This window comes from Coregonus clupeaformis, chromosome 33 (assembly GCF_020615455.1).
Source record: "Coregonus clupeaformis isolate EN_2021a chromosome 33, ASM2061545v1, whole genome shotgun sequence".
NCBI classification, from domain to species: Eukaryota; Metazoa; Chordata; class Actinopteri; order Salmoniformes; family Salmonidae; genus Coregonus; species Coregonus clupeaformis.
In genome coordinates this window covers 5,542,923-5,614,290 of record NC_059224.1, presented here as the reverse complement: position 1 = coordinate 5,614,290, position 71,368 = coordinate 5,542,923, and the positions used below count along the sequence as shown (strand labels likewise).

At 45.6% G+C, this 71,368-nt stretch overlaps 4 protein-coding genes and 1 long non-coding RNA gene across 7 annotated transcripts; 2 read left to right on the top strand and 3 right to left on the bottom strand.

Moving 5' to 3' along the window:
• Positions 1-10,031: 10,031 nt before the first annotated feature.
• Positions 10,032-11,152, bottom strand: LOC121549081. Its single transcript, XR_005996737.1, has 3 exons — positions 11,060-11,152; positions 10,544-10,667; positions 10,032-10,205 (listed from the first exon to the last, which is right to left on the bottom strand). It is a non-coding gene; the product is annotated as an uncharacterized LOC121549081 (long non-coding RNA).
• A 2,153-nt stretch (positions 11,153-13,305) lies between these two features.
• LOC121548548 (cytosolic 5'-nucleotidase 1A-like) lies at positions 13,306-41,110 on the bottom strand. Of its 2 annotated transcripts, none has more exons than XM_041860018.1 (7): positions 41,009-41,110; positions 19,162-19,253; positions 18,865-19,032; positions 17,144-17,273; positions 16,724-16,846; positions 15,537-15,724; positions 13,306-15,198 (listed from the first exon to the last, which is right to left on the bottom strand). In XM_041860018.1, the coding sequence occupies exons 2-7, from the start codon at positions 19,249-19,251 to the stop codon at positions 14,821-14,823; spliced, it is 1,077 nt and encodes a 358-aa protein (XP_041715952.1). In that variant the 5' UTR covers positions 19,252-19,253; positions 41,009-41,110; the 3' UTR covers positions 13,306-14,820. The 2 variants fall into 2 exon arrangements, with proteins under 2 accessions (XP_041715952.1, XP_041715950.1); XM_041860016.2 differs by lacking the exon at positions 41,009-41,110 and adding an exon at positions 27,831-30,221 and having other exon boundaries at positions 19,162-19,258.
• On the bottom strand, positions 36,240-41,101 carry LOC121548550 (cytosolic 5'-nucleotidase 1A-like). Its single transcript, XM_045210130.1, has 6 exons — positions 40,896-41,101; positions 40,602-40,769; positions 39,883-40,012; positions 39,455-39,577; positions 38,346-38,533; positions 36,240-38,022 (listed from the first exon to the last, which is right to left on the bottom strand). Exons 1-6 carry the CDS (start codon positions 41,004-41,006, stop codon positions 37,645-37,647), a joined length of 1,098 nt encoding a protein of 365 aa, XP_045066065.1. The 5' UTR covers positions 41,007-41,101; the 3' UTR covers positions 36,240-37,644.
• Positions 41,111-41,458: 348 nt separating the features above from the next.
• Positions 41,459-62,843, top strand: LOC121548547 (synaptotagmin-14). 2 transcript variants are annotated; one of them, XM_041860014.2, is made up of 11 exons: positions 41,459-41,827; positions 46,529-46,579; positions 55,558-55,704; positions 57,785-57,937; positions 58,121-58,374; positions 58,917-59,087; positions 59,763-60,029; positions 60,343-60,520; positions 61,090-61,146; positions 61,387-61,502; positions 61,640-62,843. In XM_041860014.2, exons 1-11 carry the CDS (start codon positions 41,815-41,817, stop codon positions 61,838-61,840), a joined length of 1,608 nt encoding a protein of 535 aa, XP_041715948.2. In that variant the 5' UTR covers positions 41,459-41,814; the 3' UTR covers positions 61,841-62,843. The 2 variants fall into 2 exon arrangements, with proteins under 2 accessions (XP_041715948.2, XP_041715949.2); XM_041860015.2 differs by lacking the exon at positions 61,090-61,146.
• A 3,672-nt stretch (positions 62,844-66,515) lies between these two features.
• Positions 66,516-68,434, top strand: LOC123482435 (extensin-like). Its single transcript, XM_045210033.1, has 2 exons — positions 66,516-66,547; positions 66,628-68,434. Exons 1-2 carry the CDS (start codon positions 66,516-66,518, stop codon positions 68,432-68,434), a joined length of 1,839 nt encoding a protein of 612 aa, XP_045065968.1.
• The last annotated feature ends 2,934 nt before the right edge of the window (positions 68,435-71,368 follow it).

The following is a 71,368-nucleotide window of genomic DNA, read 5'->3' as shown; positions in this document are numbered from 1 at the left end:
TACACGAGGAGACCGGCTCAATCGGTGCCTCCAGTGATGCTATCTCTTTCATCGTTACCCAACGCTTAGATTTACCTCCACTGTACTCATATCCTTCCATATCCTTGTCTGTACATAATGCCCTGAATCTATTCTACAACGCCTGGAAATCTGCCCATTTTATTCTCTGTACCCAACACACTAGAAGACCAGTTCTTAAAGCCTTTAGCCGTATCCTTATTCTACTCCTCCTCTGTTCCTCTGGTGATGTAGAGGTTAACCCAGGCACTGTAGCCCCCAGTATCAATTCTACTCCCCAGGCGCTATCATTTGTTGACTTCTGTAACCGTAAAAGCCTTGGTTTTTTGCATGTTAACATCAGAAGCCTCCTCCCTAAGTTTGAGTTACTTACTGCGTTAGCACACTCCGCCAACATTGATGTTTTAGCAGTGTCTGAATTCTGGCTTAGGAAGACCACCAAAAACTCTGAAATGTCCATCCCCAACTACAACATTTTCCGTCTAGATAGAACTGCCAAAGGGGACAGAGTTGCAATCTATATGTCTGGCAGATATATCAGTGTGGATGTCGGATCACCACCTCAAAATGAACCTTGGCAAGACGGAGCTGCTCTTCCTCCCGGGGAAGGACTGCCCGCTCCATGATCTCGCCATCACGGTTGACAACTCCATTGTGTCCTCCTCCCAGAGTGCAAAGAACCTTGGCGTGACCCTGGACAATACCATGTCGTTCTCCGCTAACATCAAAGCGGTGACCCGATCCTGCAGGTTCATTCTCTACAACATTCGCAGAATACGACCCTACCTTACACAGAAAGCGGCTGTCAAGGTAGATGTAGGTGGGTGTGGGTGGAATCAGGCGCAGGACGCAGTACGTTAGTCCAACAGACTTTAGTGAGGCACAGCAAAACAAACACGAAATAAATGCCCTGAGGCAAAAGCTCCGCACGTAGGCGTAAACACAAGCGCACAAACAGGTGCGACAAAATACTCCAAAACTAAGGAGCAAACTAGCTCAACCGAGCAAACAGTAAATATCCAGCCTACCGGCACGACAGTAAAACAATCACACACAACACCTGACAAACACAACGAGAACTAAATAGGACACTAATGACACTAAATGATAACAGGTGTGACAACAATCAGACAAAAGCAAACGAACATAGAAACATGCAACGGTGGCAGCTAGTATTCCGGAGACGACGAACGCCGAAGCCTGCCCGAGCAAGGAAGAGAGGCAGCCTCGGCCGAAACCGTGACAGTACCCCCCCCCCTTGACGCGCGGCTCCAGACGTGCGCCGACTCCGGCCTCGGGGACGACCAGGAGGACGCGGAGCAGGATGCGTCGGGTGCCCACGATGGAATTCCGTCAGGAGAGACGGGTCCAAAATGTCTCTCCTCGGCACCCAGCACCGTTCCTCCGGGCCGTACCCCCTCCCACTCCACTAGATATTGGAGACCCCCCATCCGACGTCTCGAATCCAAGATGGACTGCACAGAGTACGCCGGTGCCCCCTCGATGTCCAATGGGGGCGGAGGAGTCTCCCTGATCTCACTTTCTTGGAGTGGGCCAGCTACCACCGGCCTGAGAAGAGACACATGGAACGAGGGGTTAATACTTTTATACTCCACAGGCAGTTGTAATTTGTAACACACCTCGTTCAACCTTCTCAGGACTTTAAATGGCCCTACAAACCACCGACCCAGTTTCCGACAGGGCAGGCGGAGGGGCAGGTTTCTGGTAGAGAGCCAGACTCGATCACCAGGTGCGTACACCGGTCCCTCACTGCGGTGGAGATCGGCGCTCGCCTTATGACGACGGATGGCCCGCTGCAGGTGGACGTGTGCAGCGTTCCATGTCTCCTCCGAGCGCCGCACCCACTCATCCACCGCAGGAGCCTCGATCTGGCTCTGCTGCCAAGGTGCCAGAACTGGCTGGTAACCTAACACACATTGGAAAGGGGTTAGGTTAGTGGAGGAATGGCATAGGGAATTCTGGGCAATTTCTGCCCAGGGAACGTACCTTGCCCACTCCTCCGGCCGGTCCTGGCAGTATGTTCTAAGAAACCTACCCACATCCTGGTTCACACGTTCCACCTGCCCATTACTCTCTGGGTGGTAACCCGAGGTGAGGCTCACCGAGACCCCCAACCGCTCCATAAAAGCTCTCCAGACTCTGGAGGTAAATTGGGGACCTCGATCAGACACAATATCCTCGGGTACCCCGTAGTGCCGGAACACATGGGTGAATAGTGCTTCGGCAGTTTGCAGGGCCGTAGGAAGGCCCGGCATGGGGAGCAAACGACAGGCCTTAGAAAACCGGTCCACAACGACCAGTATAGTGGTATTCCCCTGTGAAGGAGGAAGGTCAGTGAGGAAATCCACCGAGAGGTGAGACCATGGTCGTTGTGGAACGGGCAGGGGTAGTAACTTACCCCTAGGCAGATGTCTAGGCGCCTTACCCTGGGCGCACACCGAGCAGGAGGAAACATAAACCCTCACATCCCTCGCCAACGTGGGCCACCAGTACTTGGCACTAAGACAGTGCACTGTCCGGCCGATACCAGGGTGTCCAGAGGAGGGTGACGTGTGAGCCCAATAGATCAATCGATCCCGAACCTCGAGCGGAACGTACTTCCGACCCTCCGGACATTGAGGTGGACTAGGGTCGGTGCGTGCACGCCGCTCGAAGTTCAGCATCGACCTCCCACACTACCGGTGCCACCAGACAAGACTCCGGCAGTATGGGGAGTGGGCTCCACGGACCTCTCCTCCGTGTCATACCGCCGAGACAGTGCGTCTGCCTTACCATTCTGTGACCCAGGGATGTATGTGATCTTAAATGTGAACCGAGTCAAAAACATATTCCACCTCGCCTGGCGAGGGTTCAGCCTCCTCGCTGCCCGGATGTACTCCAGGTTACGGTGGTCCGTCAAAATGAGGAAAGGGTGTTGAGCCCCCTCAAGCCAGTGCCTCCACACCTTTAGGGCCTGTACCACGGCTAACAGCTCCCTGTCCCCTATGTCATAGTTTCGCTCCGCCGGACTGAGCTTCTTGGAATAAAAAGCACAGGGGCGGAGTTTAGGTGGCGCGCCGGACCGTTGCGAAAGCACGGCTCCTATACCGGCCTCTGACGCGTCCACCTCTACCTGAAATGGCAAAGAGGGATCCGGATGCGCCAGCACCGGGGCCGAGGTAAACAGGTCCTTCAACCTCCCAAACGCCCTGTCCGCCTCGGCTGACCACTGCAGACGCACCGGACCCCCCTTCAAAAGAGACGTTATGGGAGCTGCCACCTGTCCAAAACCCCCGGATAAACCTCCGGTAGTAATTCGCAAACCCCAAGAACTGCTGCACCTCCTTCACAGTGGTTGGCGTTTGCCAATTACGCACGGCCGACACCCGGTCTACCTCCATCTTCACCCCTGACGCAGACAACTGATAACCCAAAAAGGAGACCGACTCCTGGAAAAACAGACACTTCTCTGCCTTGACATACAGGTCGTGCTCCAACAGCCTCCGCAACACTCTGCGCACCAGGGCCACATGCTCGACTCGGGTAGGCGAGTACACGAGAATGTCATCTATGTACACGACCACCCCCTGCCCCTGCATGTCCCTGAAGATCTCATCAACGAATGATTAGAAAACTGAAGGAGCGTTCATCAACCCGTATGGCATGACAAGATACTCGTAATGGCCCGAGGTGGTACTAAAGGCTGTCTTCCATTCATCGCCCTCCCTAATGCGCACCAAGTTGTACGCGCTCCTGAGATCTAATTTAGTGAAGAAACGCGCCCCGTGCAATGACTCCGTCATGGTCGCAATCAGCGGGAGTGGATAACTGTACTTCACCGTGAACTGATTGAGACCACGGTAATCAATGCACGGGCGTAATCCTCCATCCTTTTTCTTCACAAAAAAGAAACTCGAGGACGCAGGGGAAGTGGAAGGCCGTATGTATCCTTGTCTCAGAGATTCGTCTATGTACGTCTCCATAGCTCTCTTCTCCTCCTGAGACAGAGGATACACATGGCTCCGTGGGAGCGCAGCTCCTGCCTGGAGGTCTATCGCACAATCTCCCTGCCTATGGGGAGGCAACTGCGTCGCCCTCGACTTACTGAACACAATAGCCAAATCCCAATACTCAGGGGGAACGTGCAATGCGGGCACCTGGTTTGGACTCTCCACCGAGGTAGCCCCTATGGAAACGCCTAAACATCGACCCACACACTGGGCAGACCACTCCATCAGAGCCCTCTCCTGCCACGAAATAGATGGGTTATGGGTACTCAACCAGGGCATGCCCAGCACCACCGGATATGCAGGCGAGTCAATCAGAAATAGCTGGATCATCTCCTGATGACCCCCCTGCGCACACATCCTAAGTGGCGCAGTGACCTCCCTGATCAAGCCCGCACCCAACGGACGGCTATCTAGGGCATGAACGGGAAAGGGAACGTCAACAGGGAGAAGGGGAATCCCTAAGGCTAAACAAAACTTCTTATCAACAAAATTCCCAGCCGCGCCTGAATCTACCAGCGCCTTATGCTGGGAATGAGGTGCTACCTGTGGAAAACGCACAGATATACAGAAATGTGCAACAGAGAGCTCTGGGTGAGTGGGGCGCCTACTCACCTGGAAGGACTCCCCAGTGCGGGACCTGTCGTCCTCTCCCCAAGGAGGCCATCCCCAGCACCGAGCCACGGTGTGTCCTCCCCGACCACAGTTGGTGCAGGAGATGGACCCCCTCGTAAGCCGACCCCTCCTCTCTCTAGCGCCAGCGCCCCCGAGCTCCATGGGGCACGGCTCGGAGGCGCTGGAGGGTGAAATGGACGGACCCCCCTCGGAACGTCCGCGGGTAGCTAGCAGGGTATCCAGCCTGATGGACATGTCGACCAACTGGTCGAACGAGAGGCTGGTGTCCCTACAGGCCAGCTCCCTACGGACGTCCTCGCGTAGACTACATCTGTAGTGATCGATGAGAGCCCGCTCATTCCACCCTGCATCCGCCGCTAGGGTACGGAACTCCAAGGCGAACTCCTGGGCACTCCTCTTCCCCTGCCTGAGGCCGACCAGACGCTCCCCCGCCGCTTTCCCCTCCGGGGATGGTCAAACACCGCCCTGAAGCGGCGGGAGAACTCGTCGTAGGTGATGGTGTTAGCGTCGATCCTCCTCCACTCTGCGTTGGCCCATTCCAATGCCTTCCCGGAAAGGCAGGAGATCAGGGCGGACACACTCTCGTGTCCCGAGGGCGCCCGGGTGCACGGTGGCCAGGTAAAGCTCCACCTGGAGAAGGAATCCCTGACACCCGGCCGCGGTCCCATCATAGGCCCTCGGGAGCGAGAGTCGAACTCCTCTGGGTTCCGGAGCGGGAATGGGCTGAGTGGCCGATGGTGCGGGCAGGGAGGATGGCGGTGGAGGAGTCCCTCGGGTCTCCCAGCCTCGGATGGTGGTGATCACCTCCTGCAGTGCGGACCCCATCCGCAGGATCTGGTCATCCTGCTCACGGATCCTGTCCTCCAACGTCGCCTGTGCTGCTGCGGCTCCTGCTGATTCCATCGAGTATGGTGTGTGATTCTGTCAAGGTAGATGTAGGTAGGTGTGGGTGGAATCAGGCGCAGGACGCAGTACGTTAGTCCAACAGACTTTAGTGAGGCACAGCAAAACAAACACGAAATAAATGCCCTGAGGCAAAAGCTCCGCACGTAGGCGTAAACACAAGCGCACAAACAGGTGAAACAAAATACTCCAAAACTAAGGAGCAAACTAGCTCAACCGAGCAAACAGTAAATATCCAGCCTACCGGCACGACAGTAAAACAATCACACACAACACCTGACAAACACAACGAGAACTAAATAGGACACTAATGACACTAAATGATAACAGGTGTGACAACAATCAGACAAAAGCAAACGAACATAGAAACATGCAACGGTGGCAGCTAGTATTCCGGAGACGACGAACGCCGAAGCCTGCCCGAGCAAGGAAGAGAGGCAGCCTCGGCCGAAACCGTGACAGCGGCACAGGTCCTAATCCAGGCACTTGTCATCTCCCGTCTGGATTACTGCAACTCGCTGTTGGCTGGGCTCCCTGCCTGTGCCATTAAACCCCTTCAACTTATCCAGAATGCTGCAGCCCGTCTGGTGTTCAACCTTCCCATGTTCTCTCATGTCACCCCGCTCCTCCGCACACTCCACTGGTTTCCAGTTGAGGCTCACATCTACTACAAGACCATGGTGCTTGCCAACAGAGCTGTGAGGGGAACGGCACCTCCTTACCTTCAGGCTCTGATCAGAACCTACACCCAAACGAGGGCACTACGTTCATCCACCTCTGGCCTGCTAGCTCCCCTACCTCTACGGAAGCACAGTTCCCGCTCAGCCCAGTCAAAGCTATTCGCTGCTCTGGCACCCCAATGGTGGAACAAGCTCCCCCACGACGCCAGGACAGCGGAGTCACTGACCATCTTCCGGAGACACTTGAAACCGTACCTCTTTAAGGAATACCTGGAATAGTATAAAGTAATCATTCTTCCCCCACCCCCCATAAATATATCTATATATTTTTTTAAAGGTGGTTGTCCCACTGGCTATCATAAGTTGAATGCACCAATTTGTAAGTCGCTCTGGATAAGAGCGTCTGCTAAATGATGTAAATGTAAAATGTAAATGTAGATAGCCTGCAGAGCTCTATCATACTATCCAGGTCTGTGCCCAAACAGTTTGAGCTTCTACTTTCTAAAAATCCACCTCTCCAGAAATAAGTCTATCACTGTTGCCGCTTGCTACAGACCCCCCTCAGCCCCCAGCTGTGCCCTGGACACCATATGTGAATTGATTGCCCCCATCTATCCTCAGAGTTCGTACTGCTTGGTGACCTAAACTGGGATATGCCGTCCTACAATCTAAACTAGATGCCCTCAATCTCACACAAATTATCAAGGAACCTAAAAGGTACAACCCTAAATCCATAAACATGGGCACCCTCATAGATATCATCCTGACTAATTTACCCTCTAAATACACCTCCGCTGTCTTCAACCAGGATCTCAGCGATCACTGCCTCATTGCCTGCGTCCGTAATGGGTCCACCCCTCATCACTGTCAAACGCTCGCTAAAACACTTCAGCGCGCAGACCTTTCTAATTGACCTGGCCCGGGTATCCTGGATGGATATTGACCTCATTCCGTCAGTAGAGGATGCCTGGTTGTTCTTTAAAAGTGCTTTCCTCTCAATCTTAAATAAGCATGCCCCATTCAAAAAATTCAGAACTAAGAACAGATATAGCCCCTGGTTCACCCCAGACTTGACTGCCCTTGACCAGCACAAAAACATCCTGTGGCGTACTGCATTAGCATCGAACAGCCCCCGCGATATGCAACTTTTCAGGGAAGTCAGGAACCAATATACACAATCAGTTAGGAAAGCAAAGGCTAGCTTTTTATAACAGAAATTTGCATCGTGTAGCACTAACTCCAAAAAGTTTTGGGACACTGTAAAGTCCATGGAGAATAAGAGCACCTCCTCCCAGCTGCCCACTGCACTTAGGCTAGGAAACAATGTCACCACCGATAAATCTACGATAATCGAGAATTTCAATAAGCATTTTGCTACAGCTGGCCATGCTTTCCACCTGGCTACCCCTACCCCGACCACCAGCTCTGCCCCCCCTGCTGCAACTTGCCCATGCCCCCCCCCACCCCCCCCCACCCCGCTTCTCCTTCACCCAAATTCAGATAGCTGATGTTCTGAAAGAGCTGCAAAATCTGGACCCCTACAAATCAGCTGGGCTAGACAATCTGGACCCTTTCTTTCTAAAATTAGCCGCCGAAATTGTAGCAACCCCTATTACTAGCCTGTTCAACCTCTCTTTCGTATAATCTGAGATCCCCAGAGATTGGAAAGCTGCCGCAGTCATCCCCCTCTTCAAAGGGGGTGACACTCTAGATCCAAACTGTTACAGACCTATATCCATCCTGCCCTGCCTTTCGAAAATATTTGAAAGCCAAGTTAACAAACAGATCACCGTCCATTTCGAATCCCACCGTACCTTCTCCGCTATGCAATCTGGTTTCCGAGCTGGTCATGGGTGCACCTCAGCCACGCTAAAGGTCTTAAACGATATTATAACCACGATCAATAAAAGACAGTACTGTGCAGCCGTCTTCATCGACCTGGCCAAGGCTTTCGACTCTGTCAATCACCGCATTCTTATTGGCAGACTAAATAGCCTTGGTTTCTCAAATGACTGCCTCGCCTGGTTCACCAACTACTTCTCAGATAGAGTTCAATGTGTCAAATCGGAGGGCCTGTTGTCTGGACCTCTTGCAGTCTCTATGGGGGTGCCACAGGGTTCAATTCTCGGGCCGACTCTATTCTCTGTGTATATCAACGATGTCGCTCTTGCTGCTGGTGACTCTCAGATCCACCTCTACGCAGACGACACCATTTTGTATACATCTGGCCCTTCATTGGACACTGTGTTAACAAACCTCCAAACAAGCTTCAATAACATACAACACTCTTTCCGTAGCCTCCAACTGCTCTTAAACGCTAGTAAAACTAAATGCATGCTCTTCAATCGAATGCTGCTTGCACCCGCCCGCCCAACTAGAATCACTACTCTCGACGGGTCTGACTTAGAATATGTGGACAACTACAAATACCTAGGTGTCTGGTTAGACCGTAAACGGAAAAGGGAGAGACAAGCTGCCCACATAACAGTTAAATCTAGAATCGGCTTCCTATTTTGCAACAAAGCCTCCTTCACTCATGCTGCCAAACATGCCCTCGTAAAACTGACTATCCTACCGATCCATGACTTCGGCGATGTCATTTACAAAATAGCCTCCAACACTCTACTCAGCAAATTGGATGTAGTCTATCACAGTGCCATCCGTTTTGTCACCAAAGCCCCATATACTACCCACCATTGTGACCTGTACGCTCTCGTTGGCTGGCCCTCACTACATATTCATTGCCAAACCCACTGGCTCCAGGTCATCTATAAATCACTGCTAGGCAAATCCCTGCCTTATCTTAGCTCATTGGTCACCATAGCAACACCCACCCGTAGTATGCGCTCCAGCAGGTATATATCACTGGTCATCCCCAAAGCCAACACCTCCTTTGGCCGCCATTCCTTCCAGTTCTCTGCTGCAAATGACTGGAACGAACAATCTCTGAAGCTGGAGACTCTTATCTCCCTCACTAACTTATTACATTTACACACACTGTATATAGATTTTTTATTGTGTTATTGACTGTATGTTTTGTTTTATCCCAGAAGCAGCTTACCGATCACTGCACCTGTACACAGCCCATCTGTAATTAGCCCACCCAACTACCTCATCCCCATATTGTTCTTTATTTGCACATCTTCTTCTGCACATCTATCACTCCAGTGTTAATACTAAATTGTAATTATTTTGCACTATGGCCTATTTATTGCCTTACCTCCATAACTTACTACATTTGCACACACTGTATATAGATTTTCTATTGTGTTATTGACTGTATGTTTTGTATTATCCCATGTGTAACTCTGTGTTGTTGTTGTTTTTATCACACTGCTTTGCTTTATCTTGGCCAGGTCGCAGTTGTAAATGAGAACTTGTTCTCAACTGGCTTCCCTGCTTAATAATAATAATATATCTGTGACAAGTGAGAGAAGTCAGGACACCATGGTCCTCTGTAGCTCAGTTGGTAGAGCATGGTGCTTGCAATGCCAGGATAGTGGGTTCATTTCCAGGCACCACCCGTATGTATGCACCCATAACTGTAAGTCGCTTTGGATAAAAGCATCTGCTAAGTGGCATGTGTTACCATTCAGAACTAGCTAACAGGGAAGAGTGTCCTGCTGTGATCCTCTGTTACATCCCAAACTCAACCAGACTACTTCCTAGAACCTTGTGATAGCTAAACCAAGTCACTCACTCACATGAGTAGCAGACATTCAAGCTATTACAACTTAGTATCTTAAATCACCTTTTCTCATAGCATAGAAATCTCCACAACATGGTGTATTTGTTCATTGGTTCCTGTGGGGAGGATCCCCTCCTTTTGGAAGGTCTCTGTGGTGGGGATCCCCTTGCTCTGGAAGGTCCCTGTTGTGGGGATCCCCTGCTTCTGCACAGGGATGCTGTCTGTCTGGAAGATCCCCTCCCTTTCAGATGCTACAGGCATGTCATCAAGGAGCTATCCAGTGCAGGTGGAGTGTAGGAGACATGCAAAAACATTATAATCACCTGAGAGACTACCACTACCTGAGAGACTACCACTACCTGAGAGACTACCACTACCTGAGAGACTACCACTACCTGAGAGACTACCACTACCTGAGAGACTACTACTACCTGAGAGACTACCACTACCTGAGAGACTACCACTACCAGAGAGACTACCACTACCTGAGAGACTACTACTACCTGAGAGACTACCACTACCTGAGAGACTACCACTACCTGAGAGACTACCACTACCTGAGAGTCTACCACTACCTGAGAGACTACCACTACCTGAGAGACAACCACTACCTGAGAGACGGCACTCTGCAACTCAACAAACTGGACTTGCATGGTATTCAGCTGCCCCTGCACTCGGTTCATTGCCTGCTGCAAGTTGTTCACCTGTCTCTAGACCCTCTGCATAATCTCATCCCTAGAAGACATCAGGAGGGTTTATCAGACTGAGATTAAGAGACTTGGACCATCTTTAGGATTCTTTCTCACCCAATTCTCATTTCATTAGAAATGCACCTCGGTGCAGATGTTACATGTGTATGTAGAAAACCCTTGGGTCCATCATGGAATGATACTAATCATTGGGATGTCTCCCTGCCTCTGGCTTACTGATGGAGGAATGTGAGCAAGGTTTCAGGACAAAGCCTTGGTTCACCAATGACCAATTCATCACACCACGACTATTGAACTGTACAAATATAGTCAAATCTTGCTCCATTGGTGGTTGTTCATAGTGGACTTTAGGGAAAGTTACCATAATTATGTAACATTAAATCAGACCAATCAGAAGTGTAATTTATAAATACTTACCTCGAGGAGAGTTATCCATGGTTTGCTTTCTCAGATAAAGCCAATCACTCTAGCTGGGTCAACAATTCAATGATACACAAGCCTTCAGGCATCTTTCTGTCTAGTGCCTGGATAATGGAACCACAGAACTAGAATGAGATTATATTTCTATGGATGGAACAGCAGAGGTATCCCTCCGTATTATGGCATCATAATCATAACTGCATCACTAATAGTTAAATCTAGGTCATCAACGTCATAGTAACCAGAGACTCTTCTATTGATTGTGACATAATCAATGAATATTTCCATTTAATTCCATATCATGTTGAATTCAGATTTAATAAGTAACATATAGGCTACTGAAACTATTGCCTACAATCCTATGAGGATTAAAGGCCCAATGCCAGAATCATGACACAGGAAACCACAAGGTCTAATGGAACACTGAGTATCAGGCATTTGAACAGCGTAACTTTAAAGACATTCTCAAATCCACTGAAACTCAATACATATAGCCTTAAAATGTGTACATGTGTACAGAACCATCTTTGTTACACTAGTTTGTAAGTAAATAGCAGTCAATAGTATAGTCCTTGCTGCACATCTGCCTCCATCTCTAAGTTTTAGGCCTATCAATGTCTTATAGAAATGTCATCACTAAACAACTGAATAAGTTCCTCTATAAATAGACCTGCAGTACATTACAGTGAGTGGATAGTCATTGGGTTGAATTGCAGTATTTTAGGCCCTCACAGATTCCGGTTGGCGACCTGGATAATGTGGCTGCTGTTGGAATCCTCCTGCTCCTCCTCGTATGGAAAACACCCAGCTGACCTCAATACATGTCATTATCATGTCACAGTTTCCTGTTGGCATGAAGCAGACATACCGCTGTGTGTGTGTCACTACTATGTAACACAGTCTAAAGATGTGCCACATGCTAGCCCCCTGGGAGCAGGATGCAGTCAAGTGTTGTTCCTGTTGTTGACATCCCTGTAGACACCAAAACATCCCCAATGGATCCCCCATGGATCCCCAATGGATCCCCCATCATGACACACACTTCTCACCAACAGATACAGTTCGCATGCTCACACATATACAAACACACACGTGCACACACACATTATAGCGCCTGTGTGATGAGGACGCGGTGTCTCTCATAGAAAGCAGCAGGGTACTATGTGCCTCTAATCCTTTGTTATTAATTGTGTCTTAAACAAGCCGCGCCTACTTAGTCCTCCTGGTGTCAGCAGCACCCAGAGTATCCATGGAAACTGCAGGCTGGGCCCAGCTCATGGAGAGATGTAGTCTGTTGCCCGACAGGCAGAAAGATGCCTCATGTAAATAGTGTGAATGAATGCGCCCTCGTGTGGTGTGTTCTTGCAAGTGCATGGAATAGAACATGAAACAAGGGTCTCGATCAACTCAAATAGGGGAAAGATGACGTGTGGAGGATTGTGCTCTAGAATCAGAATGAATTTGTTAGATATTTGATTTGCTTAGTTTAGTTTTAAAACACAAGTGAATGTGCATGTGAGAGCAAAAACGATGCTAGAGCAAAGGCCTATGTAAACAATACAAAGCAGTCAACAAAACATTTCAGCCATTTTGTAGCCAGCAGCACCATCTAACGGTGAGATTTGATAATACATAAAAACATGAATCAATTATTCACATCAATTACAGTTCATATAAGGAAATCAGTCAATTGAAATAGATTCATTAGGCCCTAATCTATGGATTTCACATGACTGGGCAGGGGTGTAGCCATGGGTGGGACTGGGAGGGCATAGGCCCACCCACTTGGGAGCAAGGCCCAGCCAATCAGATTGAGTTTTTCCCTACGGGCTTCATTAGAGACAGAAATACTCCTGTTTCATCAGCTGTTCAGGTGGCTGTTCTCAGACGATCCCACTGGTGAAGAAACCAGATGTCAAGGTCCTGGGCTGGCGTGGTTACACGTGGTCTGTGGTTGTAAGGCCGGTTGGACATACTGCCAAATTCTCTAAAACAACGTTGGAGGCGGTTTATGGTAGAGAAATTAACATTCAATTCTCCGGCAACAGCTCTGGTGGACATTTTTGCAGTCAGCATGCCAATTACACGCTCCGTCAAAACTTCAGACATCTGTGGCATTGTGTTGTGTGACAAAAATGCACATTTTAGAGTAGCCTTTTATTGTCCCCAGCACAAGGTGCACCTGTGTAATGATCATGCTGTTTAGTCAGCTTCTTGATATGCCACACCTGTCAGATTGATGGATTATCTTGGCAAAGGAGAACTGCTCGCTAACAGGGATGTAAACAAATTTGGGCACAACATTGGAGAGAAAAAACTTTTTTCTGCGTATGGAACATTTCTGGGATCTATTATTTCAGCTCATGAAACATGGGAACAACACTTTAGATGTTGCATTTATATTTTTGTTCAGAATATTTCAAACGTTTATTTTATTTAACATCACTGCAACCTTACTGCAATATGCACAGGATAAACCCTTTTTGTTCAGTAAAAAGTGAAAAAATACAGACTGGATAGAAATTAGAGTTTCTGGACAATTCCTAAAATATGAAACATAGTTAATGTGCTACATACAATATAGACTGTCCTTATACATAATGTATATTCAACTGTAAACTATTTGGAACACAATGCCTGATATGTAACATTTTACTAGTGGAACAGATATGTTGAACTAGCTTGCTTGAGATTTTGATATAGCAATAATAAATATAGCCTAATATAGCTTTACTAAGAGCAAGGTGAGGTTTCTTGCATCTAAAAAGTCATATTCTTAAATGGAATAAGAAAATGGAATGGATTAGAACAATGCATGGATAGTAAAAATAATGAATGAATATTAAAGTGATACTTTTGCAAACCAAAACGGTTCCCAGAAAAATGTGCACAACTGTGTACTATGTCATCCATTTTGTATGATATGTTACGTCCTGCAAAAAATAAAAAATGTAACGTTCACAATTCGTATGAAATGTTACGAAATCCATTTCGTACAATATGTTAAGAATTTGTAAGTGCTTAAGATCTCGGGCTGCATCTTTAAGTGTAAATAATAGTGTGTTAAAGTTTGTTTTGTATGGTGTGCATTAAAACCAAAATGCAGATTTATTTGCAGCACTTCATATCAATAAGCATTCTACCTTGTAAGTGTTCCTTTTCATACATTTACTAAAGTGCACATATCTTTACCAATCCTCTATGCAAAGTACCTCAAAGCTATGTTAAACCACAATACACAAAACCATGACATGCGTGGGCAGAAGCGAGAAGTCTAGATACGGGAGTGTTGAGAATATAACATACATGTTTATCTGGCTATGAGACAAAATGTGCTTCTCTAAAGATATAAAATACTCTTTCTTAAATATACTTTCCTGTGTAAAATGGTAACACACTTTATGACATACATTTTCATAAAAAACTACATATTTGACCAAATACTATTAAAGACTATAATGTGATGATAATGAGGATTGTAGGAAAGTGATCCTTTCTCTCCTTATGACAGAGAACATTAGGTGACATTGGTCCCTGATGTGAGCATTACTTCTACAGTCCTAAACAATGTGTTTTTTTCTCCTGTTACAATATATTCTGATAAAGGCATTTGTAATAAAGTGTAAATAGAGAGAAATAATACAAAATCCTGCTCTAAAAAAGGTGATAAACAATAAAGTTACTACAGCTGATGACAGGGTTGTGTGCAACTAAGCATTTGCATAACTTATGCTACCTTCCCACCGCTAGGAGGCTCACTACTTCTTGTCTTTGGCATCTCTAGCGGGCTGCTCAACAAGTTTCCCCTTGTGATACTTCTGTCCGATCCCATAAGGCACGTGTGCAGCGATGGTCCCCACCTCTATGGCCGCCTTGATGTGTAACATCTGGTCGTCGAAGAATATGTGGGGCTGGATCTCCTGCAGGACGGGACCTTTGGGGGCCCCTTTTAGGAACCGGATGTCATCGATCTCCAGGTCCCAGAGCCTGAGGGTCTTGAGGACACGGGCCCCCGCGTAGGCTTCTCCGCGGGATGTTACCAGGTAGGTACGAATGGGGCAGTTCACACGTTCATTCTTGGCGTAGAACTTTCTCTGGAGCTTCACCAGCGCCTCCAGGAAACACTTCAAGGGACCCTGAGTGAATGAATGAGTCATAGGGTTGGCATAGTATTATTTTTACTTTTGTCCAAAATCAAAGCAAATAATACACCAATAGTGTTCCACTTTATTAGTCTTTAGATGCTCAAACGATCACCAAGATATTAACTGCCAATGTTGATATGCAACACTTTGGTAGGTATAAGGAAAGGGTTAGGTCTAGGTTTAGGGATAGTGGGATAGTTAGTTAAAATGTTTGTTGCTAGTTAGTTGAACATCTATAACCCCTCTATAGGGAGTAAAGGAAATCAAGGAAATCTGACACAAACGACCATGTTAAAATCTAACATAAAATAGAGTCATCTCATGATCACCTTTGGAAGAGGTGTGTCCTCAAATTTCATCTCGTGCTCAATGAACCTGTCCAGGCCGTGTTGTTTGAATATGATCTCAGACTCGTCAGAGAAGAGGACAGCGTCCCCGTCAAAAGCTACTTTCAGCTGCCTGTCAGACAGCTGGTTCTCCTCATCTCCAGAAGTAAACATGGTCGCTGCAGCAATGCCTGTTTATAAGACATTGTAAGGGGGTTATACATGCTCATAACAGGTCTTACAAACCATTACAACGGTTATGTACAGCTACGGATGAAAGTGACGCAAAAATCGTCATTCTCTCGCAGTGCGATTTGGCGGGTTTTGTTGCTATGCCAACAGCTAGCTATTGGTTCTGTATGGGGTGAGCTATGAGTCGCTAGGCGAGAACAGTAAATATACTTTTAGCTAACTGGTTTCTCCATTCATCTGTGATGACAGCTAGTGTTCATATGGATGTCACCTTGACATGCCAATTAGCTAACGTTATTGCCCTCTGTAATCATGACGACAAGGCAAGCCGGTGCGAATGACCAGCGCACCGGTGTTGTGCTTGCCGACGTGAGGTGCTTCCTACTCGGCAGCTGTATTTTCACGGTGTCGCCGGTGGTAACTAGTATAACGTGACCAATTTGTAATAATTTTTTATAGGATTTTAGTCTCCTACTAAAATAATTCATATTGGTAAGCGTCTAGACGTTACAGTGATTCAGTCTACCCAATGGGGTGAACATGAACGGCAACAACACCGGGACACATTGTCCTTCATCCTGCAACTACTGCGGGAACTACTGTAGCTAGCTACCTAGTGTGATGGGGATGACATCAGGAGGTGACAGTTACAGGAAGCACACGCATACAAGCAACAGTACACTCATCATCAGTACTTTCATCAAAAATAAACAATCGTCTGTTTTATTAACTGAAACTGTACAATTATGTTGTGTGTAAAACCAACAATGAAATCCTCATCCTCTCCAAAATTAAGACCAAACTCTCATGGTAGTTCAATTGTAAACTCGTCCTTGGCTGTACACCATCTAGTCACAACCCATTATGACAGCATCATCCATGCATTATATCTGTAAGCTATACTATAAAGTGTTACCACAATGTAATCTACGGTTTTGGACTCAGCATCCATGCTAACCTAAACCAGTCCGTCTTAAACCAGTAGCATCACCACCTACCCTCCTCAATGGCCTCTGTGACTTTTTCTCCATCCTTGGAGAGGTACAGGTTGGTCATGCAGGCCTTTAGATAGCCAATGGGGCTTTGCCCTCCCGTCATACAGAATCGCTCAATGGGTAAATCTGTTAGGTAGAGGGAACCATTGTTTTTTATCAGAAACTAATAGAAATGTGATGGTATAGTCATCAGGCTGGTAGCCACAGATTTCCACTACATATCATGAACAACAGGCATATAAACATTAAAAACAACATATTTGGTCAAAAGAACAGCTTAAAATTGGATGTCCAATCATTCAATGAAACATCCATTCCAAAACAGGTGTGTTTTATAACATTGTAGGCGTGGCTGTAACATTGCAGTACGCTTTACAGAGCATTAGGCGTGTTGTGGGCGTGTTGTAGGCGTGTTTTACGGACCGTAGTGGTTGATGCTGTTGATGAGGCGCACCCCGACCTGGGCGTGGTTATTAGTCATCAGGACGATATCAAACAGCTCCTCACTGTCGGGGTAGAGCTGCCTCAGTCTGGAGTTCACTGTCATCAGAGCCTGCAGTGTGTGTGTGTGTGTGTGTGTGTGTGTGAGAGAGTGTGTGTTTTTAGGACATAATTGACATAGGGATTAAGAAAAAATGACTCAACATGGCTGGTGAAAAAAAAATTGGTCCGGGACTGAATCTAGTTGATAGCGCGTGTGCAGGGTAGGCCGTAGCGCGTGTGCAGGGTAGCCTTTTGGTTTTCTACTGAAACCAATACCAAACCGGTTGTTTGACAAAACGAAGCTTCAGACTTAATTGATCACGTTCTTCTGATAAAGTGATACAGGTGTCGGCACACTGCTTAGAAGTAAACTGCTTAGCGATTTCAACGCATGCCTCAAATGTAACATCACTAATAGTTTCCACTTTATTACTGTTTATAATCCGCAATGTTAATTTTACTAACATTATATCTAAATATATAATATGCACAAATATTCAAGGAACATTTTAATTTGCAGTGTACAAACTTAACATGACGAACAGGAATTACATTTATGCTAACGGATGACAAAACATCTGAAAGCCATGCCTCCAATAAGCCACGCCTCCAATCTGATAGGCTGCCAACTCTACAACATATTATCAAATGAATAATATTACCATATTATCCATTTTCAAACCTTTACACAGGGGTTCCTCTAAGAACTGTGGGGATTTGTTTTCTCATAGCTGGATGTGATGAATAGCTATAAATTGTTTCACATAACAAGCTGTGATTCATGTGAGGAACGTTAGGGGGTAGGATGAGATAAGAACTTGTGTCTCAAAATACTAGACTACACTGCTTCTTTGTGATCTGTGAACCGTCCTTGAACGTAGGTACATAGAGTACAGTGGAACGGTGTCTATGGGTGCTGACTCTACAGGTTGTTATGATAACAACTTATGGCAACAGTGTGCAACAGTGGAGCGCCAAGGGACTGGGACCAGCCTGAGCGCCAGCGATAGGTTGGGCAAGTCTAAACCACGCCCAACCTCTACCCTGATAGGCCCAGCAAGGAGCGGGAACTATCAATGTCAGGGTATTTAAAAGAACAGCCTGTAACAATGGATCAGTTCTCTGTCTGCCCTGCGTGGTATTTCAGTGAGCCCGTATACGAACCATCATACTTATCATACATACATTTTGCATATAATAAATTTAGCTTGGATTGAATATCTCTTGATTATGTTTTCTCTTATTCCAATACCAGATTTGAATTACGCAATTTCTAACATAACCTTTTCAGAGGGGTTCCTCAAGGAAACCCTCTGCAGGTGTGTCAACCCAAAAGGTTCTTCCAGGCACCTTTACTTCTAAGAGTGTAGAGCAGCTTGAATAGGGGAAGAACAAGAATAACCTGCCAAAGTGTAATTCATGCATTCATGTATGGATGGTGAATAACAGTAGGAAACCACATTGGCTGTTGTAATTCTGAGCAAAACACTATTCTGGATGCATTAAACAAATGTCATTGGCAATACAGAGTGAGTGAGGTTTCCCCTTCACTTACAATACGTAATCTGTATGAAGTCGTAGCGCAACCACACCTACTGACTCTACACACACAGACATTCAGGTTCGCCATATCTTTAGTTAATTTAATCCCTCTAATTTACCTTCACAAGGGGAAACGCCACACCTGGCATGAGCGGCTCATTCTTGTGCTCCTGTTGATAGGTAACATACTTCTCGACTCCCTCTTCCTCATAGATATTCTGCTCCGCAACCATGTTGAACAAGGTGCGAGAGGAGACGGCGATTGTAACTGCATTTTGTGGTTTGGGCTATTTGGAAAACAAGATTATGAAGCAAAGGTTTTATTGAAACAAATTACCAATATTGTACGTGTAAAGACAATGATTTTATTGGCAAAAGGCAAACAACAGCTGCAAATGTAAAAATGTATTACTTACGGGTCTAGGTTTCTTTGCTTTTTCTGCTGCCCAGTCCTTTTCCTCTCCAGCGTTAGTTGTTGCTGGATCGGTAGGTTTGATTTCACTCATATTTGGCCTGGAATCGAAAAGTTCTAGATCTGACAGTTCCGTAAAAGTGATTCAAATGGACAGACCAAGCGATGACAGGCAAGTTTATGGAAATGTTTGGATGGGCGAGTCTATCCCTGTTGTTAAGCATTGTCTTACATCAGATCTGATACGTCATATAACTCACAAACACTCATGGGATAGCCCAAAGGTTGCTTTGACTACTGTAATTGGACATTTGCATTGTGTGTGTCCACAATGAGTGCAGACCGACAAGGGGAAAAAAACTACCTAATCCATTCTAGAACAAGGAACAAAACACAGCAAAATGCGGAAAAAGTAAAGGGGCGTGAACACCCACGAACGCACCGCACAGTTAAGATAGAAAAGGAAACAAACTTTTCATTTTTCACCCGCAAACCCCCCCCCATAACAACCATTACAACAAAAGGAAAAACTAAATAAACAAAACAAAACACCCTACCCCTACCAGTCATCTATGTATGTCTGTAGTCTATCAGGCCTTAAAGAACCTACCAGTCATCTATGTATGTCTGTAGTCTATCAGGCCTTAAAGACCCTACCCCTACCAGTCATCTATGTATGTATGTAGTCTATCAGGCCTTAAAGACCCTACTCCTACCAGTCATCTATGTATGTCTGTAGTCTATCAGGCCTTAAAGAACCTACCCCTACCAGTCATCTATGTATGTCTGTAGTCTGTCAGGCCTTAAAGACCCTACCCCTACCAGTCATCTATGTATGTCTGTAGTCTGTCAGGCCTTAAAGACCCTACCCCTACCAGTCATCTATGTATGTCTGTAGTCTATCAGGCCTTAAAGAACCTACCAGTCATCTATGTATGTCTGTAGTCTATCAGGCCTTAAAGACCCTACCCCTACCAGTCATCTATGTATGTCTGTAGTCTATCAAGCCTTAAAGACCCTACTCCTACCAGTCATCTATGTATGTCTGTAGTCTATCAGGCCTTAAAGAACCTACCAGTCATCTATGTATGTCTGTAGTCTATCAGGCCTTAAAGACCCTATCCCTACCAGTCATCTATGTATGTCTGTAGTCTATCAGGCCTTAAAGACCCTACCCCTACCAGTCATCTATGTATGTCTGTAGTCTATCAGGCCTTAAAGACCCTACCCCTACCAGTCATCTATGTATGTCTGTAGTCTAATCAGGCCTTAAAGATCCTACCCCTACCAGTCATCTATGTATGTCTGTAGTCTATCAGGCCTTAAAGAACCTACCAGTCATCTATGTATGTCTGTAGTCTATCAGGCCTTAAAGACCCTATCCCTACCAGTCATCTATGTATGTCTGTAGTCTAGCAGGCCTTAAAGACCCTACCCCTACCAGTCATCTATGTATGTCTGTAGTCTATCAGGCCTTAAAGACCCTACCCCTACCAGTCATCTATGTATGTCTGTAGTCCGTCAGGCCTTAAAGACCCTACTCCTACCAGACATCTATGTATGTTTGTAGTCTATCAGGCCTTAAAGAACCTACCAGTCATCTATGTATGTCTGTAGTCTATCAGGCCTTAAAGACCCTACCCCTACCAGTCATCTATGTATGTCTGTAGTCTGTCAGGCCTTAAAGACCCTACCCCTACCAGTCTTCTATATATGACTGTAGTCTGTCAGGCCTTAAAGACCCTACCAGTCATCTATGTATGTCTGTAGTCTGTCAGGCCTTAAAGACCCTACCCCTACCAGTCATCTATGTATGTCTGTAGTCTATCAGATCATTATATTGTTTTCTCTTTCTATCTCTGAGAGAAATGTCCCCAGATGTCAAAAAAGTTATCGAGTTTACCATTCATTTAATAAATCCATCTTTCATATGAAGCTGTTTCTGCCAAGGCTATATCCCATTCGTTGTATGAGGGAGGGTCCTTCTCTCTCCAGTGTTTCAATATGACTATTTTGGCTGTGGTTAGAGCAATTGGATTCTGCAGTCCCACCTTTTGTTGACTCAAATAATCTGATGCTCCGAATGGGGCCTTAAGTTCCTCTTCCATGTCCAACCAAATTGGCCTAGTTGAGTTCTCAATAAAGAGAGAGCCTATTTGGGCAGCTACAAAGGCTGTTAGGGAGCTTAAATCCTACCTTCTCAGTCTGCCCCTTATACCGGCCCAAATAAACTCAGAAATCATTTTGCCTATGGATTTAAAAGTATACACAGGTATGGATAGGGGTAAAATGCTGATGACGTAATTCAGTTTAGGAGCTATGACCATCTTTATAACCTGTATCCTACCCCATAATGAGATTTGTAGCATATCCCAGCTCTTAAACTGGAGTTGAATTTTGTTCAATAGTGGGTCAAAGTTTTCAGAAATCATGTTCTCTAGACCAGGATTTAAAGCGATCCCCAGGTACCTCAAGTTTTTAGGGACCCATTGAAACCTCCAGCTGAGGAAGTCAATTCTCAGACAATGTTTTGATAGGGACATTACTTCAGATATGGTCCAGTTTACTTTATAGCCCGATATCTCTGAAAATGCATTTACTAGGTCCAGTAAAAGTGATATGGAGAGTTGGAGGTCTGACATTCATAGTAATATGTCGTCTGCATAAAGCAGTAGTTTATTTTCCCTACCTCCCATATTAACCCCTTTGATTGACTGATGCAGCCTTATGGCTTTGGCTAATGGTTCTAATGATATCATGCTCTACAACATTCGGAGAGTACGACCCTGCCTTACACAGGAAGCGGCACAGGTCCTAATCCAGGCACTTGTCATCTCCCGTCTGGATTACTGCAACTCGCTGTTGGCTGGCCTCCCTGCATGTGCCATTAAACCCCTACAACTCATCCAGAATGCCGCAGCCCGTCTGGTGTTCAACCTTCCCAAGTTCTCTCACGTCACCCCCTCCTCCGCACACTCCACTGGCTTCCAGTTGAAGCTCGCATCCGTTACAAGACCATGGTGCTTGCCTTTGGAGCAGCGAGGGGAACGGCACCTCTGTACCTTCGGGCTCTGATCAGTCCCTACACCCAAACGAGGGCATTGCGTTCATCCACCTCTGGCCTGCTGGCTCCCTTCCTCTGCGGAAGCATAGTTCCCGCTCAGCCCAGTCAAAACTGTTCGCTGCTCTGGCACCCCAATGGTGGAACAAGCTCCCTCACGACGCCAGGACAGCGGAGTCACTCACCACCTTCCGGAGACATTTGAAACCCCACCTCTTTAAGGAATACCTGGGATAGGATAAAGTAATCCTTCTACACCCCCCACACAAAAAAATTGTAAAGTGGTTATCCCACTGGCTATAGGGTGAATGCATCAATTTGTGAGTCGCTCTGGACTAGAGCGTCTGCTAAATGACGTAAATGTGCCCTTGAGCAAGGCACTTAACCCTAATTGCTCCTGTAAGTCGCTCTGGATAAGAGCGTCTGCTAAATGACTAAAATGTAAAATGTAAAATGTAAATATAATAAATAGGAGAGGAGAGAGACAGTCACCTTGTCTCGTGCCTCGTCCTGCTGAAAATGGAGATGATCGTAGTCCGTTAGTGACTACTATGGATTTGGGGTCGTTGTACATAAGTTTAATAATATTCTGAAAGCCCTGTCCAAATCCAAATGTATTTATAGTATAATGCAGTTAGTCCCAGCCCACCCTATCAAAGGCTTTCTCTGCATCTAGGGATAAGGCTACCACTGAAGTATCCAAATATTGTGCCTTCCAGATGACACGCAAAAGGCTTCTAAGATGATCAGATGGTTCTGCCTTTCACAAATCCCACCTGGTCTGGATTTATGATTTTCTTAATGATATGATTCACACTCATAGCCAGACGTTTTGTAAACAATTTTCCATCACAATTTATCAAAGAAATTGGACAGTAGCTCCCACACTCATAGTATCCTTTCCCTTTTTGAGGATTAGGGTGATTACTTCATCACTCATAGAAGGTGGGAGCTCACCTGTGTCAATCGATGTGTTCAATGTTTTCAATATTTCTGGACTAAGCTGCTCTGCAAACCTTTTATAGAAATCACTGGGTATCTCATCCAACCCTGGAGCTTTGCCACTGGGTGCTTGTCTTATAGTTTCGGTCAATTCCTCCAAAGTAATAGGGCGGTCGAATAATAATAATAAAGTACTCAGCACGCATTTGGTTTTCGTCAGATTTACCAGAGAAATGTTGTTAGGATTGGACCAATATTCCCTCTTCAGCCTTTTGAGCTCTGTTTCAAGTTCATCCATTTTCTTAATAGTAGCTGAACGTTGTATCATTACTCCGCGAATATAAGCTTTAAAAGCTTCCCAGACGTATACCTGTTTCACACTATTGTTGTTTGTTTCAAAGAATATCGTAATGTGTGTTTTAAGGAATTCACAAAACACCTTGTCCTGTAAGAGGCTGGTGTTCATTCTCCAACATTTACATGCGTCTCTTTCTGCTCCTATTCCAACAGCCAGATCAATGGGTGCATGATCTGACACAGCTATCACACTGCAAGCACCCACTTTATCTATGAGAGAGTGTGAGATCTGGAAGTAGTCGATGCGTGAATAAACATGTGCCTTTTCAAAAATAATGTGTAATCACGAGTGGTTGGATTGATCAATCTCCATATAAACTCAGCAAAAAAAGAAACGTCCCTTTTTCAGGACCCTGTCTTTCAAAGATAATTCGTAAAAATCCAAATAACTTCACAGATATTAATTGTAAAGGGTTTAAACACTGTTTATCATGCTTGTTCAATGAACCATAAACAATTAATTAACATGCACCTGTGGAACGGTCGTTAAGACATTAACAGTTTACAGACGGTAGGCAATTAAAGTTATGAAAACTTAGGACACTAAAGAGGCCTTTCTACTGACTCTGTAAAACACCAAAATAAATATGCCCAGGGTCCCCGCTCATCTGTATGAATGTGCCTTAGGCATGCTGCAAGGTGGCATGAGAACTGCAGATGTGGCCAGGGCAATAAATTGCAATGTCCGTACTGTGAGACGCCTAAGACAGCGCTACAGGGAGACAGGACGGACAGCTGTTCGCCCTCGCAGTGGCAGACCACGTGTAGCAACACCTGCACAGGATCGGTACATCCGAACATCACACCTGCGGGACAGGTACAAGATGGCAACAACAACTGTTACACCAGGAATGGACAATCCCTCCATTAGTGCTCAGACTGTTCGCAATAGGCTGAGAGAGGCTCACCTGAGGGCTTGTAGGCCTGTTGTAAGGCAGGTCCTCACCAGACATCACCGGCAACAACGTCGCCTATGGGCAAAAACCCACCATCACTGGAGCAGACAGGACTGGCAAAAAGTGCTCTTCACTAACAAGTCATGGTTTTGTCTCACCAGGGGTGATGGTTGGATTCGCGTTTATCGTCGAAGGAATGAGCGTTACACCGAGGCCTGTACTCTGGAGTGGGATCGATTTGGAGGTGGAGGGTCTGTCATGTTCTGGGGCGGTGTGTCACAGCATCATTGGACTGAGCTTGTTGTCATTGCAGGCAATCTCAACGCTGTGCGTTACAGGGAAGACATCATCCTCCCTCATGTGGTACCCTTCCTGCAGGCTCATCCTGACATGACCCTCCAGCATGACAATGCCACCAGCCATACTGCTCGTTCTGTGCGTGATTTCCTTCAAGACAGGAATGTCAGTGTTCTGCTATGGCCCGGATCTCAATCCCATTGAGCAAGTCTGGGACCTGTTGGATTGGAGGGTGAGGGCTAGGGCCATTCCCCCCAGAAATGTCCGGGAACTTGCAGGTGCCTTGGTGGAAGAGTGAGGTAACATCTCACAGGTAGAACTGGCAAATCTGTTGCAGTCCATGAGGAGGAGATGCACTGCAGTACTTAATGTAGTTGGTGGCCACACCAGATACGAACTGTTGCTTTTGATTTTGACCGAGAATAGTGATTCTAGTCGGGCGGACGGGTGTAAGCAGCGTTCGATTGAAGAGCATGCATTTAGTTTTACTAGCATTTAAGAGCAGTTGGAGGCTACTGAAGGAGTGTTGTATGGCATTGAAGCTCGTTTGGAGGTTTGTTAACACAGTGTCCAATGAAGGGCCAGATGTATACAAAATGGTGTTGTCTGCATAGAGGTGGATCTGAGAGTCACCAGCAGCAAGAGCAACATCATTGATATACACAGAGAATAGAGTCGGCCCGAGAATTGAACCCTGTGGCACCCCCATAGAGACTGCCAGAGGTACAGACAACAGGCCCTCCGATTTGGCACATTGAACTCTATCTGAGAAGTAGTTGGTGAACCAGGCGAGGCAGTCATTTGAGAAACCAAGGCTATTTAGTCTGACAATAAGAATGCGGTGATTGACAGAGTCAAAAGCCTTGGCCAGGTCTATGAAGACGGCTGCACAGTACTGTCTTTTATCAATTGCGGTTATTATGTCGTTTAGGACCTTGAGCGTGGCTGAGGTGCACCCATGACCAGCTCGGAAACCAGATTGCATAGCGGAGAAAGTACGGTGGGATTCGAAATGGTCGGTGATCTGTTTGTTAACTAGGCTTTCACATACTTTCGAAAGGCATGGCAGGATGGATATAGGTCTGTAACAGTTTAGATCTAGAGTGTCACCCCCTTTGAAGAGGGGGATGACCGCGGCAGCTTTCCAATCTCTGGGGATCTCAGACGATACGAAAGAGAGGTTGAACAGGCTAGTAATAGGGGTTGCAATTTCGGCTGTTAATTTTAGAAAGAAAGGGTCCAGATTGTCTAGCCCAGCTAATTTGTAGGGGTCCAGATTTAGTAGCTCTTTCAGGACATCAGCTATCTGAATTTGGGTGAAGGAGAAGCGGGGGGGGGCATGGGCAAGTTGCAGCGGAGGGTGCAGAGCTGGTGGCCAGGGTAGGGGTAGCCAGGTGGAAAGCATGGCCAGCCGTAGCAAAATGCTTATTGAAATTCTCGATTATCGTAGATTTATCGGTGGTGACAGTGTTTCCTAGCCTCAGTACAGTGGGTAGCTGGAAGGAGGTGCTCTTATTCTCTATGGACTTTACAGTGTCCCAAAACTTTTTGGAGTTAGTGCTACAGGATGCAAATTTCTGTTTGAAAAAGCTAGCCTCTGCTTTCCTAACTGATGTGTATATTGGTTCCTGACTTCCCTGAAAAGTTATGTTAGTCACATGTCTGTGGAACTTGTTCAGTTCATGTCTCAGTTGTTGAATATTGTTATGTTCATAGAAATATTTACACATGTTAAGTTTGCTGAAAACAGTTGACAGTGAGGACGTTTCTTTTTTGCTGAGTTTATCATAAAGACCAGCATCTTTACACAGTGTTTTGATTGCTTCTTGAGTTTTTGAGGTCCTGGTTAGACCAGTTTTGAATTTATCTAAAAAAGCATCAGGGACCTGATTATCGTCCCCCCCTAGTACCAGAGGAAAATCACCGAAATCCAGTATTATTTTGTTAAGTTGAAGGAAGAAGTCTGGGTCCTCCTCATTCGGAGCATAAATATTTCCCATTATTATATTTTGTCCTGAAATCTTTACAAGTAAAATCAAGATTCGTCCCTCTTTGTTCTTTAACTATTTTTCCACTTGAACATGTATACTTTTGGAAAATAGAATAGAGACACCTCTTTTTGGGGGTTGAATGTATTACGGTAAGCACTGCCCACCCATCTGTCTCCCACCCATCTGTCTCCCACCCTAGGAGCATCCTTTTCCAGCAGGTGGGTCTCTTGGAGCATAATCACGTCTGAGTGTTTTTGTTTAAGATCATTCAATACCTTTAGTCTTTTTAAATATCAACCTAATCTGTTCACATTCCACAATGTAACTTTAATCACCTTGGTCATAATATGAAAGGTTGTAAATATATTATTACCAAAACGTGACGAGTGTTAGAATATTTTAAATCAATGCGTTTCTGATAGCCACCGCTTAGCGAATCAAAGAAAGTGAATGACTGGTAGTGCCCCCCACCTAGAACACTAAACTTCCCATAGAACAAATATGTCATAAACATATCCCAACCCCACAAGATACAACAAAATGAAAATACTAAATAAAAATCTCCCTCCCCCCAAAACCAGGCCTTCATCTGTGTGAAGCGCTTCTGAGCGCTGATGCTCCAACTAGAATAAGAACGTTTTACCAACGCCAAATATAGGCATGACCATATAAATTTTGAAATGACAGAGATCAACCAAAAACATCGAACATAAAGACAGGCTGATCATTGTTCGTGCAAAGAGAAGAGATTACCTTTCTCATGTAGACTGATACATGAACTGTCTAATTCCAAAAGGCAGGAATGTAAGCAATGAAGAAACACAAAAGGGAGACCGGTATAGGTCATAATAATGATGAAATAAAATAAGCTAACTAACACTTTGGGTTGTGCCCATCACGCATGGCACGAACACGCCTGCTGTGGCGTATATTGAACCATTATTGCTGTTATAAGAGTGAAAACTTAAAATAATATATATGTTAATCGCCACTATAACCATAAAACAGAACGACATGCTTGGACTACTATCCTGCTTAATCTAGTACTATAATGATATCAACTGTAAAGCAGAAAGAAACATTATAGGCAGCATTCGCAGCATAAACACTCAATGAGACTGTTACTCACAACATAGGAAGTTCTCCTATCACCTTAGAGAAAAATGGTAGTCCATCCGTGACGAACCACCGACACCATGCGGATCTTCCATTGCCTACCACGCTACTCAATTTGTTCGGCCTCATTGACGTCCGCGACACACTTCTTTGCCTTCTTTGGGTCTGTTAAACGACGTAGTGATCCTCTCTCAGTAACCCAGAACACGGCAGGATATCGCAACAAGCATTTCAGTCCCCATTTTATGCACATATGCCTCACCTCCATGAACGCATTTCTCTTGTCCTGAACCTCCTTGGAAAAGTCAGGGAAAAATCCCACCTTTGTCCCTTTCCAGTGAAAAGTCCTAAGCTCTTTTGCTCTGAGCCGGACCTTCTCCCTGTCGGTGTATTGTAAGAACCTTACCAGGATAGGCCGGGGGTTGAGTGGGGCTGGTCCTGGGCGCAGTGTCTGATGTGTTCTCTCGATGATCATGTCGTTAACATCCTCCGGTGTGTTATCAAATAGGTTGCGTACAATGTCTTTCACACAATCCTTTGTATTTATGTGGATTTCGGAACCCCTCTGATCCGAAGTGTGTTTCTCTGACTTTAATTTTACTGGTATTGAAGTTGTTCTTCGAATTTTTCGAACAGTGTCGTTTAGGCTGGTGTTCTTGTCCTCCAAGGTTGTTATCCTCTCTTCTGCGTTTGTAACTTGGTTGTCGAGATTGTCCACTTCTGTTTTCAGTGCGCCCACTGTACGTTTTATTTCAGCACATCTTCGCTTCGAGATTTTTGTTCATTTTGCGAATCTCCTTTAGAACTGGGTCATCAGGCTGTTCTTCTCCGCCATTTTCCTCGCTAGCTGCAGGTAGAGACGACATGTTAGTGTTTTTCATCAAAAGTGTCTTTTGTGTGTTTCTAAGTCGTTTTTCCATGTAACCGATATCTTGGACAATTAGTTAACAAAATGTGTAACTTGGCGTTGAATAATTAGTTAAAATATAGATGGAGCTTCACAGCCTCTTTAGTCAGCTGCTGCTCCTCACCACATCGTCGCCGGAAGTCCAATAAGACAGCAGAGAAAATGAGAATTGAAATAAGAGGAATCACTTTGCGCTAAGTGATAGAGAGCATGCTCTACCACATAGCGTGATGCGGGTGGACTGATTAGGACGTCACGTTAGACTAGAACATCAGGTTAGGGATAGACTTATTAACCAATTTACAGGAAGAACGGTTTCTCATACAGTTGAAACTAAGTATCATAGCAAAACTGTGTTTACTTTTTGTGTAGTTACGATACCAATTTGGACTAGTTCTCCAAATTAGGCAATATTTTAGCAGCCATGCAATTACATGGTTTAAGTTGTAGGAACTGATCACTCCTCTATTTTGTGTGTGTGTGTGTGTGAGAGTGAGATAGGAACTCAAGATGGGATCATCCTCCAGCCACCACATGCTACACAGGGCCGTTGAAGGTGATGGTGAGCAAATGGGGTCCGAGTGTTGCCGAGGACGTGTCACAATGGCACCGCTTAACGAATGGAGATTTTCCCGAAGAAGGCACCCTCAGTGTCGTTAAATTGAAATTAGTCAGAGAACAGTTGGAGAGAGTAGGGAAAGGCAAGAAAAATAATATATGATTGGCTAATTTTAGAAAGTGTGAAGTTGAAGCAGAGACAAGGACAGAGAGAGAGAGGAAAAGTGCAGAGGTAATGATGAAAGCTGAAGAAAAGAAAGCCAAAGCAAGTAGGCACAGACGTAAAGATGAACTGTATCAACATCATCGACCACCCTATGCTCCCCCACCTCAACAACGTCTACCACCTCCACACCCAGGACCCCCAGCAGCAGAGGTGGGGGCAGTGGGGGCAGACGGCGGAGAATCTGAGGAAGACGAAGAAGAAAAAGACACGCCTCTGACCACCAGAGTAGAATACCAGCTCCTCTGACCACCAGAGTAGAATACCAGCTCCTCTGACCACCAGAGTAGAATACCAGCTCCTCTGACCACCAGAGTAGAATACCAGCTCCTCTAACCACCAGAGTGGAATACCAGCTCCTCTGACCACCAGAGTAGAATACCAGCTCCTCTGACCACCAGAGTAGAATACCAGCTCCTCTGACCACCAGAGTAGAATACCAGCTCCTCTGACCACCAGAGTAGAATACCAGCTCCTCTGACCACCAGAGTAGAATACCAGCTCCTCTGACCACCAGAGTAGAATACCAGCTCCTCTGACCACCAGAGTGGAATACCAACTCCTCTGACCACAAGAGTAGAATACCAGCTCCTCTGACCACCAGAGTGGAATACCAGCTCCTCTGACCACCAGAGTGGAATACCAGCTCCTCTGACCACCACACACACTGAGTTCCAGAGTAGAATACCAGCTCCTCTGACCACCACACACACTGAGTTCCAGAGTAGAATACCAGCTCCTCTGACCACCACACACACTGAGTTCCAGAGTAGAATACCAGCTCCTCTGACCACCACACACACTGAGTTCCAGAGTAGAATACCAGCTCCTCTGACCACCACACACACTGAGTTCCAGAGTAGAATACCAGCTCCTCTGACCACCACACACACTGAGTTCCATAGTAGAATACCAGCTCCTCTGACCACCACACACACTGAGTTCCAGAGTAGAATACCAGCTCCTCTCACCACCACACACACTGAGTTCCAGAGTAGAATACCAGCTCCTCTGACCACCAGACACACTGAGTTCCAGAGTAGAATACCAGCTCCTCTGACCACCACACACACTGAGTTCCAGAGTAGAATAGCAGCTCCTCTGACCACCACACACACTGAGTTCCAGAGTAGAATACCAGCTCCTCTGAACACCACACACACTGAGTTCCAGAGTAGAATACCAGCTTCTCTGACCACCACACACTGAGTTCCAGAGTAAAATACCAACACCTCAGGATTGCCCCCGCCGAAACCCTAAGCCTCCCAAACGACTGGTCACCGAAATGACCTGTGGACTTTATCCAGACTTACCACCCCCTCCCCCTCCTGTTTCAACACCACCCTCTGCCGCGCTGTTTCCTCTGATGTCAATACCCAATCCAGTGGCGGGCTGTGACGACAACGCCCCTCCAAGAATCCTAGTCCAGCGGAATTGGGAAATGGGGGAAATGATGGACATCGTGAAGGAGCTTCCCCCTCCCTCTCATAGTGGGGCACAATGGTGGACCCAGTTTTCCACCATAATCTCATCCCCTGACTACAGTCTGGCCACATGCTGTACACAAGCTGCAGGAAGGGAGAGACAACAGAAGAAACTGGCAAGTGCCCAGCTGATGTTTTATGAGGGAGGGAACAGAGGGAACTCAGGAGACAGAGGAAGGGGAAGGGGGGCTGGAAGAGCAAGAGGAGGAAGGGGCCACGAAGGAAGACAGGGTGGAGGAGGAAGAGGGGAACAATGGAGGAGAATACTCTGTTCATGTGCCTCATTCTGTCTTCTCCCTTCTCTCACAGGCAAGGACAGCACATCTCACCCCCGCAAGACTGTTACATTGGCACAATGTGTTACTTACAATGTCTCATGTTACTCTGAAACGCTGCACTGTCTTAAACCTTGCAACCTTACTCCCCACATAGTCTGACGGTGATGCACATGACTGCAGTGAGGTGGTTGACCTCTTGTGTAAACCACGCCCTGATCTCCAAGATGTGCCAATTCCTAAAAGTGATTTAATCTATTTTGTTGCTTCTTCTTCAGGTGATCCAGTTGCATCTTATGCTGTGTGTACACCCCACAATATTGAGGAGGCAGCTAGACTGCCCTCCCACTACTCTGCACCAGCAGAGCCGTTTGCTCTTACACTTGCCTGTGTGTTGGGAAAGGGGAAGTCCCTCACAGTGTACACTGACTCTCAGTACGCTTTTGATGTCTGTCACGTTTTTGGAACCCTGTGGCAACATCGTGGTTTCCTCACCTCAAATGATAAACCAATCGCACACCATAAAATGGTTAAAGAACTGCTTGAGGCAGTACTCCTGTGCTCCACTCTTGCAATGTGCAAGTGTGCAGCCCACACTAAACACACTGACCCTGTTTCCCTAGGAAATGCTGCTGCAGACTGTGCAGCGAAAGCGGCTGCTGATTCCCCTACCTCCCCTCTCCTTGTGCTGGCATGCATTGACCCTTTCACCTCTCGTTCCTTTAATGATGTCTCTCTGCTACAACAGGGGGCTGATGCAGTGGAAAATAAATGTTGGCAGCGAACATGCACGTGTGACCCCGCCTCCCAGTGCTTTTCCCTACCTTGCAAAATTGTCACATGGTTTGGACCATGTGTCAAAAGGGGTGATTTATATATACAGTACCAGTCAAAAGTTTGGAGACACCTACTCATTCCAGGGTTTTTCTTTATTTTTACTATTTTCTACATTGTAGAATAATAGTGAAGACATCAAAACTATGAAATAACACATACGGATTCATGTAGTAACCAAAAAAGTGTTCAACAAATCAAAATGTATTTCAGATTCTTCAAAGTAGCCACCCTTTGCCTTGATGACAGCTTTGCACACTCTTGGTATTCTCTCAACCAGCTTCATGAGGTAGTCACCTGGAATGCTTTTCAATTAACAGGCGTGCCTTGCTAAAAGTTAATTTGTGGAATTTCTTTCCTTCTTAATGCGTTTGAGCCAATCAGTTGTGTTGTGACAAGGTAGGGTGGTATATAGAAGATAGCCCTATTTGGTAAATGACAAGTCCATATTATGGCAAGAACAGCTCAAATAAGCAAAGAGAAACGACAGTCCATCATTACTTTAAGACATGAAGGTCACTCAATCCAGAAAATTTCAAGAACTTTGTTTCTTCAAGTGCAGTCGCAAAAACCATCAAGCGCAATGATGAAACTGGCTCTCATGAGGACCGCCACAGGAAAGGAAGACCCAGAGTTACCTCTGATGCAGAGGATAAAATCATTAGAGTTAACTGCACCTCAGATTGCAGCCCAAATAAATTCAAGTAACAGACACATCTTAACATCAACTGTTCAGAGGAGACTGCGTGAATCAGGCCTTCATGGTCAAATTGCTGCAATGAAACCACTACTAAAGGACACCAAAATAAGAAGAGACTTGCTTGGGCCAAGAAACGAGCAATGGACATTAGACCGGTGGAAATCTGTCCTTTTTTCTGAAGAGTCCAAATTGGAGATTTTTGGTTCCAACTGCCGTGAGACGCAGAGTAGGTGAACGGATGATCTCCGCATGTGTGGTTCCCACCGTGAAGCATGGAGGAGGAGTGATGGTGTGGGGCTGCTTTGCTGGTGACACTGTCGTGATTTATTTAGAATTCAAGGCACACTTAACCAGCATTGCTACCACAGCATTCTGCAGCGATACGCCCTCCCATCTGGTTTGCGATTAGTGGGACTATCATTTGTTTTTCAACAGGACAATGACCCAAAACATACTTCCAGGCTGTGAAAGAGCTATTTGACCAAGAGGGAGAGTGATGGAGTGCTGCATCAGATGACCTGGCCTCCACAATCACCCGACCTCAACCCAATTGAGATGGTTTGGGATGAGTTGGACCGCAGAGTGAAGGAAAAGCAGCCAACAAGTGCTCAGCATATGTGGGAACTCCTTCAAGACTGTTGGAAAAGCATTCCTCATGAAGCTGGTTGAGAGAATGCCAAGAGTGTGCAAAGCTGTCATCAAGGCAAAGGGTTATTACTTTGAAGAATCTAAAATATAAAATATATTTTGATTTCTTTAACACTTTTTGGGTTACTACATGATTCCATATGTGTTATTTCATACAATGTAGAAAATAGGTAAAAAGATAAAATAAAGAAAAACCCTGGAATGAGAAGGTGTCCAAACTTTTGACTGGTAATGTATATTAATAGATTTGGCACACATTTGGGTTTACTACATTTGTTGAAATTTTTTGTAAACTATGTTCTATTTGTGCAGCCCATAATGTTGGAAGAGCTGCACCCATGCCTATTTGAGCTCACCCCACACCTGAGATGCCTTTCAGTCAAAATGGACTTTATTGAACTCTCCCCTTGTCAAGGGTACAAATATTGTCTGGTGATAAGTTTACATGTTTTCTAAATGGATATAGTGCTTTCCATGCAGGCATGCATCATAATCTGCAGTAGCTAAAGCAGTAATGAGAGAAATTGTTTCCAGGTGAGGGATTCCGTCAAAACTCTCAAGCGACAATGGCTCACATTTTGTAAATAATGTAATAAAGAGTTTATCATGGAAGTGTTTTTTCAACACCCTCAGTATTAAGCAGCAACACCTTTCAGTGTTGAGGATCAACTCTAGAGAATGCATCCTGTAGCTGAATTGACACCAGGAAGTGCTAAATATTCACACTAGGAAATAACCCTTTTTTTGTCTGGTTCTCTCCCACTCATAAATCAAGCCTGCAAGTTGTAGGTGAGTTAAACAGGAGCCTGACTGAACAAATAACACAAAAATGTGATACTTATTTCATTTCATTTTTAATAAAAAATTTATACATCACCCGATGTCCCTGAGTGATAAAGTAATTGCCCCCTTACATTCAGTAACTGGTTGTGCCACATTTTGCTGCTATGACTGCAACCAAACGCTTCCTGTAGTTGTTGTTCAGTCTCTCACATCACTGGGGAGGAATTTTGGCCCACTCTTCCATGCAGAACTGCTTTAACTCAGCGACATTTGTGGGTTTTCGAGCATGAACTGCTAGTTTCAGGTCCTGCCACAACATCTCAATCAGGTTTGTATCAATGTTGTGACGAGTACTGAGGACCGAAGAGGCAGGACACAGACGCAGACATCAACAATGTAAAGGTTTACTTCACACTGAGCAAGAGAACAACAAAGAGCGAGTACACGACATGACACTAACAATCACACACAACACAACACTGAACAGTCCAGGGCTATATATATATATATATATATATGGTCCCGTGTAGCTCAGTTGGTAGAGCATGGCGCTTGCAACGCCAGGGTTGTGGGTTCGATTCCCACGGGGGGCCAGTATGCAAAAATTAATGCACTCACTAACTGTAAGTCGCTCTGGATAAGAGTGTCTGCTAAATGACTAAAATGTAAATATAGGGGTGGTGATGAGATGATGAGGTGCAGGTGCGCTGGAGGTGATTAGGGTGCGTTGGGTTTCCATTCTGGTGTTGCCGAGGTGGTGCGCTCAGACCGGTGGCTCAGTAGACTGGCAAATCAGAGCGCTGGAGGGGAGCAACGGGAGGAGACATGACAGTACCCCCTCCCGGACGCGCGGCTCCCGCCGCAGGACATCGCCAGCCTTGAGGACGCCCCCGAGGACAAGGAGCGGGCCGGTCAGGGCGGCAATGGTGGAACTCCCGAATTAGGTTGGGGTCCAGATCGTCCCTTAGCCGGAACCCAGCTCCTCTCCTCAGGACCATACCCCTCCCAGTCCACCAGGTAATGGAGCCGCCCCCACGGAACCTGGAGTCCAGCAGGTCCCTCACCGCATACGCCGGACTCCCGTCAATGTCCAGAGGCGGAGGGGGCGTACCCCGGGGGACGGTATCCGCCAGAGGACCCAGGAACCACCGGCCTGAGGAGAGACAAATGGAAAGTGGGTAAGACACGGTAGTGAGGGGGAAGGAGCAGCCGGTACGATACCTCATTTATCCACTGGAGGACCTTAAACGGCCCCACAAACCGGGGGCTCAGTTTCTTGCAGGCGGAGAGGGAGGTTTTTTGTGGACAGCCAGACACCATCACCAGGCTGGAATACGGGGGCCTCACTGTGATGGCGGTCGGCTTGGTCCTTCTGCCGACGAATGGCCCTCTGGAGATGGACATGGGCGGCGTCCCAGACCTGTCCGGCCCTGCGGAACCACTCGTCGACAGCGGGCGCATCGGTCTGGCTGGGTGTCCAAGGGGGCAGGGCCGGCTGGTACCCCAGGACGCACTGGAAGGGAGTGAGCCCTGTGGAGGAGTGAACGAGCGAGTTCTGGGCATATTCTGCCCAGGGTAGAAACCTCGCCCACTCACCCTGCCGGTCTCATACACCTCGCCCACTCATACACGCGCCCCGGAGGGGCGTTGGCAGGCGCTGGGTCCTCCTGAGCCGCCAGGCGGATGTCTTCATCCACATCCCAAAGACAGGTGCCACGATGAGAGACGGTGGCAGGATAGGACCCCCCAGATCCTTCCTTGCTCCGGTATGGTGCATCCTGGAGAGTGCGTCGGCTTTCACATTCTGGGAACCTGGGCGGTAGGACAGAATAAACTGAAAGCGAGTGAGAAATTGGGCCCACCTGGCTTGACGAAAGTTCATCCGTTTCGCTGCCCGTATGTGCTCCAAATTCTGGTGATCAGTGAGAATCAGAGCGCCGGAGGGGAGCAACGGGAGGAGACGTGACAAATGTGTTGATAATACATAAAAACATGAATCAACAATTCACATCCATTTCAAACCTTTATTTAACCTCACTGCAAACTTACTGCAATATGCATATGATAAACCCTTTATGTTAAATTAAAATTGAAAAAATACAGACTGGGATATTCTTAAAAATAGAAATGTTGGTACTTTTTTGGGGACAATTCCTAAAATATGTGTTATCACAAAAAAAAAAAAAAAAGTTCAACATACAATATAGACTGCCCTTATACATAATGTATATTCAACTGTAAACTATTTGGAACACAACGCCTGATACGTAAAATGTTACTAGTGGAACAGATATGTTGAACTAGCTTGCTTGAGATTTTGATATAGCAATAATAAATATGGCCTAATATAGCTTTACTAAGAGCAAGGTGAGGTTTCTTGCGTTTAAAAAGTCATGTTTTTAAATGGAATAAGAAAATGGAATGGATTAGAACAATGCATGGATAGTAAAAATAATGAATGAATATTAAAGTGTTGCTCCTAGTTTAGTACATTTCAGCCAGTAATTTCGAAAGTTGTGCTCACAAGAAAAATTTGCACCATTGTGTACTATGTCATCCATTTTGTATGATATGTTATGTCCTGCAAAAAATAAAAAATTTAACGTTTGCAATTCGTATGATATGTTACGAATTCCATTTCGTACAATATGTTACGAATTTGTAATTGTAAGTGCTTAAGATCCCAGACTGCATCTTTAAGTGTAAATAATAGTGTGTTAAAGTCTGTTTTGTATGGTGTGCATTAAAACCAAAATGCAGATTTATTTGCAGCACTTCATATCAATAAGCATTCTACCTTGTAAGTGTTCCTTTTCATACGTTTACTAGAGTGCACAAATCTTTACCAATCCTCTATGCAAAGTACCTAAAAGCTATGTTAAACCGCAATACACAAAACCATGACATGCGTGGGCAGAAGCGAGAAGTCTAGATACGGGAGTGTTGAGAATATAACATACATGTTTATCTGGCCATGAGACAAAATGTGCTTCTCTAAAGATATAAAATACACTTTCCTAAATATACTTTCCTGTGTAAAATTTGAAAACACTTTATGACATACATTTTCATAAAAAACTACATATTTTACCAAATACTATTAAAGACAATAATGTGATGATGATGAGGATTGTAGGAAAGTGATCCCTTCTCTCCTTATGACAGAGAACATTAGGTGACATTGGTCCCTGATGTGAGTATTCCATCTACAGTCCTAAACAATATGTTTTTCTCTCCTGTTAATACAATATATTCTGATAAAGGCATTTGTAATAAAGTGTAAATAGAGAGAAATAATACAAAATCCTGCTCTAAAAAAGGTGATAAACAATGAAGTTACTACAGCTGATGACAGGGTTGTGTGCAACTAAGCATTTGCATAACTTATGCTACCTTCCCACCGCTAGGAGGCTCACTACTTCTTGTCTTTGGCATCTCTAGCGGGCTGCTCAATAAGTTTCCCCTTGTGATACTTCTGACCGACCCCATAAGGCACGTGTGCAGCGATGGTCCCCATCTCCTTGGCTCCCTCGATGTGGAACATCTGGTCGTCAAAGAATATATGGGGCCGGATCTTCTGCAGGAGGGGCCCTTTGGGGGCCCCGGCTAGGAACAGGGCCTCGTCAATCTCCAGGCCCCAGCTCCTGAGGGTCTTGAGGACACGGGCCCCTGAGCTGGCTGCGCTGCGGGCTGTTACCAGGTAGGTACGAATGGGGCAGGTCATACGCTCGTTCTTTGCGTAGAACTTTCTCTGGAGCTTCCCCAGCGCCTCCAGGAAACACTTCAAGGGACCCTGAGTGAATGAATGAGACATAGGGTTGGCATAGTATTATTTTTACTTTTGTCCAAAATCAAAGCAAATAATACATCAATGGGTTCCACTTTATTGGGATAGTCCCCTATTATAGATGGTCTTTAGTTATGCAACATCTTGGTAGGTATAAGGAAAGGGTTAGGTCTAGGATTTGGGATAGTTAGTTAAAACGGTTGTTCCTAGTTAGTTGAACATCTATAACCCCTCTATAGGGAGTAAAGGAAATCTGACACAAACGACCATGCCAAAAGCGAATATAAAATGGAGGCATATACTCTGCTTCAGAGTCCTCTCATGATCACCTGTGCAAGAGGTTTGTTCTCAAATTCCTTCTCGTGCTCAAAGAACGTGTCCAGGCCGTGTTGTTTTACGATGATCTCCGACTCGTCAGAGAAGAGGACAGCGTCCCCGTCAAAAGCTACTTTCAGCTGTGTGTCAGACAGCTGGTTCTCCACATCTCCAGATGTAAACATGGTCGCTGCAGCAATGCCTGTTTATAAGACATTACAAGGGGCTTATACATGCTCATAACAAGTCTTACAACGCATTACAACAGTTATGGCTAGATGGTATAGAGCTACGGACGGAAGTGACGCAAAAATCGCCATTCTCTCGCTAGAGAGTTAGGTTAGTTAGCTAGCTATGAGTCCCTAGGCGAGGACAGTAAATATACTTTTAACTAACTGGTTTCTCCATTCATCTGTGATGACAGCTAGTGTTCATATGGATGTCACCTTGACATGCCAATTAGCTAATCACGACGACAAGGCACGCCGGTGTTGTGCTTGCCGACGTGAGGTGCTTCCTACTCGGCAGCTGTATTTTCACGGTGTCGCCGGCGGTAGCTAGTATAACGTGACCAATTTATAAATATTTTTTAATAGGATTTTAGTCTCCTACTAAAATAACTCATATTGGTAAACGTCTAGATGTTACCGTGATACAGTCTACCCAATGGGGTGAACATGAACGGCAACAACACCGGGACACATTGTCCTTCATCCTGCAACTACTGCGGGAACTACTGTAGCTAGCTACCTAGTGTGACGGGGATGACATCAGGAGGTGACAGTTACAGGAAGCACACGCATACAAGCAACAGTACACTCATCATCAATACTTTCATAAAAAATAAACAATCGTCAGTTTTATTAACTGAAACTGTACAATTATGTTGTGTGTAAAACCAACAGTGAAATCCTCATCCTCTCTCAACTCTCATGGTAGTTAAATTGTAAACTCGTCCTTGGCTGTATACCATCTAGTCACAACCCATTATAACAGCATCATCCATGCATTATATATGTAGGCTACACTATAAAGTGTTACCACAATGTAATCTACGGTTTTGGACTTAGCATCCATGCTAACCTAAACCAGTCCATCCTAAACCAGTAGCATCACCACCTACCCTCCTCAATGGCCTCTGTGACTTTTTCTCCATCCTTGGAGAGGTACAAGTTGGTCATGTAGGCCTTTAGATAGCCAATGGGGCTTTGCCCTCCCGTCATACAGAATCGCTCAATGGTTAAATCTGTTAGGTAGAGGGAACCATTGTTTTTTATCAGAAACTCATAGAAATGTGATGGTATAGTCATCAGGCTGGTAGCCACAGATTGCCACTACATATCATGAACAACAGGCATATAAACATTAAAAACAACATATTTGGTCAAAAGAACAGCTTAAAATTGGATGGCCAATCATTTAATGAAACATGAATGAACATACATTGCAAAATAATTATATTATAATATTGTAGGCGTGGCTGTAACATAGCAGTATGCGTTACAGAGCATTATGCGTGTTGTAGGCGTGTTGTAGGCGTGTTTTACGGACCGTAGTGGTTGATGCTGTTGATGAGGCGCACCCCGACCTGGGCGTGGTTATTAGTCATCAGGACGATATCAAACAGCTCCTCACTGTCGGGGTAGAGCTGCCTCAGTCTGGAGTTCACTGTCATCAGAGCCTGTAGTGTGTGTGTGAGAGTGTGTTTTTTTAGGACATAATTGACACAGGGATTAAGAAACAATGACAGAACCTGGCTGACTACACCAACTACTTCTAGGGTGTTGCTTCCGAATATTCTGTTCCAAGTTGCAACATATGAATATGTGCACACACACGCACTCACAAATGCAGGAACACACCCACACAGATTATTTTAAGGGGTCTTCCCTTGATTTAAACATTTGTCATTCTGCTTTAGATTACAACATGGCCTAATCCTGTGCTTGCATACCATTATAGAGGAGCTTGTATATGGGAAGAACCAGAGTAACAGTGTCATTCAGCCACAGTGTCATTCATGCATTCATGTATAGATGGTGCATAACAGTTGAAAATAACATTGGCTATTGTGTAATTCTGAGCAAAACACTATTCTGGATGGATTACACAAATTGCATCTAGGCTTAAAGGCATTGGCAATACAGTGAGTGAGGTTTCCCCTTCACCTCCACTAAGGAATCCGTAAGGCAACCCTCTGACTCTCCCACGCACAGACATGCAGATAGGCCATTTCCTTAGTTAACGTTAATTCAATCCCTCTAATCTACCTTCACGAGAGGAAACGCCACACCTGGCATGAGCGGCTCATTCTCGTGCTCCTGTTGATAGGTCACATACTTCTCGACTCCCTCTTCCTCGGAGATCTTCCGCTCCGCAACCATGTTGAACAGGGTGCGAGAAGAGACGGCGATAGTAATGGCATATTGGGGTTTTGGCTATTTGGAAAACAAGTATAGTCAAGAAAAAATTACGATACTAGAGATTAGCAAATAGGACACTATAGACCCGTGTAGACACTTTTATCTGCAAAGGCAAACAACAACTGCGTATGTATCACTTACGGGTCTAGGTTTCTTTGTTTTTAAACTGTCAAAAACGGATTTTGCTGCTGCCCAGTCCTTTTCCTCTCCAGCGTTAGTTGTTGCTGGATCGGTAGGTTTGATTTCACTCATATTTGGCCTGGAATCGAAAAGTTCTAGGTCTGACAGTTCCGTAACAGTGATTCCGAATGTAGATGATCAGAACAAGCGGCCACAGGCTAGTTTGCGGAAACGTTTGAGAGGTTTCGACGGGCGTGTCTTTTTACCCATGATGCTCATTCAGGAAAAAAATTAAAACACCAAAACTTAAATAATCATTCGTTTGAATCACATTACCTGGCTACTTTTTGCATATAGGCCAGCCCACCATATCGTTACATGGAATTTTATCTGGGTGTTTTTGCCAATAATTACACAGTAATAAATCATTGGGGAAAAAAAGTTAATATAAGCACAAAAACACAGACCAGGCAAGAATGGAACAACTGACCAATAGGCCTGTTGATAACTACACAATTTTAATTTAATTTATGAAACTTTGAATATTACAATAGTATAACGTTATATCACAGTATGCTGCAATACATAACATAGGCTATTTGATAAACACATATAATGCATTCATGTTGCACTATCAAATTTTTATACATAATCCATCATACTTTCTTAACATGCAATTACTAAAATATGTAACTATTGCAAATAACCTACAATTTTTCATTGCACAGGTAGGCTAGTCAGCGTGCGGTGCTGATGAACAGCGTCAAACAATTAACCTCATACAAATCATCCTAATCTCGCGAGTTCACATTCGGCTTCGCTAAACAGTCAGGATGGCCTTGAATCAGGCTATCAAACAATACCCCCCTCCTTCAAACACAAGAATAACCTCTCCCCAGTTTTCACCCCCTCGCTTTGGTCCAATCTGGAACAGAACATAATGGCGATTGATGGTAAGTATTCTACACCGTCACAGGTGCCCTGCTGTACTCATATAACTTGTATGGGACAGAGCTAGAATGCTTAGTGACAGCACCATTTATTCGGCAAGATAAATGTCTAGTAATGATATACATGCACATTGCGGTGTCTCGTCAGCTTGCGTTGTAGGCTACATAGCCTGCAGGGATGCTGAAGAGTAGCTGCAAAGATGTGGGGATGTTGTGGGATGCGCGCGCGTGACACTTTATTGAAGGACGCTAAGTGGCGCTGAAGTGGACCGCGACCGAGACAAAATAAATGTCTCGGACATTACGTTGTCTTAACAGAGTCTCACGCATGAACGTGTGCGAGTCCTCATAAATGGTTCGTTAGAAACAGGATAGCATAGCCTAGTAAGTGTTGAAGTTTATTATAGGATAATGGAATGTGGACTTTACTACTGCTGCAGTCAGATAAATGCGGTCAAAGGTAAGCTCCTACAATGTCTACATTCAAGGCTGCTTCTGCGCAATATTGTATCATACACATTTATAGGCTACTTGGTCACGTTGTGTCGTACGTTGCTAGGGCCGCTATCGGGTCTCAGCACTGGAAGTGTTGCTGTCACACCTGGTAAATACGATGCTGTGAGAGAGAGAGAGGAAAGAGTTAGCTGGTGAATGTGCTGGTCCTTAGCCAATGCTCATCTATACTTTACTGGTCACTGGTGTAAAGAATATTGATGTTTATCAATTGCTTATAGCCTTTGTGTAGCCTATATCCATCTTTTTTTATGGATTGCAAATAGGAAGTATTATCTGTAGGCTACAGCTGTTGCAGAGTATATAAAAGCTGCCTATTTCTAAATACTTTTTGTTTTTACCTGACTTGTTTGCTGCATGGTTGATAGAAAACATAGACTAGAGAGAAAGAGTAGGCTATACTGGTCATATACCGGCAAAGGAAAAACATACATTTTTAAGCAGTAGCCTGTGTTGCACTATTTGAGCAATCTCCGTTTGTTATTTTTTCCTCTGCAAAAATGTCAATGGGGAAGGAGAGCTTTAATCAAGCTGTGAGTGGGGTGGCTCAGACTCACAATAGTGTAGAGGTTGATTTGTGTGAAAGGACGGGAGAGAGGTTGCCCTGACTGCCCATGTTGCCTTATTGACCTTAGTGATGTCTTTCTATTTCCTGTCTCTGTAAACTCACCCTCCATAGGGCCTATAGTACACACTCAATAGTGTAGGAATGAGGGTGGAAAGCCAAGAGCCTGAGCTACAGTTAGACTAAGAGCTATAATACACTCTCTCTGGAGCCACTCAGAGCATTAAGTCCTACATAGCATAGTGCCAAGTGTGTGTATGTGTGTGTGTGTGTGTCTTGTTACGTACATCTGACCGTACAGTGCCTTGTTAAAGTATTCATCCCCCTTGGCGTTTTTCCTATTTTGTTGCATTACAACCTGTAATTTAAATTGATTTTTATTTGGATTTCATGTATTGGACATACACAAAATTGTCCAAATTGATGAAGTGAAATGAAAAAAATAACTTGTTTCAAAAAATGCTACAAAATTAATAATGGAAAAGTGGTGCGTGCATATGTATTCACCCCCTTTGCTATGAAGCCCCTAAATAAGATCTGGTGCAACCAATTACCTTCAGAAGTCACATAATTAGTTAAATAAAGTCCACCTATGTGCAATCTAAGTGTCACATAATCTCAGTATATATACACACCTGTTCTGAAAGGCCCCAGAGTCTGCAACATCACTAAGCAAGGGGCACCACCAAGCAAGCGGCACCATGAAGACCAAGGAGTTCTCCAAACAGGTCAGGGACAAAGTTGTGGAGAAGTACAGATCAGGGTTGGGTTATAAAGAAATATCAGAAACTTTGAAAATCCCACAGAGCACCATTAAATTCATTATTCAAAAATGGAAAGAATATGGCACCACAACAAACCTGCCAAGAGAGGGCCGCCCACCAAAACTCACGGACCAGGCAAGGAGTGCATTAATCAAAGAGGCAAAAAAGAGACCAAAGATAACTCTGAAGGAACTGCAAAGCTCCACAGCGGAGATTGGAGTATCTGTCCATAGGACCACTTTAAGCCCTTTAAGCCGTACACCCCACAGAGCTGGGCTTTACGGAAGAGTGGCCAGAAAAAAGCGATTGCTTAAAGAAAAAAATAAGCAAACATGTTTGGTGTTCACCAAAAGGCATGTGGGAGACTCCGCAAACATATGGAAGAAGGTACTCTGGTCAGATGAGACAAAAATTTAGCTTTTTGGCCATCAAGGAAAACGCTATGTATGGCGCAAACCCAACACCTCTCATCACCCCGAGAACACCATCCCCACAGTGAAGCATGGTGGTGGCAGCATCATGCTGTGGGGATGTTTTTCATTGGCAGGGACTGGGAAACTGGTCAGAATTGCAGGAATTATGGATGGCGCTAAATACAGGGAAATTCTTGAGGGAAATCTGTTTCAGTCTTCCAGAGATTTGAGACTGGGATGGAGGTTCACCTTCCAGCAGGACAATGACCCTAAGCATACTGCTAAAGCAACACTGAAGTGGTTTAAGGGGAAACATTTAAATGTCTTGGAATGGCCTTGTCAAAGCCCAGACCTCAATCCAATTGAGAATTGAGAAATGTGTGTTTGTGTATTCGTGCCTGTGTGTCTTTATTGTCTTATGAGTTTGAAAAGGTTTGGATACGGGGTTAAGAATACTGATCTATTCATAATTATAAACTGGTTGGTTTGAGCCCTGAATGCTGATTGGTTGACACCCATGGTATATCAGACCAAATATCACGGGTAAGACAAAACATGTATTTTTACTGCTCTAATTAGATTGGTAACCAGTTTATAATAGCAATAAGGCACCTCAGGGGTTTGTGGTATAAGGCCAATATATCCTCCGCATTGCGTTGTGCATAAGAACAGCCCTTAGCCATGGTATATTGGCCATATACCACACCCTCTAGGGCCTTATTGCTTAATTATACCACAGCATTGTTGAATACTAGTTTCTGATTGGCTAAAAGGGCATTCTAGAATGGGCATTAAAACCAGATAACAGGACAGTTGGAGAAGATATCGGGACAGTTAGAACATCTATTGGGACACCTTGCAATCATGACGCAATATGCGCCTACACATGCAGAACGTACTTGCTACAAAGTTACAGAAAGCTAAACCAAAAACTACACAAAACTGAAATGGAATACATTGTAAACGCAGGGCCAACACGGAAAAAATATAGCTAGCTAGCATTGATTTGTTTTTGTAAAGACGTAAGTGATTAACATTAATTTCTCCTAACCCCTCCGCGGCTAAAGCTTTCAAATCCTCCCACGTTTCTAATTTGACCAGCTGTTTTCAGCAACGGATATTTTTGAATTTGGTTGTCATATTGGCAGGTTTACTAGCAACAAACTATTTAGCTAGCGTCTAGCCTATTGTTTAATATGCAATGCGATCTCCTCATAATTAAGTCAGTGTTGACGAGTGTCCTGATGAGAAGGCAAACTTTTCTAGCTATGCCAGACAAAATTGGGCATTATCATCTCATTGTTATGGATGTATCCAAATGAATGTCAATAGAAAACAGCTACTTTGCTGTTATTCTGTCTGCTGAGGTCATGACTGTGTTAGCCATAGTTAGCTGGCTAGCTAGCAAGCAAGGGATGAGAACGTTGCCAGCGAGCATGGCAACGGAACATAAAGAACGAACGACTGGGTTGCGTCCATAAATATCAAATTAATCGGACAAACGACTGGGTCACGTCCAAAAGATGAGAAAGTATAAATTTGCTTATATAAATGAAAATATCAACACATATTTTGTATTTCTACCAGTAAATGTGTGCTTAGTATTGTTTTCTTTGGCAACTGTGGCATTAGCGGGATAAACAACTTAAACAAATGCAACAGAATAAACTTAGCTGTTATTCTGGCTGCAGAGGTTGTGACTGTATAGCCGTAGCTAGTTGGCTAGCTAGCAGCAAGCAAGGGATAAGAACGTTGCCACTGAGCATGGCAACGGAACATAAAGAACGAACGACTGGGTCGCGTCCGTAAATATCGAACTAATCGAACGAACGTCTCTAGCAACCTAAAGATGAGAAAGTATTTTTATGATTTGCTTATAAAAATGAAAATATCAACTTTAAAAAAGTATGTATACCGGTAAATGTGTGTTTTCATATTGTTTTCTTTAGCAACTAGGATAAATGCTTCCGTTCTGTACATTACCTTGGGAAAATGAGTTCTGCAAAGGGACTCAGCTCTGCCTCGTCCACTGCGTTATCCATTATTTCCAAGGTAATGTACAGAACGTTGGCGTTTATCCCTTACATATACTTCTGTATACTTCTGTATACTATAAATTAAACGGTTTAAAGGACAGACACATTTGTTCCATTCCAAAACCCTATTCAGTTATGGAATCTATAACCCTTTGGTGAATTCCTCCAAGGAAAGAGCTTCTCATTATGTAATGGCACAGTGCCTTGTTAAATCTAATTAAATGTAATTAAACACTTGATAACTCCATGAGATTAGTTGGCTGGAGTTAATTAGCGTCACCTGCCTCGAATAGCCTTGTTTTACCTCTATGGGAGAGCCTGAGGAGGAGCCACCACAGGGACCAACATGTGGCACCCTTGAGACCCAGAGCAATATCTTAACCCCTGACGCTCCTATCCCATTACCCCCTTAGGTGGTGGAGGGAGGAGCTGTGGAGTGCATGAGCTCATCTGTGCCAGACGAGGTAAGATCAGGGGGGCGTCCTGTCTGTCTGTCTGTGTACATGTCTGTCTGTCTTTCTCTCTATCTATCGCTCTATCTGTACTCTATGTATCCGTGTCTGTCTGTCTGCTTGACTGTACTTGTATCCCCCTTACAAGTAGAGAGATGGCTCCATCAAAGCACGTAGCTATCTAACTTGCTCGTTTTGATCTTTGGAGTATACATATGTAGGATCTTAATTTTATCACTCTTTTGTTGCTGAGAATGTTTCTGCACTGCAGGAAATGTAAACTTGTAGTCTATTCAAGGTTTAAAAGGTTTCTAAAGTTTGTAATTTCCACTTTAAAATGTCAGCCTTGATTGTTCATTTTACATTTACATTTTAGTCATTTAGCAGACGCTCTTATCCAGAGCGACTTACAGGAGCAATTAGGGTTAAGTGCCTTGCTCATGGGCACATTTACGTCATTTAGCAGACGCTCTTATCCAGAGCGACTCACAAATTGGTGCATTCTCCCTATAGCCAGTGGGATAACCACTTTACAATTATTTATTTATTTATTTATTTTTTTTGGGGGGGGGGGTAGAAGGATTACTTTATCCTATCCCAGGTATTCCTTAAAGAGGTGGGGTTTCAAATGTCTCCGGAAGGTGGTGAGTGACTCCGCTGTCCTGGCGTCGTGAGGGAGCTTGTTCCACCATTGGGGTGCCAGAGCAGCGAACAGTTTTGACTGGGCTGAGCGGGAACTATGCTTCCGCAGAGGAAGTGGAGCCAGCAGGCCAGAGGTGGATGAACGCAATGCCCTCGTTTGGGTGTAGGGACTGATCAGAGCCTGAAGGTACAGAGGTGCCGTTCCCCTCACTGCTCCATAGGCAAGCACCATGGTCTTGTAGCGGATGCGAGCTTCAACTGGAAGCCAGTGGAGTGTGCGGAGGAGGGGGGTGACGTGAGAGAACTTGGGAAGGTTGAACACCAGACGGGCTGCGGCGTTCTGGATGAGTTGTAGGGGTTTAATGGCACAGGCAGGGAGGCCAGCCAACAGCGAGTTGCAGTAATCCAGACGGGAGATGACAAGTGCCTGGATTAGGACCTGTGCCGCTTCCTGTGTAAGGCAGGGTCGTACTCTCCGAATGTTGTAGAGCATGAACCTGCAGGATCGGGTCACCGCCTTGATGTTAGCGGAGAACGACAGGGTGTTGTCCAGGGTCACGCCAAGGCTCTTCGCACTCTGGGAGGAGGACACAACGGAGTTGTCAACCGTGATGGCGAGATCATGGAACGGGCAGTCCTTCCCCGGGAGGAAGAGCAGCTCCGTCTTGCCAGGGTTCAGCTTGAGGTGGTGATCCGTCATCCATACTGATATGTCTGCCACTGATATGTCTGTTCCTAATGAAAAATGTATCAACCCCTACAAAAAATTTACATTAATTATAATCCACGTAATAATTCACATTTCCTGTTGCTGCAGGATTATTTTCCTGCTGCAGTGAACTGGCTCAAATTAAGATCCTACATATGTAGAGGGATACTCAATAGTTATAGTTACAAACTTCTTGAAGATTCTACTGTATATCTGTATGTGAATTATTAATGGGTGGCATATCAGGTTTTAGAACTCTCCTCTAGAGAAGGCAACAGTATTCATGATTTATTTACCACAGAGGTTTTGTTTTCGTATGTGGGAGTCCATGTGTAAGCAAAGTTTCCTCTACGCGCACTCTACACTTCCTGTAGTAACCTCAAACACACTTACAATGGCACCCTGATACTGGGTCCTGAAAAAGGGGATCAAAACAATGTTGCCATTGCTACCATGCTCAGCTAGCCTGAATGCAAACAGTGAATTATGCAAAAGGGAAATATTCAAATAAATGTGGCAGTTTTTTTCTTTCTTATCAGTCATTTCAAAGAATCTCAGGTAATCACATGATTCTTTGAATTAGAATTATGTGGACAAACCCGGCACACATTTGTCAGAGTAACTTGGCTGTTAACATATATACTACGTTAGTTGTATGTCAAATGTTCATGTTCTTTAACTTTTAATTACTTTTTTTGTGAACTGCATTTAAAAATATATTGTGGCCGTTACCTGAGAAACAGATGTAGCCCTGAGGCTCTGGACATCAGTTCACATACCGTACAGCAGAGCACGGTTGTTGTTCTCTTTCTCTGATGCTTGGTTCTTAGATTGCCCCTTGGGAAGACACAAGAACACACACGCACCCCTACCCACTCACCTCCACCCCCCGCTTACACACACACACACACACACACACACACACACACACACACACACACACACACACACACACACACACACACACACACACACACACACACACACACACACACACAACCAATCCACTCTGCTGCTGTGGAAAGTCATCATACAAGCCCATCCCATCCCATCTGTCCTATGACTGATTGGCAGTATAACATGAGTCAGTCCACAGTTACCATGACTTCACTCACCACCAGCCTCCATGACCAGCAGCCTCCATGACCAGCAGCCTCCATGACCACCAGCCTCCATGACCACCAGCCTCCATGACCACCAGCCTCCATGACCAGCAGCCTCCATGACCAGCAGCCTCCATGACCACCAGCCTCCATGACCACCAGCCTCCATGACCACCAGCCTCCATGACCACCAGCCTCCATGACCACCAGCCTCCATGACCACCAGCCTCCATGACCACCAGCCTCCATGACCACCAGCCTCCATGACCACCAGCCTCCATGACCACCAGCCTCCATGACCACAGCCTCCATTGGCTTATTACAGCACTCCTTAGTGAGTGCAGAGTGGGACAACATGGGGCTCAGGGCACATATTCAAAAATAATCTCACTAGGAGTGCTGATCTAGGATCAGGTCCCCATATATTCACCTTCATTAAGATCTAAAAAGGCTAAATTGCTCCTATATCAGCACTTGGACTTTGTGAACACCGGCTCAGGTCAAGTTAGCATGGGGTGGCTAATGGCTAACGCTCAGCTAGCGTCTGTCAATGAGAGAGGCATCCTGTTACTGCAGGTGTTTGAATTATTTAGATGTTGACATGTACACAGCAGTACACCACCACCACACTCCGGTTAGGGACAGGGACATAGTGTACAGTACAGTTATGCCTGGCTTTTGGACTTCAGGGTCACTTCAGGACCTAACGACTCAATTACCAGAATTGTCGCCAGTGAGAGAGGATAGGTACTGTAACTATGTTAGGTGTTGTTGAGAATCAAGGAATTTTTTACCAAACTTGAAAGATCACCACATGGTCTCGAAGTGTTGTAACAGCTTTTGGTTATGTTGGACTCAATATTAGGATCATAACCGATTTCTATGTTTTGGGACTTTTTAAAATGTCCTTTTTCTTTGTGTATGACTCAATAATTGTCTTGGATAACCAGATCACCACTAAGAGGAACAACACTGCTGTTTTGACAGAATGGAATACTTCACTGCAGGCGAGACGTGAGGGATTTCAGACACATACTCAATGTAATTTTTTTTTTTACAGCTGCTAGAATGGAGAAGGTGAGCTGTGTCCATGGGTTATTGTTCTCTTTATCTCTCTCCCTCTCTTTGTCTTTTCGCTGAGCTTTGACTATCAGTCTATTCATTTGGGAGAGGAGGACACAGGAGAAGGCACTGCTTCTTGTCAGTTTCAGTGGTCTCTGCCTGTTGCCATGGTGAGAAGAAGAGATAGTCCACGAGAAGTAGTTCCTTCTGAACTCAGTCAGGGCAAGAGGTTGGATGAATGGTGGGCCTTTTCTCTGGAGATGTAGTGTGAACGAGAGCTGTAATGCCTTGACTCCTCAGGCAATATAAGTTTTCATATTGATGATCGTCTGCCCACAATACTCTACCAACGACCCTTCATAGTTGCTGAATTATTCTCAGTGTTCCTGAATTGTTCTCAGTGGCAGTGCATGTGCACATCAGATCTAAATTGAGGCTCTCATGTGGACTTTTGAAGTATGTTCTGAACTTTTCTTTCCTCGGGCAGCTCTGTGCTATTTTTATAATTAAACACCCACTCATGCACCAGTGGCTATTCAATGGCCTGTACACTGAGTGTACAAAACAAAATGAACATATGTTCTTTCCATGACATAGACTGACCAGGTTAATCCAGGTAAAAGCTATGATCCCTTATTGATGTCACTTGTTAAATCCTCTTCCATCAGTGTAGATGAAGGTGAGGAGACAGGTTAAATAAGGATTTCTAAGCCTTGAGACATGTATTGTGTATGTGTGCCATTCAGAGGGTGAATGGGCAAGACAAAATATTTACGTTTTTTGAATAATAATAATAATAATAATATGCCATTTAGCAGACGCTTTTATCCAAAGCGACTTACAGTCATGCGTGCATACATTTTTGTGTATGGGTGGTCCCGGGGATCGAACCCACTACCTTGGCGTTACAAGCGCCGTGCTCTACCAGCTGAGCTACAGAGGACCACATGGGGTATGGTAGGTGTCAGGCGCACTGGTTTGAGTGTGTCAAGAACTGCAACGCTGCTGGGTTTTTCACGTTCAACAGTTTTCTGTGTGTATCAAGAATGGTCCACCACCCAAAGGACATCCAGGCAACTTGACACAACTGTGGGAAGCATTGGCGTCAACATGGGCCAGCATCCCTGTGGAACGCTTTTGACACCTTGTATAGTCAATGCCCCGACAAATTGAGACTGTTCTAAGGGCAAAAGGGGCTGCAACTCAATATTAGGAGGGTGTTCTTAATGTTTTGTACACTCAGTGTATATTGTCAATTAACTACCCTGTTTCCATAACTACAATTCCAACTACAGCCCCAAATGAATGGGAAAGATAAGCACCATATAATTTCCTGATCTTATTTGGTGCTTATCCTTTCCATTAATTTGGGGTTGAGGTATTTAGATGGATCAACACAATTGATGGCGTGAGACGTGGATTTGTCTTGACGTTTGACTACTTTTGAGATTTAAATTTTTTTGGATTTTGGAGTGTAATATCCTATTAATGATTTTGTTCCCAAGAGTTGTGTACTGTACTGGTGAAGCTAACTGTACTCCACTGTACTGTACTGGTGAAGCTAACTGTACTCCACTGTACTGTACTGGTGAAGCTAACTGTACTCCACTGTACTGTACTGGTGAAGCTAACTGTACTCCACTCTACTGTACTGGTGAAGCTAACTGTACTCCACTGTACTGTACTGTACTGGTGAAGCTAACTGTACTCCACTGTACTGTACTGTTGACGCTAACTGTACTGTACTCGTGAAGCTAACTGTACTTGACTGTACTGTACTGGTGAAGCTAACTGTACTCCACTGTACTGTACTGGTGAAGCTAACTGTACTCCACTGTACTGTACTGGTGAAGCTAACTGTACTCCACTGTACTGTACTGGTGAAGCTAACTGTACTCCACTGTACTGTACTGGTGAAGCTAACTGTACTCCACTCTACTGTACTGGTGAAGCTAACTGTACTCCACTGTACTGTACTGGTGAAGCTAACTGTACTCCACTGTACTGTACTGTTGACGCTAACTGTACTGTACTCGTGAAGCTAACTGTACTTGACTGTACTGGTGAAGCTTACTGTACTTTACTGGTGAAGCTAACTGTACTGTATTGGTGAAGCTAACTGTACTGGAGAAGCTAACTGTACTATACTGGTGAAGCTAACTGTACTATACTGGTGAAGCTAACTGTACTGTAATGGTGACGCTAACTGTACTGTAATGGTGAAGCTAACTGTGCTGCACTTTACTGTAATGGTGAAGCTAACTGTGCGGTACTTTACTACAATGGTGAAGCTAACTGTACTGTACTGGTGAAGCTAACTGTACTGTAATGGTGAAGCTAACTGTGATGCACTTTACTGCAATGGTGAAGCTAACTGTACTGTACTGGTGAAGCTAACTGTACTGTACTTTACTGTAATGGTGAAGCTAACTGTACTGTACTGGTGAAGCTAACTGTACTGTACTGTACTGGTGAAGCTAACTGTACTGTACTGGGGAAGCTAACTGTACTGTAATGGTGAAGCTAACTGTACTGTACTGGAGAAGCAAACTGTACTGGAGAAGCTAACTGTACTGTACTGGTGAAGCTAACTGTACTGTACTGGTGAAGCTAACTGTACTGTAATGGTGAAGCTAACTGTGCTGCACTTTACTGTAATGGTGAAGCTAACTGTGCGGTACTTTACTACAATGGTGAAGCTAACTGTACTGTACTGGTGAAGCTAACTGTACTGTAATGGTGAAGCTAACTGTACTGTAACGGTGAAGCTAACTGTACTGTAATGGTGAAGCTAACTGTACTGTAATGGTGAAGCTAACTGTACTGTAATGGTGAAGCTAACTGTGCTGTACTTTACTGTACTGGTGAAGCTAACTGTACTGGTGAAGCTAACTGTACTGGTGAAGCTAACTGTACTGGTGAGGCTAACTGTACTGTACTGTAATGGTGAAGCTAACTGTACTGTACCGGTGAAGCTAACTGTACTGTAATGGTGAAGCTAACTGTACTGTAACGGTGAAGCTAACTGTACTGTAATGGTGAAGCTAACTGTACTGTAATAGTGAAGCTAACTGTGGTGTACTTTACTGTACTGGTGAAGCTAACTGTACTGTACTGGTGAGGCTAACTGTACTGTACTGGTGAGGCTAACTGTACTGTACTGGTGAGGCTAACTGTACTGTACTGGTGAGGCTAACTGTACTGTACTGGTGAGGCTAACTGTACTGGTGAAGCTAACTGTACTGTACTGGTGAGGCTAACTGTACCTTACTGTAATGGTGAAGCTAACGGTGTTGTCTTTACTGCAATGGTGATGCTAACTGTTCTGGACTGGTGAAGCTAACCGTACTGTACTGTAATGGTGAAGCTAACTGTACTGTACTGGTGAAGCTAACTGTACTGTACCGGTGAAGCTAACTGTACTTCTAATGGTGAAGCTAACTGTACTGTAACGGTGATGCTAACTGTACTGTAATGGTGAAGCTAACTGTACTGTACTGGTGAAGCTAACGGTACTGTAATGGTGAAGCTAACTGTGCTGTACTTTACTGTATTGGTGAAGCTAACTACTGGTGAAGCTAACTGTACTGTAATTGTGAAGCTAACTGTACTGTAATGGTGAAGCTATAACTGTAACGGTGAAGCTAACTGTACTAATAATTGATTGTATTCTATAGTTATTTTCTACCAACTGAGGTACTCAAAGCGCTTACATAGTAAGGGGGAAACTCAACTCATCAATGCACAGCAACCAGTTTTGTGCCAGAACGCTCACCAAACATCAGCTAGAGAGGTAAGGAGTGATATATACCAATTAGGAATGAGGGGCATGATTAAGTGGCCATGATGGAATGGGGCATGGTTGGGAATTTAGCCTTGACACCAGGGTTAACACCCCTACTCTTACGATAAGAGCCATGTGATTCTAAATGACCACAGAGAGTCAGGACACCCGTTGAATATCGCATCCTAAAGACGGCACCATACGCATGGCAATGGCCCATTCACAGCCCTGGGGCATTGGGATCTCCTTAGACCAGATCCCCCTACTGGCCCTCCAACACCACTTCCAGCAGCATCTGGTATCCCATCCAGGGACTGTAATGGTGAAGCTAACTGGTCTGTACTGTAATTATGAAGCTATTGGGTTTCTACTGTACTATACTGGTGAAGCTATCGGGTTTCTACTGTACTATACAGGTGAAGCTATCGGGTTTCTACTGTACTATACTGGTGAAGCTATCAGGTCTCTACTGTACTATACTGGTGAAAGGTTTCTACTGTACTATACAGGTGAAGCTATCAGGTCTCTACTGTACTATACTGGTGAAGCTATCGGGTTTCTACTGTACTATACAGGTGAAGCTATTGGGTTTCTACTGTACTATACTGGTGAAGCTATCGGGTTTCTACTGTACTATACTGGTGAAGCTATCAGGTCTCTACTGTACTATACTGGTGAAGCTATCAGGTCTCTACTGTACTATACTGGTGAAGCTATCAGGTCTCTACTGTACTATACTGGTGAAGCTATCAGGTATCTACTGTGCTATACAGGTGAAGCTATCAGGTCTCTACTGTACTATACTGGTGAAAGGTTTCTACTGTACTATACAGGTGAATCTATCAGGTTTCTACTGTACTATACAGGTGAAGCTATCGGGTTTCTACTGTACTATACAGGTGAAGCTATCAGGTTTCTACTGTACTATACTGGTGAAGCTATCAGGTTTCTACTGTACTATACTGGTGAAGCTATCAGGTTTCTACTGTACTATACTGGTGAAGCTATCAGGTTTCTACTGTACTATACTGGTGAAGCTATCAGGTCTCTACTGTACTATACTGGTGAAGCTATCAGGTTTCTACTGTACTATACTGGTGAAGCTATCAGGTTTCTACTGTACTATACTGGTGAAGCTATCAGGTTTCTACTGAACTATACAGGTGAAGCTATCAGGTTTCTACTGTACTATACTGGTGAAGCTATCAGGTTTCTACTGTACTATACTGGTGAAGCTATCGGGTTTCTACTGTACTATACTGGTGAAGCTATTGGGTTTCTACTGTACTATACAGGTGAAGCTATTGGGTTTCTACTGTACTATACTGGTGAAGCTATCAGGTTTCTACTGTACTATACTGGTGAAGCTATCAGGTCTCTACTGTACTATACTGGTGAAGCTATCGGGTTTCTACTGTACTATACTGGTGAAGCTATCAGGTCTCTACTGTACTATACTGGTGAAGCTATCAGGTTTCTACTGAACTATACAGGTGAAGCTATCAGGTTTCTACTGAACTATACAGGTGAAGCTATCAGGTTTCTACTGAACTATACAGGTGAAGCTATCAGGTCTCTACTGTACTATACAGGTGAAGCTATCAAGTCTGAACTCATTCTCTCCTCCCTTTGTCTCTCTGTTTTTGCTCTCTCTCTCTCTCTCTCTCTCTCTCTCTCTCTCTCTCTCTAGTGTCTCCTGAGCTGCTAGGGGTCCTATCCTCAATTGCGGTTTTTGTGGCCGTGATGGTTCTCTTTTTTCTTTACCTCAGCAACAAGCTGTCAGTGGAGAGCGCCAGCGACCTGCCACGCCTCGACGACTATAGGCCCGACCAGCAAGGTAAACACGTCAAGTGGTACAACACTCAAAGTCAATATGCAGTTTGTCTGTTGTTCTATGGTCCTGGGCTAGTTTCCTGGACCCAGATAAAGCCTAGCTCTGGGATGAAAAGCTCATTTATTTGTTCAGGTTTAGGCTTAATGTAGGTCTGGGGGATCGTCCCAAAATATACAAATAAATCAATTTCTGATTGTCTGATCAACAATTTAAAACTCTCACAATAACTGTTACGATAATGCTTGTGGATGAGAAGGTCATGAATAGACATTATCCCTAATCACAGATTGTCCTCCTCATACATGTATAAAGTGTCAGTCATGGATTTCAGACAGTAATACCTGGCCCACACACTCTCATGAACCAAATATCCCAGCCAGAGCCTGTGATGAGGTGATAAGATAATCTAGAATCCACCAGACAGTGTGGAGAAGGACAGCAGCTCCAGCCGTCAGCAAGTCCACCCAACATGGCGTTCTTCAAGAGCTTCGGGCAGAACCTACCATCTGTAAACATCTCCTCCATCTTGGATTCGGTCAGCAGCAAAGTGGACGACCTAGCCAGCGCCGTCAGTGATGCCACCTACAGCGTCAGTGACCAGCTGACCGAGCTCAGTGACCAGGTCATCAAGAAGGTGCAGACGGAGGAGGAGGCGGCTGCAGAACCGGCAGAGGGGGGCCAGGAGAACAAGGAAGGGAAGGCCCAGGAAGGGATAGCAGACTCATTCAGGAGCAAAATCAAGCGGCAGGCTTCAGAGGCCTGCTCAAGCTTGGCAGACTACAGCTCCAACCTCAGCCAATCCAATGACTCGAAGAATAACCAATCGAGTGACGTCACAGCAGAGGACTATGTTCCAGCCCAATTGGAATGGGTGTGGAAAGATGGAGGCTGGCGAGTGGTAAAACCAGGAGAGAGTTCTGCAGAGGGCAAGGAACAGGAAGAGAAAATGAAGGAGGAGGAGAAGACGAAGAAGGAGGAGAAGGAGAAGAGGAAGGCGGAGAAAGACAAGAAGAAGGAGGAGAGGCTGAAACAGGAGGAGGAGAAGAAGAAGAATAGCCATCAGGAGACCATTGAGGAGGAGCCTGAAGATAAAGAAACCAGCTCATTACCGAAAGAGAACCACACTACTAGTCAGAACAAAGAGGAACAGAAAGAGGACAAATCCAATGGGGTCCACCAGCGTGACGACCATAGCGATCCACCACAATCTCTTTGCACTGAGGAAGAGTCGAGAGCATCCAAAAAGAAAAACAAGGGGAAAGCTGAAGAGGAGGAAGAGAATAAGATGAGCCCTGAGGGAGATGGAGAGACCGAACCTGCTATTTCTCCCTCTTCTGAGAAAAAGAAGAAAAAGAGTGACAAGAAGAAAGAGAAAGGGAAGAAACAGAGCAAGAAGGAGAATAAAGGGGATAAAGGTGAGAGGGTGTGCTGCTTCCCCCCTCTTCTACTCTTCATGGCTGTGACCTGTGACCTAACTGAAACCTAACTGTAACTCAGTGTTTAGGGTTCTAAACTTGAAAACTAATTAAGTTTTAACAGTCATGGATGGATCAAAATACATCTGTCTGTGGCTGTCACGTTCACTTTTTCAGTTCTTTCTCCTCACGGCTTTACCTGTTTCTCTCAATGATTGTTGCAGATGTCACATTATGGATACAGGGAGAGAGTTTACCAGTTAGAAATATGATAATTATATTCTATGACGTTCAGCTAAGATAAAGTGTAGTAAATGCTTTTATCAGTTTGATATCTAATACGTCCTCTATCTGGAGACCATTAAATAGATAGAACAGGGAGATAGGGGCTTGCTCCGTAAAAAAAGAAATACTGTGACACATCCTCTATGATCAGGGCCCATATATCCACAAAGTGTCTCAGAATAGCAGTGCTGGTCTATGATCCCCAACCTGTCCATATAGTCTGATTCATTATGATGTAAAAGGCTAAACTGTTCCTAGATCAGCACACCTACACTGAGACGCGTGTGAATACGGACCCCGAGAGTGGAGTTGTGTCTTATGTTGGGCTGATTGTGATGAGGTACTATGATCTTGTGTGTGTGTATCTGTTTGCACCTGTCCAGACCAGAGCTGCTCAGAGCGTGGCTCTGAGGAGGACACTCAAGAGGACAGACCAGGGGGACACTCTGAACCCTCAGCCCAGCACAGAGCCTCAGTCTGGGACAACCGACCTAAACACACCAGCGACCACAGCAGTGAGGCCTCTACCGGACAAGGTGAGAAACTCACAGATGTGACAACATACATAGAAAGGCACGCACACGCACACGCTCACACACACACACACACACACACACACACACAGGCATGCACGCTATGTCTGATTGGCAGAACACACATAAATCATTGAAACATTTCCCAAGAGACCTATCAAACATATCCATTACTGTCTTACACAGCCAACAGCATCCAGCAGATGAGACAAGGCTCTCCCCTCAACGAGCTCCAGCCACCCCCATATCAGGACGAGGATAGTCCGGTCCGAGTGTCTCGCTCGCGGTCGGGGGCGGGGGGTCTGGGGGAGTCGTCCCCAGACGGTAATGTTACACAGCGCTCCAGTGAGGCCAGCGTTGACCAGGACACTGAGAGTTACCTCAACAAGGGCTACGATGAGGACGTACCTAGTGACAGCACTGCCGTCCTGGGACCAGAGGTGAGCTAGGACAAAGACACTCATACGGCAGATGGTGAACTGTTAGCATGTCCCATAGGACAATGTGTCACGCTAGCCGGGCATGCTCAGTTGCATACCGGATATCTAGCAAATGCTAACAACATAAACCTATTGGCTAGTACTCTGTTTGGCTATGATAGGCCTACCATCGGTCTCTAACCCCTCCCTCACCCAGTGTTATGTCCTGCTCTAAGATCTCCCCTCACTGTGTGATGTCACAGATGAAGACTGACACTGACATATTTATGCATTAAAATCCATCTTATCATCCTCTCTCTCATCTTTCTCTCTCCCTCCCTCTCTTTCTCTAACCCCCTCTCCCCCGCCTCTCCCACAGGATGGTTCACCCTCCCGTCTCCCCTTCACCCAGTGCTGTGTCCTGCTCTAAGGGCCTATATCTACCCTCACTCTGTGATGTCACAGATGAGGACTGAATCCAACAGATTCATGAATTTCAATGCATCTTTTCCTCCCATCTATCGTCTTTCTCTCTTTCTCTCTATTTCTCCCCCTCCCCCCAGGATGGTTCCCCCTCCCATCTCCACGTGGGCTATGAGCCCGAGCCACTGGCCAAGTATGGCACGCTGGACGTGGCCTTCGAGTATGACTCGGGCGAGCAACGCCTTGCCGTCACTGTCACCGCAGCAACCGACATCCCCGCACTCAAACAGACAGGGAACATCGCGTGGCAGGTGGGGCATAAACAAACTAACACTTTACTGTTGTGCTCGTCGGTCTTGCACTCACACTTAAACGTATTTCCTTACTAGCACTGATTTTGCAGATAGCGGTTATTTTGAAGAAAGTTTTACTTGCAATGATTGTGATATGTGGTCGTACCTACCTTAGTTGAATGCACTGACTATAAGTCACCCTGGATAAGAGCATCTGCTTCAGTAAAAATGATTTTGAATTGATACAAAAATGTATTATAACTCACTTATAATAATACATTATGAAGGCTCATTCATGCTTATAGCAAGTTATAAAGCATTATAACTATTATAAAAAATACTACATGCCATTTAGCAGACACTTTTATCCATATCGACTTACACATGCGTACATACACTTTCATATGGGTGGCCCCAGTGGGAATCAAACCCACAATCCTGGAGTTGCAAGTGCTATGATCTACCAACTGAGCCACACAGGAGTAGGGTTGCAAAATTACCAGAACTTTCAATAACTTCCCTGGTTTCCTGAAATCCCGGTTGGAGGGTCCCTGGAATCAGGAGGAAATCCGGAATCCTTCAACCAGGAACCTGGAAAACCAGAGAATTTATTGAACGTTCCCGTAATTGTGCAAACCTACACAGGATACATGTATGCTTTAAGTAAAGTGTTACCTGTAAATATAAATGTAGGTGCACCTGGTGTTGCTGCCCACTAAGAAGCAACGGGCCAAGACGGGGGTGCAGAGGGGGCCGTGCCCCATGTTCACAGAGACCTTCCGCTTCACCAGGGTGGAGGAGGAGGCGCTGGCAGACCACGCCGTCAGGTTCCGCCTCTACAGCGTCAGGAGGATGAAGAAGGAGAAGGTGCTGGGAGAGAAGGTGTTCTACTTGACCAAACTCAACCTGCAGGGCAAGATGGCGCTGCCCGTTACACTGGAGCCTGGCACAGCACTAACGGTGAGTTGCTGGGGAGATGGGGTTGGAGGGTGGAGAGGGGCGTGTGTGTGGGAGGATTCTGTTTGTGGAATGTCTCGCCAAAGAAGTCTGATTTGTATGAACGTAGATAAATGACCAGTAGAAGCTATCGTTTAAAATGCATGCACTATAATGGTACAGGATCTTGTAGACTGACCCTATAGACAAAGCATAGCCTTACACAATCCAAGTCATTCAGTTGCATTGAACTGATTCCTACCAAGGCCTCTCTCAAACCAAGGCCTCTCTCTAACTCTGTATGTGGTGTTAGCTGTCCTCTCCTGTCTCCCTACAGGGCTGTGGGTCGTTGCTGAGTGTGTCTCGCAGCATGGCGGCATTGTCCTACCGCTCTACATGGGACTCCACACCAGAGATCCTACTGGGCCTCATCTATAACTCCACCACTGGCAGGCTCTCTGCAGAGGTCATCCAGGGAAGACAGTTCAAGAACACAGCCTCAGACAAACCTCCCAGTGAGTGGACATCACATATGGATGACATCACATATGGATGAGCTCTCTTCGTTGTATCTGTGATAATGTTATGTAGAAGTAGTAGGGTAGCTATAGCATACCTGGGTTGAAATAGTACTGCATTGGTTCCATTGTGCCAGGCAAGCTCAATCCAGCGCAGCTTAAGTATTCGAAAGAAAACAAATGCTATTTGAACCCAGGTCTGTACCGGTAGATGAGACAGACATGGGGTCATCTTAATGCATGGGGGGCATTGCTCTCTTCTGTTATAAGGCATTGTTGCATGTTATTGAGTAGGGTAGCTATAGCATTAAAATACGTAGATTTGAATAACATTTTTTATTTATAATGGTGGAATAATCTCTCTATTCTTGCCTCTTATTTACTTTACTTTCAGTCTTTTATCCTCTCTAAACTGTCTTCTCTCTTTCCTTCCCTCGCTTTTCCTCTTCCCTTTCCTCCTTCCCTCCTGGCCCTCTGTGTGTTGTGTCCTCTTCCCTTTCCTCCTGGCCCTCTGTGTGTTGTGTCCTCTTCCCTTTCCTCCTGGCCCTCTGTGTGTTGTGTCCCAGGCGGTCTGTTTTGTTGTATAAAACAGCTAATAGGGGGACAACTTTATATCATGAGAGGTGAGTCCTCTGCTATCGATCTGTACTATATGTACCAGAGTCGTGTCTGCTCCTCTCTGATAATGTTGGCATGTCGTGAAAGAGAACCGAAAAATTACTGGGATCGAAAATGACACTATTGTGGTTCAAGACACTCAAACCACAGGCTATTCTTCACTGTTATGTTCATTAATCTTCAGTAGATGGCAGCATCTCACCATGTTCCCCCTTCTCTCCCTCCCTCCCTCCCTTTGTCCACAGACACCTATGTGAAGCTGAACATGCTGGACTCCAAGGGCAAGGAGATGTCCAAGTGCAAGACGTCGGTGTGCCGCGGCCAGCCCAACCCCACCTACAAGGAGACCTTTGTCTTTCAGGTGAGAGAGAGAGAGAGAGAGAGAGAGAGAGAGACAGAGCGAGAGACAGAGAGAGAGACAGAGCGAGAGACAGAGCGACAGACAGAGAGAGAGACAGACAGACAGAAACAACCCACCCCATCTCTGTTGTCTTCCAGGTGGCCCTCTTCCAGCTGTCCGAGGTCTCCCTTGTGGTGTCGGTGTACAGCCGGAGGAGCAGCATGAAGGCCAGGGAGAGGGTGGGCTGGCTGTCCCTGGGGCTCAACAGCACCGGAGAGGAGCAGCAGGCCCACTGGAGCCAGATGAAGGAGGCCGAGGGACAGCAGGTGTGCCACTGGCACACACTCTTGGAATCTTGAACAGGTCTTGATGAGAATCACCAGATTTGATCTCGTTAACTAAGAATAAGCTGTATAAATAAAGGTGAAATTAAATGGTTAAATAGGAGGAGGAATACGTTGGAGGAATAGGATGAGGAAGATTATGGGGTATGTTGACCTCAGTGTTGCGAGGGAATGTGTTCCATGACCTTCATTCAGAGATGCAGATGAGGAGCTATGAGGAACCATCCGCCTATACTGTGCTTATCACCTGGTGTGGAATGTGTGTGTGTGAGGGTGCAGAGCTTTGAGAAGCACGTGGATTCCACTTGGAGTCTCCCGTTCACTGACAGCTGCTTTAATACTCTTCAATCCATAAACCAGCCACCTACCCTGAGACAGACTGGTCTGGTTGACAGACTGACTGGTGCTCCCAGCTCCTTCCAGTCATTGTCGATGGGCGCATCAAAGTCAGACTCATCTTTGTAATACAACAGCTGATAAGACCTCAATGGTGAAATGGACACAACTGGTCATGAAATGGACACAACTGGTCATGAAATGGACCATTCAGTCTCAGATTGAGGACAATTTTGTGTCATTCATTTCCCATATTCAAAATACGACCATACATATCTCGTACAATGGACCATTTTCATCCTGAACCGAGGACCAAAGAGTGCGGAGAAGAACAACACTACAACAAACCAGCCCCCTCATGTTCTTCCGGGGTTGTACTGACCATAGATATAGAAAGACTAGAAGGGACTAAGCCCCTCAGACCATGGCAATTTGATTGGAACACTCATGGGTAACTCAATATGGCTGACATTTCTATGGTACTGTCTTCAAATGACACCAGCATATCAGACATTTCTCATCTGACGCTCGCAGCCACCGAAAACAAGTATGATGCAATGGAAGACTGTTACCATGACTGTTAGAGCCAGCTGGGCCTTTAACATTCTGCAACAACTGCCTATAGAAAGTCTACAACGCCCTTGGAAGTAGGAAAAAAATTGATTTTATTAGAATTTTTTGGTCAACCATCTACACAAAATACTCTGTAATGTCAAAATGTAAGAAAATATATTTATTAAGATTAATGAAGAAAAAAAACACACCTTGATTAGATAAGTATTCACCCCATGAGTCAATACATGTTAGAAACACCTTTGGCAGCAATTACATCTGTGAGTCTTCTTGGGGAAGTCTCTAAGAGCTTTGCACACCTGGATTGTGCAATATTTTCCCATTATTCTTTTTAAAATTCTTCAAGCTCTGTCAAGGTGTTGGGGATTATGACTGGACAGCAAATTTCAAGTCTTGCCATAGATTTTCAAGCAGATTTAAGTCAAAACTGTAACTTGGCCACTCAGGAACATTCACCGTCTTCTTGGTAAGCAACTCCAGTGTAGATTTGGCTTTGTGTTGTAGGTTATTGTCCTGCTGAAAGGTGAATTCCTCTCCCAGTGTCTGGTGTAAAGCAGACTGAAGCATCCCATTTATTTTCATCCTGACAAACTCGTCTTTTCCAATGTCAAACATACCCATACCATGATGCAGCCACCACCATGCTTGAAAATAAGGACGCAGTTACTCAGTGATGTGTTGTGTTGGATTTGCCCCAAACAGAAGACTTTGCATTTAGGCCAAAAAGTGTATTACTTTGCCGTGTTTGTTGTTGCAGTATTATTTTAGCGCCTTGTTGCATATAGGATGCATGGTTTGTTTTTCCACTGTCCTTTCAGTCATTATTGTGGAGTCACTACAATGTTGTTGATCCAGCCTTAGTTTTCTCCCATCACAGCCATTGAACTCTGTAGCTGTTTTAAAATGACCAATGGCCTCATGTTGACATCACTAAGCAGTTTCCTTCCTGTCCTGCAGCTCAGTTCAGAAGGACGAATGTATGTATCTTTGATGTGTCTGGGTGGTTTAATACATCATCCACAGCATCATTATTAAATTGACCATGCTTAAAGAGATATTCAATGTCTGATTTGTTATTGTTACCCATCTACCAATCACTGCCCTTCTTTATAAGGCTTTGGAAAAGTTCCTGGTCCTTGTAGTTGAATCTGTGCTTGAAATTCAATACTTGACTAAGGGATCTTCCAAATGTTGTACTGTATGTATTGGGGACAGAGGAATTGGTAGTCATTAAAAAATTATGTCAACCCCTATTATCTATATAACTTATTATGTGATTTGTTAAGCCACATTTTACTTCTGAACTAATTTAAGCTTGCTTAAAACAAAGGTGGTGAATACCTATGCAATAACTATATTTTAGTTATTTAATTTGTATTCATTTGTACAAATTTGTAGAATCTTCTTTTCACTTTGACATTATGGAGTATTTTGTGTAGATCAGTGACCAAAAAAAATCACAAATATTTTTCAATCCTACTTTCTAACGGAACAAAATGTGAAAAAAAGGGGGTTTAGACTTTCTATAGGCACTGTATGCTAACGAGCTATGCTTATTTAGTCACTTTGTTGTTTACATTCTCGTGACATTATGCAATATCCTATTTTGAATTATTTGTCATCTTATTTTAGGGGTTTCTTTTTACGGCTGTTTCATCTTCGTCTTTTTTTGTGGTCTTCTGAATCATCATTTGAGAATAGAAAAACAATATTATCTTTGTTGTGGCTCACTGGGTGGTCTTTTAAACACTGTTACAGAATCAAGCACAACACTGTAGCCCAGTGGTCAACAACATTTTCTGAGTCAAGATCACTTTCTGAGTCAAGATCACTTTGAGTCAAGATCACTTTCTGAGTCAAGATCACTTTCTGAGTCAAAATGCAAGCCGAGATCTACCGCTCAGATTTCTTTTTACATGACTTAAAAAACTTAAGCCTATGCAACATTAACCAATTAAAAACAGTTCTGTAGCAATGAGATTTGTGCAGTAGGCTATAGGCCCCAATACATTATCACTGCATTGGCTATGCTTGAATTGCCCTGCCAATGTTGTTCTTCTCAGGTCATTTTGAAATTATATTTAAAACATGTAGGTATATGATCATACTGGTAATAGATAATTTGTTGTATTACTTGTGAGGCACAGATACAGTGGGGGAAAAAAGTATTTAGTCAGCCACCAAGTGGGCAAGTTCTCCCACTTAAAAAGATGAGAGAGGCCTGTAATTTTCATCATAGGTACACGTCAACTATGACAGACAAAATGAGAAAAAAAAATCCAGAAAATCACGTTGTAGGATTTTTTATGAATTTATTTGCAAATTATGGTGGAAAATAAGTATTTGGTCAATAACAAAAGTTTCTCAATACTTTGTTATATACCCTTTGTTGGCAATGACACAGGTAAAACGTTTTCTGTAAGTCTTCACAAGGTTTTCACACACTGTTGCTGGTATTTTGGCCCATTCCTCCATGCAGATCTCCTCTAGAGCAGTGATGTTTTGGGGCTGTCGCTGGGCAACACGGACTTTCAACTCCCTCCAAAGATTTTCTATGGGGTTGAGATCTGGAGAGTGGCTAGGCCACTCCAGGACCTTGAAATGCTTCTTACAAAGCCACTCCTTCGTTGCCCGGGCGGTGTGTTTGGGATCATTGTCATGCTGAAAGACCCAGCCACGTTTCATCTTCAATGCCCTTGCTGATGGAAGGAGGTTTTCACTCAAAATCTCACGATACATGGCCCCATTCATTCTTTCCTTTACACGGATCAGTCGTCCTGGTCCCTTTGCAGAAAAACAGCCCCAAAGCATGATGTTTCCACCCCCATGCTTCACAGTAGGTATGGCGTTCTTTGGATGCAACTCAGCATTCTTTGTCCTCCAAACACGACAAGTTATATTTTGGTTTCATCTGACCATATGACATTCTCCCAATCCTCTTCTGGATCATCCAAATGCACTCTAGCAAACTTCAGACGGGCCTGGACATGTACTGGTTTAAGCAGGGGGACACGTCTGGCACTGCAGGATTTGAGTCCCTGGCGGCGTAGTGTGTTACTGATGGTAGGCTTTGTTACTTTGGTCCCAGCTCTCTGCAGGTCATTCACTAGGTCCCCCCGTGTGGTTCTGGGATTTTTGCTCACCGTTCTTGTGATCATTTTGACCCCACGGGGTGAGATCTTGCGTGGAGCCCCAGATCGAGGGAGATTATCAGTGGTCTTGTATGTCTTCCATTTCCTAATAATTGCTCCCACAGTTGATTTCTTCAAACCAAGCTGCTTACCTATTGCAGATTCAGTCTTCCCAGCCTGGTGCAGGTCTACAATTTTGTTTCTGGTGTCCTTTGACAGCTCTTTGGTCTTGGCCATAGTGGAGTTTGGAGTGTGACTGTTTGAGGTTGTGGTCAGGTGTATTTTATACTGATAACAAGTTCAAACAGGTGCCATTAATACAGGTAACGAGTGGAGGACAGAGGAGCCTCTTAAAGAAGAAGTTACAGGTCTGTGAGAGCCAGAAATCTTGCTTGTTTGTAGGTGACCAAATACTTATTTTCCACCATAATTTGCAAATAAATTCATTAAAAATCCTACAATGTGATTTTCTGGAGAAAAAAAATCTCAATTTGTCTGTCATAGTTAACGTGTACCTATGATGAAAATTACAGGCCTCTCTCATCTTTTTAAGTGGGAGAACTTGCACAATTGGTGGCTGACTAAATACTTTTTTTCCCACTGTAAGTTATTATTATTATTTTTTTTACTGGATTGATGGCTTGCATCGGATGGTCAATCTGAGGGGAGCAAGGGAGCAACGGTAAGGCTGCCTCACCCGACTCACGGTCCCTTCGCCCTCCTTCCCCCCGACTCACGGTCCCTTCGCCCTCCTTCCCCCAGACTCACGGTCCTTTCGCCCTCCTTCCCCCAGACTCACGGTCCCTTCGCCCTCCTTCCCCCCCGACTCACGGTCCCTTCGCCCTCCTTCCCCCCGACTCACGGTCCCTTCGCCCTCCTTCCCCCCGACTCACGGTCCCTTCGCCCTCCTTCCCCCCGACTCACGGTCCCTTCGCCCACCTTCCCCGAGACTCACGGTCCCTTCGCCCTCCTTCCCCCCCGACTCACGGTCCCTTCGCCCTCCTTCCCCCGACTCACGGTCCCTTCGCCCTCCTTCCCCCAGACTCACGGTCCCTTCGCCCTCCTTCCCCCAGACTCACGGTCCCTTCGCCCTCCTTCCCCCCGACTCACGGTCCCTTCGCCCTCCTTCCCCCGACTCACGGTCCCTTCGCCCTCCTTCCCCCCGACTCACGGTCCCTTCGCCCTCCTTCCCCCAGACTCACGGTCCCTTCGCCCTCCTTCCCCCAGACTCACGGTCCCTTCGCCCTCCTTCCCCCCCGACTCACGGTCCCTTCGCCCTCCTTCCCCCCAGACTCACGGTCCCTTCGCCCTCCTTCCCCCCCGACTCACGGTCCCTTCGCCCTCCTTCCCCCGACTCACGGTCCCTTCGCCCCTCCTTCCCCCCGACTCACGGTCCCTTCGCCCTCCTTCCCCCCAGACTCACGGTCCCTTCGCCCTCCTTCCCCCAGACTCACGGTCCCTTCGCCTCCTTCCCCCCGACTCACGGTCCCTTCGCCCCTCCTTCCCCCGACTCACGGTCCCTTCGCCCTCCTTCCCCCCGACTCACGGTCCCTTCGCCCTCCTTCCCCCAGACTCACGGTCCCTTCGCCTCCTTCCCCCAGACTCACGGTCCCTTCGCCCTCCTTCCCCCCGACTCACGGTCCCTTCGCCCTCCTTCCCCCAGACTCACGGTCCCTTCGCCCTCCTTCCCCCCGACTCACGGTCCCTTCGCCCTCCTTCCCCCCGACTCACGGTCCCTTCGCCCTCCTTCCCCCAGACTCACGGTCCCTTCGCCCCTCCTTCCCCCAGACTCACGGTCCCTTCGCCCTCCTTCCCCCCGACTCACGGTCCCTTCGCCCTCCTTCCCCCAGACTCACGGTCCCTTCGCCCTCCTTCCCCCCGACTCACGGTCCCTTCGCCCTCCTTCCCCCATACTCACGGTCCCTTCGCCCTCCTTCCCCCAGACTCACGGTCCCTTCGCCCTCCTTCCCCCCGACTCACGGTCCCTTCGCCCTCCTTCCCCCCCGACTCACGGTCCCTTTGCCCTCCTTCCCCCCGACTCACGGTCCCTTCGCCCTCCTTCCCCCCGACTCACGGTCCCTTCGCCCTCCTTCCCCCAGACTCACGGTCCCTTCGCCCTCCTTCCCCCCGACTCACGGTCCCTTCGCCCTCCTTCCCCCAGACTCACGTTCCCTTCGCCCTCCTTCCCCCCGACTCACGGTCCCTTCGCCCTCCTTCCCCCAGACTCACGGTCCCTTCGCCCTCCTTCCCCCCCGACTCACGGTCCCTTCGCCCTCCTTCCCCCCGACTCACGGTCCCTTCGCCCTCCTTCCCCCCGACTCACGGTCCCTTCGCCCTCCATCCCCCCGACTCACGGTCCCTTCGCCCTCTTTCCCTCCGACTCACGGTCCCTTCGCCCTCCTTCCCCCCGACTCACGGTCCCTTCGCCCTCCTTCCCCTAGACTCACGGTCCCTTCGCCCTCCTTCCCCCCGACTCACGTTCCCTTCGCCCTCTTTCCCTCCGACTCACGGTCCCTTCGCCCTCCTTCCCCCCGACTCACGGTCCCTTCGCCCTCCTTCCCTCCGTTGAGAAAATGGGCCAGTCTTCCAGCTGATGGCGAAACTCAAATTGCACTGCATTATTTCTGCCTCATGCACAAATTAATGTTGTTACTCCTGTGACCAGAGAAAGTGAAATATTCCTCGATATTAAAAAAGACAAGCTGCTAATAATATCAACGCAAGCTTATCGGAACACTTTGCTATACTGATTCATTGCAGCTGCAGTGCTGGTGGCTTATAAAGCTTATATGGCTTATAAAGGTGTTGAAGTGTTGACAGTGTTGAATAACAACTTCAACATGAACTTACACATAAAAACAGCAGCTCTTTGCTGTATTCAATGGGTCACTAGTTATGGTTTTAAAAGTGTTGAAATGTCACAGTATCAACTTTGATGTGCGTTCGAGTCTTCTTTTTACAGTCTACGGCTCGAAAAAACTGCACACGGTGGTCTGAGCTATCTGTTTGGCCAGCGGTATGCCTATAGGTGCACATTGACTCTGTGCCGGTGGCCCCTATATATAGCCTCGCTATTGTTATTTTACTATTGTTATTTTACTGCTGCTCTTTAATTATTATTATTATTATTATTATTATATATTTTTAGGGTATTCTTTCTTAAAAATGCATTGTGGGTTAAGGGCTTGTCAGTAAGCATTTCACTGTAAGGCGCATGTGACAAATAAAATTGTATTTTATTTGCTCTCTGGGTCTACCGGGTAGGCGGAGTTCTATCATCAGACGCATTACATTTTTCAAAATGGGAACACTTTGCCTTCCCGGCGCTAGGGCTTCTGAATCAAGTGCACCTACCGCCAACAGCGTGAAACGCATAAAATAGGAACGCAAGGCTTTATCGTTGTTGTTTTTTTACAGAGATGTTTGGTGATCGACTAGGAATGCCTTAGAGATCGACCAGTTGTATTACAAATTAGAGCTACTGTGTCACCAAGCGTGTTTGTCATGACATCTCCACACCATGTTCTTCCATGGAAATATAATCTAGTAATTCTATTTCTATGTAGAGGATCACTGGTGAGGAATAGGCCTACTGTATGACAAGCAGCATTCTACACAGTAGTATCATGACACGTGTCCTGCTGACTCTGAAGCAGGACTGGACACACATTTCACTGTGAAACATGTTGGATGGCAGAGGTGAACACTAGTAGTAGCACCCCTGCTTTACTGTAACAAGAACCTCCTCACTCCGCTCTCTCGCTTTCCTCTCTCTCCTGGCTGGAGCAGAGGGGTGTGGGGGTGTATTCTCTCCTGGCTGGAGCAGAGGTGTGTGGGGGTGTATTCTCTCCTGGCTGGAGCAGAGGGGTGTGGGGGTGTATTCTCTCCTGGCTGGAGCAGAGGTGTGTGGGGGTGTATTCTCTCCTGGCTGGAGCAGAGGGGTGTGGGGGTGTATTCTCTCCTGGCTGGAGCAGAGGGGTGTGGGGGTGTATTCTCTCCTGGCTGGAGCAGAGGGGTGTGGGGGTGTATTCTCTCCTGGCTGGAGCAGAGGGGTGTGGGGGGTGTATTCTCTCCTGGCTGGAGCAGAGGTGTGTGGGGGTGTATTCTCTCCTGGCTGGAGCAGAGGGGTGTGTGGGTGTATTCTCTCCTGGCTGGAACAGAGGGGTGTGGGGGTGTATTCTCTCCTGGCTGGAGCAGAGGGGTATGGGGGTGTATTCTCTCCTGGCTGGAGCAGAGGGGTGTGGGGGTGTATTCTCTCCTGGCTGGAGCAGAGGGGTGTGGGGGTGTATTCTCCTCTCTCCTACTCTCCCTGGCTCAGTGTTTAGTTCAGGCATGTTGCCCAACGCCCCACACTCCACTCCCATTGGGTCAGGGGTCCTGCAGCGTGCAGCCACACCTCACAACACAAAGTCCTGTGGAATGGAGTCACGTGGGAGAATCTCAAATCGCATACTCCTCGCATCGGCTCTCCTCGCCTCCTCAAAACCCATTGGATGAGAAAGCCAGAGCTCCCTCCCCTGTGACCTTCTCCTCCAATGGGTTTTGAGGAGGCGAGGAGTATGCAATTGAGATTCTCCCAAGGTCTATTTTCTCATAACTGGAGGGATGAATAGCTTAGAAGGAATGCATTGGTGATTAAACATAGAAGGTTTGTACTGTACTGATATAAATTGTCTCACATAACAAGCTGTGATTCATGTGAGGAACGTTAGGGGGTAGGATGAGATAAGAAATTGTGTCTCAAAATACTAGACTACACTGCCTCTATTGTGATCTGTGAACCGTCCAAGGACGTGTACTGCAAAAGTGTTGAGTTTCTGGATAAGTTGCAAAACAACTAGACACCTGGCAACAGTGGAGCGCCAAGGGTCTGGGACCAGCCTGTGCGCCAACGGATTGGCTGAGTAAGTCTAAACCAAGCTCAGTCTCTACTCTGATTGGCCAGCAGGGAGCGGGAACTATCTCTGTCAGAGTATTTTAAGAAGAACTCATAACAATGGCTTAGTTCTCTGTCTGCCCTGCGTGGTATTTCAGTGAGCCCGTATACGAACCATCATACTTATCATACATACATTTTGCATATAATAAATTTAGCTTGGATTAAATATCTCTTGATTTTCTCTTATTCCAATACCAGATTTGAATTACGCAATTTCTAACAGTGAGATCGGTGACACTTGCTCTAGTCTAGTTTGAGATTCAGTTCGCTGACTAAACTAAAACCCATACTCTATCTTGCAGTATCATCGACTAAGCTGAACAAGCTCATGAAGTGGCTAATAACGTGTGAGTTGAGAGAATGAAGCAATGCATGTCAGGAAATGTAGGCCTACTGTTCTATTTCTGCGGTAAAGAAGGAGACGGAGTTGGACGACAAAAGAACGACACAAGCCATCTTTGATTTTAATTCCATGTCTGGCCTTCAATGGTTTGTTTTACCCTGTCATCAGTGGTCAGTCTGGTACAGAACAGGGCTGGCAGCAGTAGTTGCAAGTGCTAGTCC

Coding starts and splice junctions, on each gene's coding strand:
- LOC123482435 (XM_045210033.1), top strand. CDS start 66,516: ATGGTCAATCTGAGGGGAGCAAGGGAGCAACG. Junction 66,548..66,627: donor AGGGGAGCAAGGGAGCAACG/GTAAGGCTGCCT, acceptor TCCTTCCCCCAG/ACTCACGGTCCTTTCGCCCT.
- LOC121548548 (XM_041860016.2), bottom strand. CDS start 27,946: ATGAGGCCGAACAAATTGAGTAGCGTGGTAGGCAATGGAAGATCCGCA. Junction 16,847..17,143: donor CAACAGCATCAACCACTACG/GTCCGTAAAACA, acceptor TCTACCTAACAG/ATTTACCCATTGAGCGATTC. Junction 15,725..16,723: donor CACAGAGGCCATTGAGGAGG/GTAGGTGGTGAT, acceptor TCTTATAAACAG/GCATTGCTGCAGCGACCATG.
- LOC121548547 (XM_041860014.2), top strand. Junction 59,088..59,762: donor CAGGGAACATCGCGTGGCAG/GTGGGGCATAAA, acceptor ATATAAATGTAG/GTGCACCTGGTGTTGCTGCC. Junction 60,030..60,342: donor AGCCTGGCACAGCACTAACG/GTGAGTTGCTGG, acceptor GTCTCCCTACAG/GGCTGTGGGTCGTTGCTGAG.
- LOC121548550 (XM_045210130.1), bottom strand. CDS start 41,006: ATGAGTGAAATCAAACCTACCGATCCAGCAACAACTAACGCTGGAGAG. Junction 40,013..40,601: donor TGGCGTTTCCTCTCGTGAAG/GTAGATTAGAGG, acceptor CACACACTACAG/GCTCTGATGACAGTGAACTC. Junction 38,534..39,454: donor CACAGAGGCCATTGAGGAGG/GTAGGTGGTGAT, acceptor TCTTATAAACAG/GCATTGCTGCAGCGACCATG.